Source organism: Pseudochaenichthys georgianus, chromosome 8, assembly GCF_902827115.2.
Source record: "Pseudochaenichthys georgianus chromosome 8, fPseGeo1.2, whole genome shotgun sequence".
NCBI lineage: Eukaryota > Metazoa > Chordata > Actinopteri > Perciformes > Channichthyidae > Pseudochaenichthys > Pseudochaenichthys georgianus.
In genome coordinates, this window is record NC_047510.2 from 16,001,491 (window position 1) to 16,073,579 (window position 72,089).

Consider the following 72,089-nt stretch of genomic DNA (forward strand, 5'->3'; position numbering starts at 1 on the left):
GAACACACATGCAGAGGTGAACACAGAACACACATGCAGAGGTGAACACAGAACACACATGCAGAGGTGAACACAGAACACACATGCAGGGGTGAACACAGAACACACATGCAGAGGTGAACACAGAACACACATGCAGGGGTGAACACAGAACACACATGCAGAGGTGAACACAGAACACACATGCAGGGGTGAACACAGAACACACATGCAGAGGTGAACACAGGACACACATGCAGGGGTGAACACAGAACACACATGCAGGGGTGAACACAAGACAACATTAGCACGACCAGTAATCCTACAAGATGTCATCACTACCCTCCTGACTGTTCTCTTCACTGTCTTCCTCTCTGTCAGACATGGTACAGTAGCTGATGATGTAGGCCTACTACTTTCTCTCTGGTTGAGTCTGTGATTTGCTGCTTGCATCCACAAGTCAACAGCTGGTTTTAGGTCGAACGTCTCTGTTGTCATCTTAGACAAGTGGCTGTAATCAAATAAGTATGTGAACAGAACCAATAGCCTACCATAGCCAATAACTAATGAATGTAACTTATTTTATTTGTGTTGTTCATTCATATCTTATTTTACCTTAACATTTATTTATTTATGCATTTGTTGTTATCTCTTCAGTTTGAAAGGATATGTTTGGTTACTGTCCTACATTGGAATGATTTCAAACCTGTTTTTCTTATCAAGCTCCACATTTGTGGAATCAGCTTCCAGTTTGTGTTCGGGCGGCAGACACCCGTTTTTAAGAGTGCGCTTAAGACCTTCCTTTTTGATAAAGCTTATAGTTAGGGCTGATTAGATTCAGCCCCTAGTTTTGCTGATATAGGCTTAGTTTGTCAGGGGACATCTTACTTCTTCCTTCATGTCTATACCTGTGTACTCTCATGTTCCGATTAACCCAGCTTCCCCAAATGTCTTTCTTTTTGGTGTCTATATACGCCGGGATCCGGAGTCATGGATGATCCTGCGGTCCTGTGTCCTGGATCGCGAGCCCTGGATCGCGAGTCGTGGCTGTGGTCCTGGATCATCGGTTCTGGATGGATATCCTCGTGGATTCATCTTCCTATACACACATGCATTTCCAAACATTTGGACTACCTATGTTGCAAATGTATTATCTTTCAATTTACACACGGCATCTATTGCACGTCTGTCCGTCCTGGGAGAGGGATCCCTCCTCTGTTGCTCTCCCTGAGGTTTCTCCCATGTTCCCCTTTAAACTGTGGGGTTTCTTCGGAAGTGTTTCCTTGTACGATGTGAGGGTCTAAGGACAGAGGGTGTCGTATTGTCATACTGATATTCTGTACACACTGTGAAGACCACTGAGACAAATGTAACATTTGTGATATTGGGCTATATAAATAAACATTGATTGATTGATTGATTGATTGATTTATCCCAATAATTATAAAGGAGTGCCTTGGAAATATGTGTTTACATAAATAGCGACCACACCGTTTGAACTTAGACTAAAGTTAACTATCTAAACACTCAGAGTCCTTTACCTCACTGAGCTGTAGTTATCACCCTCTCAGTCTGACTGGAGAGGACTCTCCCTCCACATTATTGTAGAAACATCTTCTTCTTATATCCGTTAGAGCAGCTAGCACCAGATTCTAATAACAGCGCCGGTACCGGTGCACCCTCCCTCTCTCCCTCGCATTTTGGCTGTGAGCTGCGGGCATCAGATAAGCCAACATCCCCCATTTTCATCACTTACAGCGCCCATCGTACAGAGCAAAAGTGTAACCGGGGTGAAAAGGGTGTTACATTTACTTAATTATGAATATTGTTACATCAAGGCCAAAAATTAGGATGAGCCCCAACGGTCAAAAATGTTTTTTTTCGCTCCCAGAACTGCCGGCGCAGCGCCCCCCAGATCTGGCGCCCTAGGCGAACATCTATAACGCCAATGCTACGGGCCGGCCCTGAGTTCATATGCAACTCGCAAATATCTTTCTCTCTGGCCGTTTCTCAATCGCGAGGATGCTGGCTTGGTAGTCGCGTACTTCCAAGTCACTTCCTTCAGAAACGAAGTAAGTATACTTCCAACTTAAGCCACGGCTACGGAAAACGTAGCCTCTTTGCCCTTATTTGGAGCAGGCGGGAGTTGAACTCTGACGTCACTGTCGAGCCGTTAGTGGCCGACTCCGCCTACTAAGGGCTTCTCGGCAACTCTGCAGAATCCTATGGGTGACGTCACGGACCCTAGGTCCATTTATATATACAGTCTATGATTTCGACCTATGATTTCGACCCGGTTAGAGAAGTGCTGATTCTGGGTCAATAGCTATGGGGCCACGCCCCCTTTGGAGAACACATGCAGCAGAGCTGCACAGAGTAGCAGATTCCCAGCTAAATGCTGCCGTGATGAAATCCCATATCATGTTTAAAACCACATCAAGGATTATTTCTGAAACAGTATGGAGCTCAAATGCTTTTTCTCTTGCGGGTGAGTACCTTTTTATATCCTGCTTTTTTACATATACTCTCTCCAGTACAGGTTAGCTCTGAGTGTTAGCGATGCTTGCTAATGTAAACAAAGACGGTATTACTTTCAAAAGACTTCATGCATTGTTTCTGATAGCGATGTTTCTGATAGGGCCATGGGTGTAAAGCATGTAAAGCCAGCCCACATTTCCGATATTACATCATTTCGGACGCAAATCTGGATCAGCTCCACAGAGGCGGATTTAGGATTGTCGGAGATCCGGGGCTTAGCCCAGGAGTCGTTGGGTTCAGGGGTACAGTGCTATTTTTTATAAGTGGGGGGTGGACCGAACATCCTTTAGGGGGGTCGTCGCCTCCTCTCGGGGGGTCCGGGGGCATGCTCCCCCGGGAAGATTTTTTTTTTTAATATTGAAGTTGAAAGCATCAATCTGGTGCACTTTAAGAGCAACATTAACCCTACCTTAATAACTAACACCTTAAAGCGGACAAAAGGCACTGGAGAACACCCTTTAATGAAGCAAACTAATGCCTTAACTCACTCAAATAGTCGTTTACTTATTAAGGTGAAACGAATGTGCGTAGAGTTTTAAAGGATGCGGATAGTCTCACCTTGATTTGGGCGCATTGCTTATCGTTTTATAGATCTATTCTCATCCACCATCTTTGTTTGTGACGTAAAGAGTGTAAGAGTCACGTTTCTGAATCGGACACTGAGTGGATGCAGTCACAGCCAATCGGAGTCTGATTCAGAGGGTTGCCTATCATAGGCCATAAGGTGAACCCTGTTATCATTTCAACCCGCTCCACAGAAGTGGAACTACATAATCTTCAGTTCATAAAAAAGAACGGGTCATGCTTATCCACCAAAAAAAAGTTCGTCGCTAAAATTCCTGCCAATTCTTCTAGGCACGTAATTATTGGCTGAACTAGTCCCTTCAAAGCGTAATAATATCTTGGTCCAAAGTAGTGCCACGGTTCGTCACGTGATCGTGCTCCACCAATTGGGTAGCTGCATATTGTCAACAGAAGTGAAAGATGGCCGCCTACATGGTTGCGCTAAACCAGACCAAATGGATTCTAAACAGTGCTGTATGCTTGTTTTATGTCATGTTTTGTCATATGTCTTAATACATCACTAAGTCCGAGGTATTTGCGTTATATACGCGGTATTTGTGAGAGGTTTTACTATCTGGGAACAGAGTTGACCATCGAATCAACATTGACTAGCAGCGTTTATCAGCCAACTCCAGCTACAAACAATTTCCCCACGGGAATTAATAAAGTATATCAAACTCAAATTATCAAACTATCATTCCTGGACTACCATGTTCGCATCGCTAGGTTCATTGGCTGAGCTCGTGGATTATTCCATTAGACTGAGGACTTTTTGTCTGTCTGTTGTTACCCTGTACACGTTAAATGCACTCTTAAAATGACTTGATTTCATACATAGCTGCGTCCAAGAAGAAGGTTAACTTGTTACGTTAAGTAATTTAGATCAATAAAAAGCAGTACTTCCAGGCTGAAGACTTTTCTTTTTGTCGCTGCTTTTAATTGAACTATTCATATCTTAGACTGCACTGTAACTTTTATCCATGTATTTTTTCTTTTAATGTTTATTTTATTAGCTTTTCTTTTTAATGACTGATTTTAAATGCCATTTTCTTAATGTCTTTCATTTTTTGTAAAGCACTTTGAATTGCCTTGTGTTGAAAAGTGCTATATAAATAAACTTGCCTTGCCTTGCTTTTACCAATGTCCATTGATTCATTTATTTACTCATTCATCCCTCCACAAATGAAAACAACACTGATGAACCATAAAAACGAGATTTATTACAAATATAAAAAGGTATGACGTAGAAAACAGTACAAAACAGAATAAGGACATGTAATGGAGTATAATTGATTGGTGTCAGGTGATCGTGATCCGCAGCCACGGCTGGGCGGAGCGGCTGATTGGTGCTGTGATTGCCTCAGCTGGTTAAAAGAGTCCTGCTGATTATACTCTGTGTTCTAGTTTGGTTGTGAAGCCACACGGTTTTTTGACCGCTGCATTGCACTGCAGAGAAGAGACTATTTGTTTATTTAAAGGACGAACACTGTTTCAACCTCGTCTGGTAAGATACGATAATTGGAAATAAATGTGCCAAAAACAAACGTATCTCTGAGTGATGTGTGAGCGCGTCGGCCAGGCGCTAAAACCAAAAGAACAGAAAAGAGCTTAAGAAAGGTGGAAAGAAGGCTCCAGACGCACCAGAAAGTCTCAAAAAGTCAAAATTATCAACACACAAACATTGTTACATGCATATTACGTCTGTGAAGCACAAAAGGTTGATTATTTTGCCAATACAAGATGGAATACGTACAGGACAAGCTTACAACGGTGGCTCGGCTTGAAGGGAGACTCTCGGAACGTGGTGGCTGAAAACCACAAGTTTAACAACCACTGTTGATGTTGTTGAAGACCTGCAGTGTGATCATGAGGAATGTGACACACGGGTGTTTTTACATGCCCAACATGCTGCACAGCCTTGATTGGAATTCACACGTTCTCTGGGTGTGACTCCACAAGCGCTTTCTATGGCAAAGGTAAAAGAAAGTCATTTGCTGTTGCATGTGAGAAAGATGACTACCTTAAGGCTTTTAGAAGTTTAGGTACTAACTTTGACTTGGAGCAATCAACATTTGCACTTCTTTGCCGGTATGTATGTCACCTATATGATCAGCCAGCAGCCGAAGATGTAAATGATGCTAGGTACAAGGCTTTCTGTATGGCATCATCGGCCTTGCCAGAATTAAGCATTCCCCCTACTCCTGATGCCCTCCATCAGCACTGCAAAAGGGCAAATTACCAGGCAGCAATAATGAGGTCCTGTCTCAAAAGAGAAATTAATGCTCCATCACCTGCTGGATATGGTTGGGAAATAGAGGATGGGAACTTACACGTCACCTGGATGACAAGAAATCCTGCCCCTGACAGCGTGTTGCATGTGATACACTGCAGCTGCAAAGAGTCTGCCTGTGAGAAAGGCAGATGTTCATGCTTCTCTGCAGGACTCTGTTGCACAGACTTATGTCGTTGCTCAAATTGTGCAAATAAAAAAGAAACAGAGGAAGAGAACGATGACTGCCCTGACACTGACAGTGAGGAATAGGAATAAAAGAGCCTTCTTTCCACCTTTCTTAAGCTCTTTTCTGTTCTTTTGGTTTTAGCGCCTGGCCGACGCGCTCACACATCACTCAGAGATACGTTTGTTTTTGGTACATTTATTTCCAAGTTATCGTATCTTACCAGACGAGGTTGAAACAGTGTTCGTCCTTTAAATAAACAAATAGTCTCTTCTCTGCAGTGCAATGCAGCGGTCAAAAACCGTGTGGCTTCACAACCAAACCAGAACACAGAGTATAATCAGCAGGACTCTTTTAACCAGCTGAGGCATCACAGCACCAATCAGCCGCTCCGCCCAGCCGTGGCTGCGGATCACGATCACCTGACACCAATCAATTATACTCCATTACATGTCCTTATTCTGTTTTGTACTGTTTTCTACGTCATACCTTTTTATATTTGTAATAAATCTCGTTTTTATGGTTCATCAGTGTTGTTTTCATTTGTGGAGGGATGAATGAGTAAATAAATGAATCAATGGACATTGGTAAAGCAAGGCAAGGCAAGTTTATTTATATAGCACTTTTCAACACAAGGCAATTCAAAGTGCTTTACAAAAAATGAAAGACATTAAGAAAATGGCATTTAAAATCAGTCATTAAAAAGAAAAGCTAATAAAATAAACATTAAAAGAAAAAATACATGGATAAAAGTTACAGTGCAGTCTAAGATATGAATAGTTCAATTAAAAGCAGCGACAAAAAGAAAAGTCTTCAGCCTGGAAGTACTGCTTTTTATTGATCTAAATTACTTAACGTAACAAGTTAACCTTCTTCTTGGACGCAGCTATGTATGAAATCAAGTCATTTTAAGAGTGCATTTAACGTGTACAGGGTAACAACAGACAGACAAAAAGTCCTCAGTCTAATGGAATAATCCACGAGCTCAGCCAATGAACCTAGCGATGCGAACATGGTAGTCCAGGAATGATAGTTTGATAAATTTGAGTTTGATATACTTTATTAATTCCCGTGGGGAAATTGTTTGTAGCTGGAGTTGGCTGATAAACGCTGCTAGTCAATGTTGATTCGATGGTCAACTCTGTTCCCAGATAGTAAAACCTCTCACAAATACCGCGTATATAACGCAAATACCTCGGACTTAGTGATGTATTAAGACATATGACAAAACATGACATAAAACAAGCATACAGCACTGTTTAGAATCCATTTGGTCTGGTTTAGCGCAACCATGTAGGCGGCCATCTTTCACTTCTGTTGACAATATGCAGCTACCCAATTGGTGTAGCACGATCACGTGACGAACCGTGGCACTACTTTGGACCAAGATATTATTACGCTTTGAAGGGACTAGTTCAGCCAATAATTACGTGCCTAGAAGAATTGGCAGGAATTTTAGCGACAAACTTGTTTTTGGTGGATAAGCATGACTCGTTCTTTTTTATGAACTAAAGATTGTGTAGTTCCACTTCTGTGGAGCGGGATTTCTTTTCTAGAGGACTTTTCGAGGTTCACCTTGCGGCCTATCAGTTCTGTTGTTATGTGTACTGAAACGAGAGCCGGTATAATTCCACGCGCGAAAACAAAATAAAAAATGGAATACGTTATTTTAGTGCAGGGGTGGGGAACCTTTTTCCTCTCAAGGGCCATTTCAATGTTTTCAACATCCTAAAAGATATGGACACAAGATGTGTACAAATGTATTTAGTTTCCTATCCATGTGGACATGATTTAAGTAGGGGGGGACCTAACCTCCTCTAGGGGGGTCCGGGGGGCATGCTCCCCCGGGAAGATTATTTTTTTAAATGTTGAAGTTAAAAGCATCAATCTGGTGCACTTTGAGTGCAACATTAGGAGATCTATGGATACATCTCTCAACACCCATATGAAACAGAACTGTAAGCAGATTTACTTTTTCTTGATGGATATTTTACAAATCACTCCCCTTTCAAACTGTATTCTTGTTTATTAATAACAACTTTTTTTTACTGTCATATAGTATTTTATACCTGTTTACTTTATTCTCTTATTTTTTTATAATAACTATAATAATCATATAAAGATGTGCCTTTACTTCACTGGTTGGAGAAAAAGCTTCTTATATTCGTTAGCATATCTAGCTAACCAGATGCTAATAACAACAAAGTTATTGACTGTATGATCAGTATGACAGTCATGAATAGATCGCCACAGGGCTTTTAACTAAAGACACAGCCACGCAAAAACTGCGGCATGTGTACAGCTCCTTATGAGTACTGCTTGGAAGTTCTGGAGCGACGTTCTGGTGCTCTCCGTCAGAACTGCACCCCTGTCAGACGAGACATGTACCACATGATGACACGTTAGGCTCGTGTTGTGTTCAAGGACCCTGACCTTGGCCAGGAAAAACAGGCACTCGCTTTGTTTAATTTGTTTGCAGTCTAGATTTCTTTAATTTTTTTCTTTTTTTGCGTGTGTTTATAAATTACCTCGAGGGCCATACCAAATGGTCTCCCGGGCCATATACGGCCCGGGGACCGGAGGTTCCCCACCCCTGTTTTAGTGTCTTAAAAGTAGACTGAGGTATGAAGTGTTAACGTTACATCTTAGGATAATTTTTAGTCATGTTCTGTATACATACTAACATATAAGGGTATACTTAGTGTGATTACTCCATGTTTACTAGCTATAACATTAACGTTACATCACTCTTTTTCACTTCTTACTCGTGTGCAGATATCACCATTAGATTAACAAACCTGAAACATCATCCATTTCTTGACTGCTGGTGATGACATTGTTGTCAGCTGCTGATACTGCTGCTGCTGCAGCTTGTGGCGCCTGCTTCAATGACAATAACTTTCTAATATCCATAACTGTATAGGCTATTAGCTTAAAACTCGTCAGGCACTAGGAAGGATCACTTCTTCTTCAGGGCAGGCTACGCAGTACGCAGGCAAATGGCCCACAGTGGCTGCCTCTCTGGTGGACTCCGGTACTGCACATTACTCCCGAGACGTTTAAAAAAAAAAAATTTAAATTAAAAACAAAATAATAATAATTAAGTGAAACATCCGGGGCTTTTCAGAAAACATCCGGGGCTTGAGCCCAAGTAGCCACCCCCTAGCGCCGCCACTCCCGTTGTTAGAGATTTGGGTATGGAGGAAAAGAGAGAGGGTTTTGTTTTCTGACACTTTGTGAGTTCCCTGACACACCAGGGACATATTTATGTATAAAAGACATAAAAAAGTGCATTTCGCATGATAGGAGACCTTTAAGCTGAAGTTCCTTTTAAAGACACTTTTTACACTCATCATGAGAGAGCAAGTTGACACTGCTTGTGTATAATTTGTTCTTGGAAGACATGTGACTGTTGATGCACTACTGTGTAAATAAGCAGAATAAATTGCCATTACTGGATGACAAAAGAGTACAGGATATGATCCTTTTTACTGATGATACTGTTTTTGCCATTTCCCACTTTCTTTGGAGAATAAAATGCTTTATGCCCTCTGAAAGGGTCATAGAGCAGCATCACCGAATGTAGTTCATACGTTACACAAACATTTGCAGAGCAGTTCCCCAGTATCTAAACAGGGCTCGACAGTAATGGTTGCCATTGGCAACCATTCAGAACAAATGTCAACCACTTCTTGGCCTTTGGTTGCCATCAGTGGTAACCAGTTTATAACATAAAGAAATATGGACAGCAAACAGCAAAATGTGCACCCAAAAAGGATAAATGTTAATTATTTGTTCTATTAAGAGTGATATTTAATTATTGTTGTGACCAGTCGGAACCTGATACTTAAGTTGCACGTGCATTGCATTGGTGTGATTACGGAGCCAGAAAGCCATGCACGTTTTACAAAAAATGGCGAAGCAAAGTAAGTTGTTTGACTGTGGGGTAAAATGTTCGGCCAACCCGTCAACATCTCAAACGAATGTTCAAAGTGATTCAACTGATAAAGCGCAAGATGAACCCGAACGAAAGCAAAGAGGAAATGTGTATAAACTAATAAAATATATTTTTAGGCAATTTATGTTTTTCCCATTCTACTTACAGGAGACATAATGAGGCATAAAGAAGAGATGCCAGAGGGACTGACCTGAAACAGAGTTAATGAGGCGGGGAACATCACTAAGGGCCATGTCTGGCTTTGCTGCACTTTTAATAGTAAGTAAGCGTTTTGCCTCATCAGTCTGTGATACAGCATTATTTTGTAGTACAGCACATCTGTAAAACAATTGCTCCCCAAATCTAGCATGTGCCCTATTTTCTGATGACAGCTCCATCCCTCTGGACTGAACACACAGAGATCTAGTTTATGACCTATTTGTGAAGTCAGAAGACAGCTCGGACCTCCTGCTCCCCCCCTCACCAGGCCATCGGCTCCCCAGAGGAGGAGGTGGTGGGCAGATGCCTCGTAATCAATTTGTCCAAAGACCCATAACGACCTCGGCTGTAATTATTTAGTGTGTTTGGAGATACTCCCTCTGTCCCCATCCAAACATCACCGCTGCTTGTCACTGCGCTGCCAGTTGGTCAGGCCTCAAAGGCTTTTTATTACTTGATATGTTTATTTTTAACTTTTATTTGACTTGAGCGTTTGACGTAGATTGCTTTTGAATTCAATTTAATTGAATGAGCACTACATGTTCAGGGCATGATTGTGTATGCAGTTTATTTCGCTGTATCCTGAGGTCCTCCTTGCTCTGGGGGCACCCAGGCACAAAGACAGACTGGAACCACCCACAATTACCATGTGAATGAAGGGGTGTGTATGTGTGTGTGTGTGTGTGTGTGTAAGGGGGTGAACCCCTCATTAAGATGCTGTGTGTCCGCTGCATGAGCTACATGCAGCGGACAAAGAGGGTGCAGTGTGAGGTGGGCTGTCACGGCCTCAGCTTCAGTCCTGCCAGGCTCAGGGAGGGGGGAGGGGAGCTCTCTCTCAGCAGCAGCCTATCAGATCCAATTAGCCACCACAACATGTTGGAGGAGAATCAAGCCAAAAAGAGAAGATGTCACTCTAACAGTGGTGACCAATTATACTACATCTCTTAGACTCAGTTTTGGGCAATGTTATCATAACATTTGATGTACAGAGCTATACAACTATTTTTCTACAAGGAAATTCATTGCAGATATTAATTTATTTTTACCTGGTTTTCAAGCTTTAACTTTTTTCTCTAATCCAAACAAATGAAAAGAGGTTTAAAAGTTTGATTTGCGTGCTGTATTATTATTTTAAATCATATTATTATTTTAAATCTTAATAAGAATAATAGCTTTTTCTGGACACTTAGGGGAATCATAACAAGCTAAACATAACTATATCACTTTCTAGAATTGATATGGCGAAAGTGTTAGCAATCATTTGCCTATTAACTGAAATCCCCAAAACACAGAGCAACATATGTCTTTACGTTAAATCATGTTTCTGTCAACTTGACCAATGTAAGGCCAACTTTCCAGCTTTGTGTAGCTCTGTTTTGATCTCCATCAATTCCTGAGAAGCAATATATTTGCACAATGTCGTTTGCCAACTTTAATTTGCTTACTACGCCCTTGGCAGGTAGTCAAGAGAAACGTTAAGTTGATATGAGATGAAACTGAAACTGTAAAGCTGAAAAACAAAAACCGTAACCTAAAAAATGCTAAACCCCTAAATAAAGAACTTTAAAATATGGTAAAATATCTCTCAAGGAGCGATGCCTTGCATGTCAATGATCCCTTTGTTAATATAAAGAATATCAATTAGATCATGTTTAATGTTGTTTTTCATTGTTGTATACACTGTATACACACGCAGTAAAATTAACCTTCATGAAGGTTATGTTTAGCTTTTATGTTTAAACCGTTTAAGAGAGGTGTTAATTCAACTGTAAGTTCATTTAAATCATTTTAAATTGACGCGTTTACTTTGTGTGTGTGTTGTGCTAAACAAGTCAGGTGATATGTCGGAATTGGCTTCTGTCTCTAAAAAAAAGAACATCTTGTTTCAAAAATATCTTCTGGTGTGCAGCAGCTAAAGAGCTGTATGTGATGTTATTGGCCCTATAGGTTTCACTTCCAGAAAAATAAATGCCTAACCGCGTGACTTGAATTCAATGAAAACACAAAATGGAGATATATAATCTCACAGGCAGCAAAATAGAAAATCTCAGCCTTTCTAGCATTCTTCCTCCGCTGATGTTGTGACCGGAGAGAGCATCAGAGCATGTAAAGGGAGGAGGGTGGTTAGGGGAGGAGCTGAGAGAGGGAGAAAGAGAGGGGAAGAGGCGGCAGTAGCAGGTTTGTGAGAGCAGCAGAACAGAGGAGGAGGAAGAAGAAGGAAGGAGGAGGAATCAGAGCGAGAGAAACCGTGTGGCTGCAGTCAGGAGGGACACACACACACACACTGAGAGAGCGAGAGAGGAGGAGAGACAGAGAGAAGAGAAGGTAAGCAGGCCATGTTTGTGTGTTTAACGCCTTGGTTTCCAGGCTGAACACGAGGAATTGGAAAAGCTGCTATCCATCCAGGGTGTGTTTTCCTTTTTCTTTCTCCGTCTGACGGCAGGATGTATGAGAGGAGAGCAGAGAGCCGTAGCACTGCAGAGGGATGCAGAGAGATGGAGGAGAGAAAACAAGGGAGGGAGGGAGGGAGGGTAGGGCCGGCATTATGCTCCATAGACATTAGGAAGTAAGAGAGGAGAGAAAAAGAGCAACTGAAGGGAGTAAACATCTGCCTGTGCTTTGATGTGCAGCAGTGAGGGAGTGGGTGTATGGAGATTGGGGAGAGGGGTTTATCATTTGAGTGACAGTATGCAGGAGTGTGTCAGCTGTCAACATCATTATTTTTCCCTGCGTGTTGGGGATGATATAAGTTTCTAATGGACCACACCCGGCCTCTGAGATTATACGATGGGTGCAGCTGGGGAAGGTGTGTGCGTGCGTGTGTGAAAGGCATGTTGGGTGCTGGCCAAACATGCTTGCCAGCACCCAACTGTCCCATACTGTCAGGGCACTGGATTAGCAGCGTGAGAGCGATGTTCATTCAGTGAGGAGTCGAGCCAAGACACTCCATGTCCTGACCGAGATGTTGTCACTCAGCTGTGTGTGTGGACCCGTATGTGTATATATACCATCCACCAGTGTGTGTTATTTGCCTGTGTTGTGTAAGTATGCAGTGAAAGGCTGCAGTGCAAAACGATCATCCAACCTCTTGCTCCTTTCCTCACTGCTCGGTTAAATTGTTTCCTGTATTGTGACTGCAGAAATAATATCCTTCACCATATTGTAAAAGCATGTCGCTCAGACAGGAGCAGGGTCTCGTCGTCTTGGCGAAGGGAAACAGTCTCTGAGATGCAGCCTGCTGAGAACAGCTTGACCAAGCATTTGTTGTTTTACCATCTCGATGCCAAGGCACATTTTCACAGCATTGTAGACAATACATTTAAAAAAAGAGCTGTTAGGATTGAGGAGGTGTTTCTGATGAACCCTCTACCCTCACAGGCATCACGATAACCGGCACAGATGGCACATTTTGTCTTCAGCAGCTTTTTCGATATACATAGAGGGCTGCTGAGGCATATTCTCCCAGAACATAAACAATGGAGACTGTCTCCCTAACAAGAATAACAGTCTGAGTTGTTTCTATAAAACAACACATGTTTATATTACTTGGCGAAGTGGCTGTAGTGATTGTATTGGAGAACAAGAGGAAGTCAGGTGATGGTGTTACAGATCAACACATATTTGTTAAGAAGGGAGACTGTTGTTCAATTTGTGTTTCCAACCAACAGACAGCATTGTTTTTAAAGCAAGACTGGTCGTCCCCTAACCTGGACAAAGTAGTCATTACAACCCAATCCCATGGTGTTTCATAAAACCTTATCAAGTCTTGTTTGTGCCTTAACTTTGTGGGGAAATAAAACTGCTCTGTTATGGTTAGACACAGATTATCATCCACCAGAAACGTAGACACTTGGTATGTAGAAGTAGACCCCAGCCTCTTCTATAATTATCCATCCCAACTTCCTTCCTAAAAGCTTGAGTATGGATGAAGTAGGATTTTGTTGGTTGTGTGTTCCTATTGGTTGATGGCTGTAAAACTACTTATCGATATATGCATAATCACATGATGTGTGGATAAAAGAACTGAGATTTACATGGTGTTATTTTGGTTTACAGATCATGTTATTAATGCACTGACTGCGGTACTAATGGCTGATCTGTCTGCAATTCAGAAAAATGAGTCTAGATGAACGTTGTATGACGCAGGCTGTTATCTGATCAGCTGACTTCTGACCTCACTGAGGCTCCATCATGTTTGTGTGATCTGCAGCTAAGCTCTTAACTCGATTTGAACTGAAAAAGTCTTTTTTTTCTGCTTGGATGAAATGCAAAAAGTGTGATGTCTGAGTTTATTTATGGCTCAGTGACGTTTTGTTGATTTGATGTTTGTAGTCATGTTTTTGAAGTGATGTAAGATAGCAGGAGTGCTGTTCTTTCTGAAGGACTGTCTGAGCCAGGAGCACCTCTTTACTAGTATAGTTGTATAACACAAGATAAGGATAATGGGGACTTAAATGTCATCTATATAGAGCAGTAATACATAGAGAAACAAAATGGTGTTTTCCTCCCGGTGAAAGACATAAGAGCATCAGCATGAACTGCAAACAGCGGGTACAATAGAATCTCAGGAAACAAATCATTAGGCTGCAAATCTATGTTGAATGGTATGTGGATTCCAACTTGATACACAAATGTGTATTACTGATTAATTTGAAAACTATGAAGAGAATCTAGCTTTTTTTCACTGCCCCACTAAAAACTACAGTACAAAAGAGCTTTGGGATGTTTGTACAATCTACTTATGTCTCTTTACTGATTCCAATAGTGATTCTTCCAACAACCTATAGTTCTGATCAATTATTGATTATTTTCTTCTCCAAAAATTAAAAGTGTCAACCACAGTTACCTCAATCTATCCCCTTCTTCCTTAATATAACCCCACTCAATTTAAAAGTTCTCCCACAATGCCCCTCAGTGATGACATCACCACGTCGTCATAAACTCAGACGATGTTGTAATTCTCCCAGGACAGTTAGTTGTAATAAGAGATGGAACAACCACACACTTTTGATTCTTTAAAACCTGTAATTTCGAAATGCATGTAATATCAGTTGAAATGTAAACAAATGTAATTTCCCTGAACTAATCCTAAATACATTTAAAAGGGTTTTCTCCACAGTTTCTTTTGTTTTCTTCAAATCGGGTGGTCCTCCTAAGGCATCAAAAGGTCAGGAACTGCAGTGCTCACAGTCATGAGTCATGCCCTCATGTATTTACCTTGTAGTAGCAATACATTCAAATGTATTCCCAAAAGAAAACGTTTTGTCTCGATATCCCTTCCCTGGGATATGTAAAATGTCCTCATAAATCACCAAAATCAGATTACTCCACATTGAGTCCATGCATTCTCTATATTACAAGTTTATTCCATACTAGTTATCTGAAGAGTTTTTTTTAACGTGTTTTGGCCTAGATGTGTTTCCATTGTATGAAAAGCTTCTTATTTTCTCAGATTTTTTCTCAGAGCTGTGGATATTTATTTGCAATTCACTTCAAAAAAAATATTCACAACAAAAAGACTTAAATATGTGTTGGAAATAAAGGAGGATAGTGGCAATAAATATGATAATGAACAATATATAATGAGAAGCACAGAGCTCTTAATAACATTCCATTAGTGTAAAGTGCTCCATTGTGATGACAAATCTATTCACACAATATCTTTAAAGTACTATAATTGTGCACTTTGAACATTACAGTGAGACATTCCATTGTTTTGCTCATTTATTCCACTCAACTCTATCAATCAATCAATCAATGTTTATTTATATAGCCCAATATCACAAATGTTTCATTTGTCTCAGTGGACTTCACAGTTTGTACAAAATATCAGTATGACAATACGTCACCCTCTGTCCTTAGACCCTCACATCGTACAAGGAAAAACTTCCGGAGAAAACCCACAGTTTAAAGGGAAAAATGGGAGAAACCTCAGGGAGAGCAACAGAGGAGGGATCCCTCTCCCAGGACGGACAGACGTGCAATAGATGCCGTGTGTAAATTGAAAAGACAATACATTTGCAACATAGGTATAGTCCAAATGTTTGGAAATGCATGTGTGTATAATAGGAAGATGAATCCACCAGGATATCCATCCAGGACCGATGATCCAGGACCACAGCCACGACTCAAGATCTAGGGCTCGCGATCCAGGACACAGGACCGCAGGATCATCCATGACTCCGGATCCCGGCGTATATAGACACCAAAAAGAAAGACATTTGGGGAAGCTGGGTTAATCAGAACATGAGAGTACACAGGTATAGACAGAGAGAAGGAAGAAGGTAAGGTGTCCCCCGACAGTCTAAGCCTATATCAGCAAAACTAGGGGCTGAATCTAATCAGCCCTAACTATAAGCTTTATCAAAAAGGAAGGTCTTAAGCGCACTCTTAAAAACGGATAGGGTGTCTGCCGCCCGAACACAAACTGGAAGCTGATTCCACAAATGTGGAGCTTGATAAGAAAAGGCTCTGGCTCCCATTGTACTTTTAGAGACTCTAGGAACAACCAACAACCCTGCATTCTTGGAACGCAATGCCCTAGTAGGACAGTAGGGTATAATGAGTTCTTTAAGGTAAGATGGCGCCTGCCCATTAAGGGCTTTGTAGGCGAGAAGAATAATTTTAAATTCTATCCTGTGTTCTATAGGGAGCCAGTGTAAGGCAGCCAGAACAGGAGTAATGTGGTCCCTTTTCCTAACTCTGGTTAGTACACGAGCTGCAGCATTTTGAATCAGCTGACGCGACTTGACTGACTTCTTGGTACACCCTGATAATAAGGACTTACAATAATCCAGCCTTGAAGTAACAAATGCATGGACTAGTTTCTCTGCTTGCTTATCTTTCTCACAGTGCAGACGCTTTTCTGCTTGCTCCTGCCTCTGCTTACTTTTTATGCTGATTTTCCTATTCTTATTCTCTGAAAACTTCGAGCAGCGGCTCCTGGACATTAACCTATCACTAGGACAGTTCATCTTCGTAAATAGACAGAGGTTTTCAGCCATATTTCAACATTTTTACGGCGACCCCAGTCTTACAGTAGCGTGGCCTAGCAACAGCTAAAGCCTGGTAGGCTACTGCATGCTATTTAGCTTAAGCTAAAAAAAAATGCCACAAACTTCTACAGAAGATGGCCGTGCTGGAAATGAAAATGCAACGGCTGGAAGTTAACATGGAAGTGAATGGACTATGTTGTGGGAATGACACCACTTTACCAGTGTTGCAAAATAATGGAAAAGGATATGCTAACTCACAGCTAGTTAGCAGCTACAAGGATTCCAAGGAACAGGAGGGCTGTGTACCGGGTCATAAATCTACAAGTGGTGGTCCTCCCTGGAACTCTCTGGGTGCAAAGCCTAAGAGTAAATCATTTCCATGGGATTTGGGAGGAAGGATAACGGGCAGAGCCCAACACTCTGAAATATGTGATGCGACCGGCTGGCCTGCATTGTTATCACCCAAGAGGAGCGCCTCTTCAACCCCTAAACAGCAGTGGACAGCTGGTAAAGGGAGAATTACAAAAAATCCTCCTAAACCACCAAGTGTGCCAATCCAGAACAGATACGCTCCACTGACCGAGAGCCGGAGATCTCTTTCTGATGACCTGGATAACCCGTCCTCTTCACACAGCAGGGTAAGGACCAATAGCTACTCCAAAAGTAAAAGGCTAGAGGGAAAGCTAACGACTGGGCCTGAAACTCTGATTGTGGGTGACTCTGCTGTAAGAGATGTAAAGGTCTGTGTAGTAAGAACAACACCAACGTACTCTGTTTTCCCAAGGATACAGTCTCTGACTTGGCTGAGAAGATCCTGCATATTGGGGCTGAACATCCGACTGTGAAGAATGTGGTACTACATATTGGAACAAATGATGTTGTGAAACAAGAGTCAGAAGTGCTGAAAAAATACTTTAAATGTCTGTTGGAAACTGCCAGCTCTCTAAATGCAGAGGTGTTCATTAGTGGCCCTCTACCGCCAGTCAGAAGAGGAGTGGAGAGATTCAGCAGATTGTTTGCACTGAACACCTGGCTTTCAACTGTCTGTACTGACCATTCTGTGCATTTTATTGACAATTTTAACTTTTTCTGGGACCGCAAACATCTTTTCAAGGCAAATGGAGTTTGCCTGAACAAGTCAGGAGTGAAATTGTTTATCTCTAACATATTCAACTGCCTGCGTCATCAATCTGTTCCCTCTGCCAAGGACAAGCGGCAAGAGGAATCAAAACAGGAGATAGACACAATACATCGCGCAGAAAACCCTGAAGAAGTATCACTGCACCCGCCTGAGGAATGTTCTGATTATGGGAGACCTATGAAACACACGGAGGAGTCCCCACCGCCCGTCACCCCCCCCCCCCTGTCAACGCCTTTGAGGATACTCCGTTCACCCTTTCGCCCTCGCCCACCCTCCTGGAGATCGTGGAACACAAGAAGGAGATACAGAGGGCTGGCACCGATTCCTTCCTGGATTTCAAAGACCAGACTAAGGCGATACGCAGGGCTGGCAGCATGTCCTTTACCCCCGCTCCTCAACGACGCCCACCAAAATCACCAAGCAGAGACGCGCACCATCTCCCCCGGCTTCATCACCATGCCTACCACAATCATCCAAACCAAAACAATCTGCAAACTGATATCTGCTGGGTCCAGGCTCAAGGGCCTATGGCACTCTCAACTCTTTCCAGGACATGCCCGGGCCCTGCCTGCAGTAGCTTTGCCGATATCTGTGTTGATAGGTAATAGATTAAGAGCGGTGAATGATCTTAGATACAGGAAGCACTCAAACGTTTGTGTGAGTTTATCTAATTTAGCAGTGATTCCATGTCAGCCACAGCTTGTTACAAAAAACATGACTGATAGTGTGTTTAACGAACTTAAACTAGCTTTATTAAATGTCAGGTCTTTGGCAGGAAAAAAAATTTTAATCAATGATTTTATCACTGAGCACAATCTTGATTTTATGTTTTTAACAGAAACTTGGATTGAACAAAATAACAGTGCAGCTGTTCTTATCGAATCAACCCCTCCCAACTTTAGTTTTATGAGTCAGAAAAGAATGCATGAGAAAGGGGGTGGAGTTGCTATTCTGTTCAATGATTCCATTCAATGCAGGAAGACATCGTATGGAAACTTTGATTATTTTGAATATGTGGCCCTTCAGCTGAAATGCTCCTCTCGAGCTCTGTTCCTAAATATCTATAGGCCACCCAAATACTGTGCAAGCTTTTTTGATGACCTTACTGAACTGCTGTCGATAGTGTGTATTGACTTTGACCGTCTAGTCATTGTTGGTGATTTTAACATCCATGTTGACAACCCCCAGGACAGAGGGGCTAAAGAACTGTTTTGTGTTCTTGATAGCTATGGACTGACTCAGCATGTGACGGAGCCCACGCACAATAAGGGGCACACTCTGGACTTAATTATCTCAAAGGGTCTGAATATCTCTAAGGTTGTGGTGACTGATGTTGCACTCTCTGACCATTCCTGTGTTTTCTTTGAGAGCTCTATTTCTGTTCACACAAGTATTCAAAAAGAGGTAACCACAAAGCGATGTTTAACTGAAAATACTAGGGAAATGTTTACTCAGAATTTTTCTTCCACACTTGCCCCTGCTAACACCTCAGTAAATGAGCTAGTAGATCATTTTAATTAAAAAATTAAAAATGTTATAGATGCCATTGCTCCAATTAAGGTAAAGGAAGTGACTGGAAGAAAATATCTCCATGGAGAAAGGCCATGACCGTTAAAACAGAAAAAAGAGAATGTCGAAAAGCTGAACGCAGGTGGCGAAAAACAAATCTCCAGGTTCACTTTGAAATTTATAAAGAGAGACTTGGCCTTTATAATTTGGAATTGAAAAACGCACGACAATCATTCTTCTCTGACATCATTACCAAAAACAAAAACAACGCACGTGCCTTGTTTGCTACCGTCGACAGACTAACTAACCCCCCAGTGTCAGTAGCCTCTGAATTTCTATCCACCAGGGCGTGCAATGATTTTGCTCCTTTTTCACTGACAAAATTCAGAAATCAGACAAGCAGTCAGTGCCTCTGCATCAGGAACAGCAAATGTGTTGTCTCTGTGTCCACTTAACATCAATTCAGACATCATGACACAATTCCATCAGATTAATGATAAAAACCTGGAGGACATTATACAACTTCTGAAATCCTCCTCCTGCTGCCTTGATATTATTCCAACAGGATTTTTCATTTTTCATGTTTTGCCTTGCATGGCCTCAGAACTACTTCATATAGTAAACAAATCTCTTCACTCAGGTATTTTTCCACAGGCCCTGAAAACTGCAGTCATTAAACCGCTCTTAAAAAGAATAATCTAGATGCTTCAGTAATGAACAATTACAGGCCCATATCAAACCTCCCATTTCTAGGTAAGATCATTGAAAAAGTTGTTTTTCAACAGTTGAGTAATTTCTTGCATCTAAATGGTTGTTTCGATGTGTTCCAGTCAGGCTTTCGTCCAAACCACAGCACTGAGACTGCTCTTGTAAAGGTCTTTAACGACATCCACTTAAACACAGACAGTGGCAGAACTTCAGTGTTAGTATTATTAGATCTCAGTGCTGCGTTTGACACTGTTGACCACAGCATATTACTGGACCGACTGGAAAACTGGGTGGGACTTTCGGAAACAGTTCTAAATTGGTTTAAATCCTACTTAAAGGACAGAAACAACTTTGTTTCTATCGGTAAATACACATCTGAGTTGACAAATATGACATGTGGGGTTCCTCAAGGCTCCATCTTGGGGCCTCTTCTCTTTAACATCTACATGCTACCACTGGCTCAGATAATGAAGAACAACAAAATAAGTTACCATAGCTATGCAGATGACACACAAATTTACGTAACAATTTCACCAGGAGACTATGCTCCAATTCAAACACTGAGTAAGTGCATTGAACAAATCAATGACTGGATGTGTCAGAACTTTCTCCAATTAAACAAAGATAAAACTGAGGTAATGGTTTTTGGAGCTAAGGCAGAACGTTTAAAAGTTAGCGCTGAGCTTCAGTGTGCAATGTTCAAACCAACAGATAAAGCCAGAAATCTAGGTGTAGTCATGGACTCTGACCTGAGTTTCAACAGTCACATTAAAACAGTTACTAAATCAGCCTACTATCACCTAAAGAACATATCTAGGATTAAAAGACTAATGTCACAGCAGGATTTGGAAAAACTTGTCCATGCCTTTATCTTCAGTAGACTCGACTACTGCAATGGTGTCTTCACAGGTCTCACTAAAAAATCTATTAGAAAGCTGCAGCTGATTCAGAACGCCGCTGCTCGAGTCCTCACTAACACTAAGAAAGTGGATCACATCACTCCTGTTCTGAAGTCTTTACACTGGCTTCCTGTGTGTCAAAGAATAGATTTCAAAATACTGCTGCTGGTTTATAAAGCACTGAATGGTTTAGGCCCAAAATACATTACTGACCTCCTGCTAAACTATGAACCATCCAGATCTCTCAGGTCTTCAGGGACTGGTCAGCTTTCTGTCCCCAGAGTCAGAACTAAACATGGTAAAGCAGCGTTCATTATTATGCTCCAAATATCTGGAACAGACTCCCAGAAACCTGCAGGTCCGCTGCAACTCTGACTACTTTTAAATCCAGGCTGAAGACTTTTCTTTTTGTCGCTGCTTTTATTTGAACTATTCATATCTTAAACTGCACTGTAACTTTTATCCATGTACTTTTTTCTTAATGTTTATTTGATTAGCTTTTCTTTTTTAATGCTTAATGTCTTTAATTTTTTGTTTTTTGTAAAGCACTTTGAATTGCCTTGCGTTGAAAAGTGCTCTATAAATAAACTTGCCTTGCCTTGCATCGTTTTGAGGCAAGATATGCCTGGTTTTTGTAATGTTACGTAGATGGAAGTAGGCGGTCCTTGAAATTGATTTTATGTGGGCGTTAAAGGATAAATCCTGATCAAATATAACACCAAGATTCCTTACAGTCTCACTGGAGGCAGGGGCGGATCTAGACAAATATTCATGGGGTGGCAAGAGGGTGGCAGGAGATTTTGAGGGGTGGCATCCCCTGACAGAAGTATATGCTGATTTAAATCGCAATCATATCAATCAATTAGGGGTGTAACGGTACACGTACCCGTACTGAAATTATTCGGTACGGGCCCTTCGGTTCGGTACACGTGTGTACCGAACGAATATAGCGTTAAACGTAAAAAATTGAGAACATGAACAACTTTCTGGAAGTAATCTATATCATTTAATTTCATTGGACGAGAGGCATACTATGAGAGCTGGTCACAGGGATGCGTTCAAATGTAGTCAGTAATTTGAGGAACTGTCGAAATGGCGAACGCAGATAAAGTTGAGCTGAAAATCCTCCAGCATCATTGAAGTCTCCGGTTTGGGAACATTTTGGTTTCGCAGTTACGTACAAGGATGACGGACAAAGACAGGTGGACCGAACCAAAGCTGTTTGTCGGCATTGTTCAACTAACATTGGTTACGCGGCTGGCAATACATCACACTCATTTGAAAAGGCATCACCCGAATGTGAATATCACCGGTACCAAAAGAAAAAAGACTGAAGTGCAAACCCAACTCCCACTAGCATGTAAGCCTCCACCACTCGCAGAAAGTTCAGACCGAGCCAAAGCTATTACAAACGCCAAATATCCTTATGTTGCCATGTTAGCAAAGCGCTACCTGGCTGTATCTGCTGCCTCTGTCCCTAGAGAGGGTGTTCTCCACAGCAGGAGACATTGTTAGTGCCAGCAGATCTGCCCTTTCAGCAAGCAATGTGGACAAGTTCATCTTTCTTTAAACAACATGAAAATACAATGACAAGCAAGTCCTAATGTCAAGCTGGCTGCTTAGGTACTACAGTTCAAATACAGATTATTTCAGTTCATCGAAATGCTGCACCTTAATGTTTATTTTACTATATTTTGTATTTATTTGAATACATTAGTCACAGTTTAATAATAATTAAAAATATTTAATGTTTTGTGATAATTTTTTCTGCTGTACCGAAAACGTACCGAACCGAACCGTGACCTAAAAACGAGGTACGTACCGAACCGAAATGTTTGTGAACCGTTACACCCCTACAATCAATTTAACTTGGAAAGCCACAATATTAATATTTTAAATCAATCACATAGGTGATATTATTGTGGCACATCAGTAAAGCCTTACATATAAGGTGGCAGACGTAATTTAATGAATTTTAACTGAACAATAACTGAATGAGTTTGTCTCACTCTTAGACCAGCAGGGGTACCAAATCTATGCAGACTGCTGCAATAAGTACATTAATTAACTGTCTCATCGATGTTTGTCTGAATGAATATGATACTATTAACAATCATATTATTCCTATCAGCTGTCAATCACTGTTAATAAATAATAATAATAATAATAGATTTAATTTGTTAGCGTTTTTACAGGTGCTCAAAGACGCTTTACAGATATAGTGAAGAACTGTTATGATTCACATATTCATTTATTATTGAATAAACTATATTTTTTGGAGGAGTTAATGATGAATGTTCATCAAGATGCTTGCTCACCCTCCTTCAAATTTGAAAAACAAGTAATTATATAATTATTGATATACAGTTACAACCTTGACTTTACATCAGAAAGAACAAACATTAAAGAAGTGACTAACTGCATCAGTTAGGGTTAAAAAACGTGTATTCAGCTAAAACATCGCTGCAGTTATTATCCAGTGGAAGGTCCTTACCTGCTGGCCTAGTTACATCAAAGTGGTTACTTTCTGTTGGCTGGGCAGTGTAGTTTTACACACCGTCTTATTTTACTTTCTCAGGACTTAAAACTGTTTTTTGGGGGCAGACCCCCACAAAGAAAAAAAATATATACACGCATACAAGGTCATCATCTTAACAGTTTGTTATTCTCATCGAGTCATCCGTGAGCAGAGCATCAAGTTGGCATGTCTATTACAGCTGAATGCAGCGATTACTATTTTGTTCAGCAAAACGCCTCACAAACTTATTAAAGGAATGGTATGCTCATGACATTCATTTTTAAATAATTATCATCCGATAAAACAGACCAGTCTCTGCCAGTCTTTTTTTAAATTTTTTAATCCGATGACATTATCAGTGATTTTAAACTGATTATATACCGAAATAACATCAACACTGTGGGCGCCGCCATTTTCCGGACATGACGTAAACCATGCGTTTGGTTTTCGAAGACACGTTGATCTCCATGTTATTTACTGTAGTTTCTCTCTTCAAATATGCCTCACTGTATCGCGAAATATTGCCACAATTCTGATAGGAACAATCCACGGAATGCTCGGTTCCATCTGTTGCCAAAAGGTAAGCGTAAGAAGTACATTCGGAGGCAGTGGCTAGCGAAATGTGGCCGGCCTGAACCGAAAGATCCACAGGCTCATGTATGCAGCGAACATTTCAAATTTCCGGACGACTACTCTGAGAGTATGATAAAACATAACATGGGATTTATGGAACAACCATTACTTAATGGAGATGCAGTACCATCGGTCTTTCTGGTGTCATCACCGACCAGGACACCAGTTCGGCCAGTTGAGAAATCGCCCTCTGCAAGTGTGAAGCGACGGAGGAGCAGAAGTAGTGCTCGGAGTAAGAATAAGGTATGTTATATCGCATTTCCATTGCAGCGGCTAGCCCCGTTTTAACGTCCTTTAGCGTCCAGGCCAGGACAGTTTTTGGTGGCCTTTTCATATAGCGTAGTACCGGCTAGTGTGTATTTTCCCCCAGTTTTTTCCAGCCCCATAAAATCGTGATTCTATGGCCAGGGACAACGAAGCTGAGTATGCTAAACTAGAGAGGGAATCGCTAGCAAGGGTGGTACTACATGCATACATATAGTATCTTATATCATCTTCCTATTATACACACATGCATTTCCAAACATTTGGACTACCTATGTTGCAAATGTATTATCTTTTCAATTTACACACGGCATCTATTGCACGTCTGTCCGTCCTGGGAGAGGGATCCCTCCTCTGTTGCTCTCCCTGAGGTTTCTCCCATGTTCCCTTTAAACTGTGGGTTTTCTTCGGAAGTTTTTCCTTGTACGATGTGAGGGTCTAAGGACAGAGGGTGTCGTATTGTCATACTGATATGTATGGCTGAATTCCCCCATCCAATCTCTTCACATTGGTCAAAACTTCTTCCTCTGCTGACGAGTCCGAACTCAAATACTCCGCCATGTTTCCGTGTGTTGACAAAGTGAACGCATGGATGACGTCACGACCATCACGTGACTACTGAAAATGGCAAAAATGGCGGCGGCCAGACGGAATATACAGGTGTTGATAAAAAAGAGCTATAAAATCATTATTTACCGGGGAATATCGCTGATTTCTTCAGGGTATGGTTTAAACATAATGTTTCACTAAATACTGAAGTTTTGATTAATTATCTAATGAGTGGACCATTCCTTTAAGATCAACAGCTGTAGTGCGTTTTGATTCAATGCTGAGTACAGCCAAACTTGACATTCTCTTCTCTGTCATTGTAGACCGCAACTACCTCATTCCTTCAGTGCTTGGGTCCGAACGAAAGGCTTCTCGTTTTGCACCGTTCCCCCGTTCAAGTGAATTCGCCACCAACCATATTTCCACTCTCGCGCCAGGACCGGGGGAGGGGTTACATGACGTGTATCTGGTGGTGCATTCACTTGCACTCGGACATTAGAGACTTTCTCTCATAAATGTCCGATGAGCCACAACTTTTCTTTCAAAACAAAGATGCCAACTGGGGTGGCAGCTGGGGTGGCAAGGCTATTGTTTAGGGTGGCAGTTGCCACCCCATGCCACCCCGGTAGATCCGCCCCTGACTGGAGGCCAAATTAATGCCATCCATAGTTAGTATATCTTTAGATAATTTGTTTCGTAGATTCTTCGGGCCAAGTACAATAACTTCAGTTTTGGTCGTGTTTAACATCAAAAAATGTAAGGTCATCCATGTTTTTAAGTTCTTGAGGCAGTCTTGAATTTTATTTAGATGATTAATTTCAACAGGCTTGATTGATAAATATAGTTGAGTATCATCTGCATAACAATGAAAGTTTACAGAATGATTCCTTATAATAGCGTTCAGATAGATAGGACCTAACCCAGCCTAAAGAAGTTCCCTTTATGCCAACTAAGTGCTCTAATCTTTGCAATAGGATATCATGGTCGATAGTATCAAATGCAGCACTGAGATCGAGCAAAACAAGAATAGAGACAAGTCACTTGTCTGAGGCTATTAGAATGTCATTTGTGACTTTAACCCTCTGGAGTCGGTGGACGCACCGGCGCGTCCAGGTGCGCATAATTGTACGTAATTACTCATATATTTTCGATTATAAGGAGTAGAAATATGATTCAGATATCCGCGGAATCGCTGGAAGAGTAGATTTCCAGTGGTATCTCATGTGAGACTGTAACCAGGGCACTACAGCCAATATGGCCTCAAAGCAGCTTGACTTTACACTGTGTGGGATTGGTGGATTCGTGTGTCCGTCAAGGAAATCTCGGGCGGCAGCCAATATGGTGTGAAATGACCAATGGACATCGAGAAATCACTAAGGACCTACCCACCAAGTAAAAAAACATAAACCACGTGTCTCCCATTAGTTTACGTCTGTGTGGGGAGAGAGAGACAGAGAAAATGGCTAAAACTTTACAGTTGCCGACTTCGCTAGAGATTTTTTTCGCTAGCAGCAGTGAAGATAGAGCATCAGAACCTGAAGTTTTCAACTCTTCTGAAGAAGAAGAATACAAAGACAACAACAAGGATCCATTTGGACATGGGTAGGTGTAAATATTACAATAATAGTGTACTGGCAATGTGTGGGGAATACCGCGAAAATGAACAATAGGTTTATTGATATATATTTTTTATCGAGAGTCATTAGCAAACGTTTTACTCTGTGTTAACGTTATTTTGGTGTGTAAAAGTGAGATTACATGTGTAGATGATTACATTAATCATTTATTCGTCCCGCAACGGAGACATTTACAGTGACATGTTTTTGCCATCGATTATATTATCATACTGTTCTGTACAGATGAGACTTTGTCATAGATTTATTTATATGTGTGCCTGTTATTATTTGACCGTCCTGTACAGATGAGACTTTGTAATCAGATGTAGCCGATGTTTATGTGTCTGTGATTTTATACTGAATGTAAAGTAACTGGAAATGTGTGTGTGTGTGTGTGTGTGTGTGTGTGTGTGTGTGTGTGTGTGTGTGTGTGTGTGTGTGTGTGTGTGTGTGTGTGTGTGTGTGTGTGTGTGTGTGTGTGTGTGTGTGTGTGTGTGTGTGTGTGTGTGTGTGTGTGTGTGTGTGTGTGTGTGTGTGTGTGTGAGTGAGAGAGATCGAGAGACTCCTTCTCCAACCTCCCAAACTTTCTTTTTATGTGTGCATTGTTATTTGTGCTAGAGCAACATTTTACTTGAACTTTATTTCAATGAAATGAGTTGTAATTATTGTCCTACATTTGAATTTGTTTTACAGAGATGTTTCACAGCTGTCTGGGCCTAGTGGCCCACAGGTGGCGGCGTTTATCCAGCAGCCAGAACATCCATCTGTGCCTGCCCCCAGGTCAAGATCTACTGTGGCTCAAGGGCCTTCACCAGAGCCATCACCACCAAGGACCAGCAGACCAGCATCACTACAGCTGCCTCCACCTCCATCTGCGGCTGCCACCAGGTCAAGATACACCTCAGCACAAAGGCTCCACCACAGCCATCACCTTCAACCCAGCCAGCAAGGAGGTCTCATGGAGGTCTCGTATAGCACTTGTACACCCCACCTACACAGCAGCCCATGCACCATCACCCCCACCTACACAGCAGCCAGACCCACTGTCTTGGAAGACAGACAAAGACCTTGACACTGTCTTGACATTTATAATGAATAGTTGGTTGAAAGTTCTGATGTTCAATTTTGTAAATAGTTATATTTTCCAGTTTCTTATATTTATATAAATAGTTGGTTGAAAAAAACATATTTATAATAAATTGTTGGTTGAAAAAAATGTTTGAATGCTCAATTTGTATTTTACACATCACATGAACCTTGGTATGTAATATGAAGTCATTATTCAGTCCTAATGTATCTCAGTCCCCGCTGTGGTGAAAGTAGAGTGATAAACACCTGTTTTACTCAAAATTCGAATTGAATTTTTTTCATTTTAGACATGAATAACACATTTATATACAGTGTAATTCAAATATTTCACTGCTTTTGTGATCCTAAGACTTTGGTAACCAAATCTAAAACACCAAAACAATTCGATCACATGAATACATTTGTGTTTTCACAAGAGTTTTGAAGATTTTCCGAAAATCGGATGTCAAATTTTAAGCTTTTGAGCTACTTATCTCATCAAACAGTGCTCTAAGGTGAGTAAATTGCATATATTGCAATACCAGAGATTGTCCTGATCATTTTGATATTTAACACATGGGGTGCCATGTTAGAAGAAATACATTTAAAAGGTGATTTAAGAAAACATCTAAAAATCGAGAAAATACCCTTAGACTCCAGAGCTGTCTCTGTGCTATGATGTGTTCTAAAGCCAGACTGAAGATCTTCAAATACATCATTGTTTTTTAAGTAATCACACAACTGTTTTGCGACCGCTTTCTCAAGAATCTTTGAGAGGAACCGAAGATTAGAAATAGGTCTATAGTTGGCTAAAACCTCTGGATCGAGGTTGTGCTTTTTAAGAAGTGGTTTTATCACTGCTACTTTGAATGATTGTGGAACATAGCCTGATAATAAAGACATATTCATAATTTTAATAAAGAAGTGCTAATTAATGGAAAAACTTCTTTTAACAGCTTAGTTGGAATTGGGTCTAACATGCACGTTGATGGTTTAGAAGAGAGAATCATTGAATGTAATTGTTCAAGGTTTATGGCTGAAAAGCATTCTAGTTTCTATCTAGTGTAATATTAGAACTTACGTTTCCGGGAGCTGTTGATAACACTATACTGGTCAAAGGCAAGAGGTCATTCATTTTGTTTCTAAGAGTAACAATTTTATCGTTAGAAAAGCACATACAATCATTACTACTGAGTGCTATGGGAATAGAAGGCTCAATGGAGCTGTGGCTCTCTGTCAGCCTGGCTACAGTGCTGAAAAGAAATCTTGCATTATTCTTATTCTCATCTATTAATGAAGAGTAGTAGGCTGCTCTCGCTTTACGCAGTGCTTTCTTATATTCATTGAGAGTAATATGCCAAATTAAACGAGATTCTTCAAGTTTAGTGGAACGCCATATCCTTTCAAGTTGTCTCGACTTTTGCTTTATTTTGCGGGTTTCGACATTATGCCATGGAGCTAATCTATGTTGTTTTATTTTCTTCTTTTTCAAAGGAGCAACAGAGTCTAATTTTATTCGCAGCGCATCTATAGCACTATCAACAACATGATCAATTTGGGGTGGTGTACATTTTGTATAAGTTTCCTCCCCTACATGCAGACATGCTATCGAGTTAAGTATTGGTGGAATCTCTTCCTTAAATGTGGCTATAGCACTAACAGATAGGTTTCTGCTGCAGGAGCTTTTGACTAATGCTTTTTAGTCTAGTAACAGTACTTCAAAAGTTACTAAGAAATGGTCGGATAAAGCAGGATTATGCGGTTCGACTAATAGTTGCTCAATTTCAATACCATAAATCAGAACAAGGTCGAATGTGATTATAGCAGTGGGTTGGTTTATTTACACTCTGACAGAAACCAACAGAATCTAATATAGAGTTAAATGCAACAGTAAGGCTATTTTTATCATCGTCAACATGAATATTAAAGTCACCTACGATAATTACTTTATCTGTTTTAAGAACTAAAGTTGATAAAAACTCAGATAATTCTGATAAGAATTCTGAATAAGGACCTGGTGCACGATACACTGTAACAAATAAGATTGGCTGCAAAGTTTTCCAGGTTGGATGCGTAAGACTAAAAACGAGGCTTTCAAAGGAGGTATAATTTAATTTTGGTTTAGTATTGATAAGTAAACTTGAGTCAAAGATTGCTGCAACTCCACCTCCTCGGCCCGTGCCTCGAGCAATATGAGTGTTGACATGGCTGGGTGGAGTGGCCTCATTTATGCTGACATATTCTTCATGTCTCAACCAAGTTTCAGTGAGACAGCATATATCAATATTATAATCTGATATTAAATCATTTACCAATATTGCTTTAGATGCTAGAGATCTTATGTTTAAGAGACCACATTTAATCTTCCTGTTTTGTTGCACTGTAGTAGTTGTTACTTTACTTTTATTAAGTTATTATGTGTGACACCTCTATTAGGTTTGACCTTAAATTGTCCTTGGGCAGACACACACACCGCTAATATTGGGTATTTTTTTGGGTTCGGGATTCCTATGGATGACTGCCTAGGAGAGAGCGCAGAGAAGCGTGTAAGACTGCGACTCCGCCTCCTGGTCTCAACTCCAGTTTGTCATGGATTACGTGAAAGTGATTATTGATATGCAGAGTGAAGAACTTTGCCATTCATAGAGACGCTGTATTGACAACGATTTGTATTCCATCCTCTCCGAGTAAAATATAGTGAGGTTTTGTGGAGAAAATCCTTGCTGACGCTTGAAAAAAAAGAGACTCTCGTCTCTTGTGTGTTGAACCCACTGATTCTCCTGACAGAACAAAGGCAAAAAAGAAGAGCAGCCTCCCTCCTCATCTACTCCTCATCCCTCTTTCTGGCTCTGTAATATGTTCTCTGCATTATTCATGAGCTCATTGCTGTCTCACTCTGTCTCTGCTGAGGTTAATCATATTATGATTATGTACCTTCAAAGGATACACTTTAGAAATGATTTGGGAGGAGAGAGAAAAGTGCATTCCTGCAAAATAGAAACCATTTGTTGCCTTAAAGCAGCTGTATAGGATGCCTTTTCCCCATCTTTCACACATCTTGATCGACTGTTTGAGGTAACCTTTCTTAATCTCCTCTGTCCTTCTCTTCTTAATCTTACCCTGTTTTGTTTAGTTTGTCTGTGTTTCCATTCGCAGTCTTGCTATCTCTCACCTGTTGTCTTGCTGCCACTGCAGTCTGAACACCATACGACCTACAGGCACAGATGCTTATCATTAGCCCCAAAATAAACAGGATTTTCTATGTCATTTGTTTCCAGCCGTGTTCCTGTCCCGGCCACCTGCCTGCCTTAGCCCTTTGCTCTTGTATCTGATCATCTTGCCTGCATGTTACTGACTGTAAGCTGCCTGTATGCCACTGCTATACACCTGTTTCTCCATACTGTGCATTAGCCCATGTCATGTCATACAAAACACTGACAGTCCACAAACCTGTTCAGTGTGGCGCTTCGGTAACCAGCAGTTCATGCTTCTAGATTTATTGATTGAATAGTGGCCACTGAACAAAGAAAATCAGTTTTGTAAACTTTATTATTCATAAAATGTAGTCTGTATGCAAGGAATTACACCAATACAAGATGCATCATCATGGCAGGCCTCCATAAAGTGGCAGACCCATAAACAGCCCTACACTGAATTAATCTGTTGTAAAGCTTATGTTTATTTTATGTACACATACTAAACAGACCACCACAATACTGCCAGACAGCTCAAGCCTCTTTTCTAAATAGATTCAACACACGTACATCTTTTGACAGAGGAAATATGTGTAGGATATGTAATTCTCTACATAGATGTGTTTAAAAATAATCTCAAACAAGCCCATAGTTAACTATGTCCTCAACATTATTGTAGACCAAAACTGTTTATTTATAATTGTTACCACTTCTTCCAATATGCTAATACTCCTTAGCAACTTTGTTTTTTTGTGTTTGCTGCATTTTTGGTTTTGCTGCTGTTTTTCATCGGTTCCTAGCGTAATATGATGAAGTCTGTGGTTTATGTTATTGACTTGTGTTCCCAGTGGCAGGAAGTATGGAGAATATTGATTGGAGTAACGAGATATTGATTGGTGGTGGCTGCAATAATCCAGCAGTGCTTTAGCTGACAGTATCTTTTGACGCACTCCTATATCTGTCAGCATATGAATACAGATGTGTAAAGAAAGCTATTCTACAGTGTGTATACTGCAAGAAAATGTAATGTAGTCCATTATACAGAACTAAAACGTGTTCTTAGTATGCAACTACTGTATGTAGATAACTGTCCCGTACAGTTGTGTGTGAGAGGGTCGTACGTACCGCTGATTTATGAGATGTTAGTTATTCAGAAATCATTTTTACCGCAGTTATCTGTCGTACTGTGTGATACACAGCTTTTTTTTATTTCCAGGGCTGTACCAAATGTCATTGTTTTTCATTTGAAGCTCCTGTTGAGGTATTCAAAAGAAAAAATGGTATAGCCTACGTTTTGTTGTTATTTTTTATAATGTGATACCACAAAACATTTCAAAACCCTTAAATGAAATTGTTAATTAAAATATTGTGGTTATATAAATGTTAATGATGGTGCTGTGAGATTGTTGCTTGATTGCGGCATGATTACAGGTGCATGCCTCCCTCTGTGAGCAGAAAGCAGGAGAGCAATGCTTTTTTCTCTCTTTTTTTTTAAAGTCCAAATGCCAACAACCTTGGATTGAAGCAGAATATTTAATTTCATAATAACATTTTGTGAATTTAGGAATATGCTTTTATTTTGTACATTTTGACTTTTGGACTTTGCAATGCACTGTTATTAGACATTTTGGAGCAGTCAGAAACAATCCTGCGCAGCCACCACCAGATTCTTATTCTACAAAAGGTATAATACTCATAATATTATTGGAGGCTAATCTTTATCTGCAAACAGCATAAATACAGGGTTCAAATAGAACAAAAGACTTACTAAAGTATGAAAGCTGCACAGCCTTAATGTTAAAGTGATGAATGAAGCTTCAACACCTCCAATTATTTATTACAGCTCTAGTATTTCCATGTAGGTTTTGTGCCAGATACAATCCCACTCTCCTGCACTCATACACACCAACACAACGCTCACAGGGCCCGCTGAGCCTCGGCGTGATTAATAGTACCAGCATGGGCTGTTTATCTTGGTAGTATGGCTCTATAGAGCCAGCTGACTTGCGCATACATACCTACATGTGCGCATATGAGGTTACTGCACTTCAAAATAGAAAAACGTTGCCTGGATTTACAGCATAAAGCCTACAAGGAGATGATATACGGCTATAATTATAGCACATGGGTCTCCGGATGCCTTGACATCAGTTGTGCACGCTCACACAATCAAAAATACCATTACCTTTTTTTTTTTTACCTTTTTGTAAGTATATCCTCTTGGACTGAAAGCATTTGTATGGAAATGTTGATAATACTTTTTCGTTCTCCTCCTCCCAGGTTTCCTCCCCTCTTCACCTCACTGACCCATGAAAGAAGCCATGCCGGTCCTCACAGCAGGAGCGGGTGAGAGGAGTTTGCACAGACGCTCCACACATACTGTCCCGTACTGCTGGAAGCTTGCTGCGGTCCATCTGTTTATGTTAATGAACATGTTGTCTTTTCTTATTCCTCTCCTCTGCAGGGCTTCATGAAACGTTGGCCCTGCTGACCTCTCAGCTGCGGCCCGACGCCAATCACAAAGAGGACATGGTCTTCCTCAAAGACGTCTTCAGTGAGAGGAGCTTGGGATACCTGATGAAGGTGAGGAAGTGTTAATACTCAGTGCCAAAGTCTGATCACTATTTACATTTAGACATATTATACAGCTTTCTACCATTGTTTTAACATGCACAATTTGAAAATGTGCTCAGGAAAAAAGTTTGTTAAGTGGATTTTGTGTTCCTTTTTAAACTTTGCATTCATTCCTGAAACCCTCCTCTCTAATAGACAACATGTCATTGTGTTGCAGATCCATGAGAAGCTGAGACAGTATGAGAGACAGAGTCCAACCCCCTTCCTTCACACTGCCTCTTCTCTGGCAGAGGATGTAAGTTCATCACACACACACACACACACACACACACACACACACACACACACACGCTAAATTACTTTCCCTCACTTGGGCACAGCAGTCAGTCACAATGAGTTAGCCCCGACGGAGAAAGCAATGTAGGTCTCAAAAGTGAATTTTAATGTTCTCAAAGTGCTGAATCATCCCGATGCCCATCTAATGAAATTCCATATCCTGCTGCTCTCTCGCTCTTACCAGTTATCAGCGGGGAAACTGCTGACCTTAGCCGCTACTTATCTTCCCCTGTGTTCAAGTCTGCCGTCAATCTATCTTCAATTATTCTCCAGTAACCTGCAGTGTGCAGTTTACACATGCACAGGTTCACACCAGGTCACAGCTTATTTGGTTTGTGATTGGCAGGTGACAGAGGAGCTGCAGAGCGGACCAATGAGCACAGAGGAGAAGGAGCTGCTGCACCTGCTGTCCTCACCACATCTCAAGGTAAACACGATTTTATCTTTTGGTCATACAGTAGTATGAAAGTAAGGAGATGTAGCAATAGTGTATATCCATGTGGCCAGATTTCCTATGGACAATAATGTTCCTCTCTGAAGGTGTTTGTAGACATCTGGCTGCAGTCCCTGCTCCGATGCCGCTTCATGTCAGAACCGTATTCTCAGCACGTCTGTCTTATGTCCCATCAGGCCGTGCTCTCGGTGCATGACACGGTGGCGCAGAAGAACTTTGATCCTGTGCTGCCACCGCTCCCCGATGACTTTGAGGACGAGCTGGATGAAGAGTCGGTGAAGATTGTGAGGCTGGTGAAGAACAAAGAGCCTCTGGTGAGTTACATTTCATTACATGTCACTTGTTAGACGCTTTTATCCAAAGCGACTTACATACTCAATACTGTGGACAATCCCCACAGGAGCAATTTGGGGGGAAGTGTCTTGCCCAGGGACACAACGACATGCTGACTGCAGTGGGGTTTGAACCTGTGCTCCCCTGATCCGAACACCAACGCACTAGTCCACTGCGCCACACACCTCCCCCTGAGTTGTGAAGGTTTAGAGTGGACAACAACTGGATGAAAAGGATTATGGGATTCAGACCTTCTGCTTTTTACTGATCACAATGTTGTTGATCTGTTCCCTAGGGAGCAACCATCAGGCGGGACGAAGCCACTGGGGTGGTGGTCGTGGCTCGGATCATGAGAGGAGGAGCAGCCGACCGAAGTGGTAGATGATGCTTCTTTTCATTTTGTCCCTCTGGGCTTTCTACAAGCTGTGTCTCAACAATAGACTAACAGCAGCTTTAGTTCCAAACCTTAGGGCTTAAATAAAGGCAAGGGGTAGTTAAAGTAATTAAATACATTTTACCTCCCTAGTGCTTTAAAAGTGTTCCAATAAAACATTCTGTGCAGGGTTAATAACAATGTAATCACCACATGTTTTACTTACAGTTTAAGGACGTGGACCCTATGACGAGGTGTCCCTAGTAGATATTGCTTTGTGTTAAGGGGCCACGAGCAGTAACGTTTTAAACCCTTAACGACGTGCAAATCCTTTTTTTTTTTGGTAAATGTTTTGCTAATGCTCAATCATTTAAGAAATAGAAAACGCAGAAGCAGGAAATGCAAAAAAGTTTACAGCATGAAAGTCGGCCAATACGCAGCTTTCATGAAGATGAGCCGCCCAAACACCTCAGGAGGCTCCTGGTTTTTGCAGCAGTGTGATGGCATGTGCCTTCTTGCAACCGGTGGAAATCAGTGACACTTGTTCACACACAATATACTGTATATGTACAGTAAGGAACAACAAAGCAAAACCTGATACAGTAATGCAAGTGAGACCAATGTGAGAGCGACGCAGCAGCGGAAGAGATAGTGCCGTTGTTGCTGAAACACAAAGCTCTCCACGGGTCCCCGGAGAATCAATCACACTACAGACTCAGCAAAGGTCCTTTCATGGGCGTTACCATGGAAATATCGGAAATCTCAGCGACATAAAGGTGTATGTTTGGCTTTGGAAACGGAAATATGCATGATGGACAACTGAACCAATCAGTGTTTGCATACATGTATGTCTTCCTCTGTTTTCTTGCTGCGTCAAGTGATGGGAACAGCTGTCAGTGTGGAGACAGAAGCTGTAGAGGGATTTCAGAATCAGCCTCAGGTCTCTTTGGAAATGAAAACTATATTTGAGTTTGATTGGACAATAGTGTATCTGCTATGTTCTTCTCTGTCCTGAGGGGAAAGCGTATTGATCTGACTTCACTCAGCCTTTGATTTCATTGTTGTGGCTGCAGCTAAATAGATCACAGCTGATGATAGACGGCGCGGCTCGTAACTGTGGATCTGACAACGATTTTAGATACGAGTGATGAACCCCGAAGACCCAGGGAAGACTCTTCTGTTGTCATTGATGTGTCTGTCTGCGCAGTCTGTCTTCATGCGGTCCCTCGTCCTCACAGGGTTGGTGCATGTAGGAGATGAACTCAGGGAGGTCAACGGAGTCTCTGTCATCCAGAAGAGGCCCGATGAGATCAGTCAGCTGCTGGTAAGGCCCAACGTGCTGATGTCGATTTGAAGAAAGGCTGCTGTAGATTGGCAACATAAAATACAATGAAACAATTATTTTCAATTTAAACTGGGCACTTAAAACCATTTTATCTTCAAAAGATAACAATACTGGTACTTATCTTTATTATAATCAATGTTATCTGTATTATCTGTATTATTATTATTATGTATTATATATGGGACAGAATCAAATCAACGCATACAAACAATTAAAATCAGGACTTTTTGAATTCAAAGTAGTTGTTTTCAAGATATTTCTGGTGTATTTAATGCCGTTAACATTGGATCACCGTACCATAACTATTAGTGTTCAATGTAATACGTTTGCCAATCGTGACAGCCCTATTTTAAACCCAAGAACAACTCTTCAAAAAACACTTTTTTCACAAGTTCTATACTTTCAAATATTAAAAAACGATATTATTATGATGTCATTGTAATAAGAAATGTTTAGTATATATAAGTAGGCTGAACTAAAAAATGCTCTGCCCATGTTTTGTATATTTGTAAACAAGGTATTTGTCCCAGAAGGAAGCACAGGTAAATACTATACAGTATAACTATAAACTAAAAAGACCTTAAGACTCGATTAAAGTAAATCTCCACCTAAAATGTTCCGATCATCTTTTATTTATTTATAAACAGGGTGCACTGTTAGTCCATTACAATTCTAATCCACCTCAGGGAGCCTTTTAAGTGAAGTATACTTAGTGTCTGTCTTTAATCCCAGGCTGCAGTCACACCCTCCTCTACTTCTGTCTATTTGTGATCTAGTCCCAGTCCCAGGGCTCCATCACTCTAAAGATAATCCCCGCCATTAAAGAAGAGGACCGCCTGAAGGAGAGCAAGGTGAGAGGAAGAGTGAGCGAGCATGCTCTGTGAAGCTGCAGCTGACAGGAAACAGTTTGAATGGGGAAAATGTATATTTTATAACATTTCTTCAGTGGCACTACAGATACATAATTCTTTAAGTATTTTTATACGAATATGTATTTTTTCTATACTCTTAATGTCTATGCAGGCCTCCAAAGAAATGTTCAGAGGGTTCAAATCAAATGTAACGGTCTCTTTTCATGCAAAGATGTTTATGTCTTTTATACACAATGATGTGTCCCCGGTGTGTAAGGATACTCACAAAGTGTCAGAAAACTAAAAATGTACATAATATCGTAAATGTGGGCTGGCCCACGGCCCTATCAGAAACAATGCCCGACATGTTTTTGAAGTATTACCGTCTTTGTTTACATTAGCAAGCATCGCTAACACTCAGAGCTAACCTGGACTGGAGAGAGTATGTGTAAAGAAGCAGGAGATAAAAAGGTACTCGCCCACCTTGTGGTAAACGCACAAGAGAAAAGGATTTAAGCTCCATACTGTTTCAGACATAATCCTTGATGTGGTTTTGAACATGATATGGCGTTTAGTCACGGTGCTGAAACAGAGGGATATGAGGCAGGGCTAGAACGGGTGATCTGTTTGGTATTTTGAGCAAAACACTTCATAGACATGTTTTTTATATATTTGTATTTATCTGAGACATATAATATATGCCTAAAAATAGTATAATAGGAGACCTTTAAGCAATTAATCAGGTTAAAAGCTTTATTCACTTTTAATGACCTAAATAAAAGAATCATCTGAACTTGGTGCTTCATGTTTTTGATTACAGGTGTATATGAGAGCGTTGTTTGACTACATCCCTTTGGAAGACAAAGCAACGCCTTGCCAAGAAGCAGGACTTCCCTTCAAGCGGGGGGACATCCTGCAGGTGGTGACCCAGGACGACCACACGTGGTGGCAGGCCAAGCGTGTGGGAGACAGCAACCTGCGGGCTGGACTCATCCCCTCCAAACTGTTCCAGGAGAGGTGAGGGCGGGGTGTCACATCATGCGTCCCAACGACCTGTGGTGTGAATAGATAAAGTGCCAGGACCCCACACTGTGCTGGGATTTATGTTATGTAAACTGTCAGATCCACATTCATGTGTTCCACTTAGAAGGGTCAACCGTGTTTACATGGAGCATCAAAGCAGTCGGGAAAAAAAGTAATCAAATCACTGCCTTGATTCGGCGCGTGCTGATACTGTTAGTGTCATAATCCGTCAGAAAGATGATCTCAGCTGGCTGGGATATCCCTGCCAAACGCTGCAGCGTCTGTTGGAGTAATAACAACAGCTTAAACACGGGTCAGAGAGCTATCCAGGCCCTGATAAGCGTGTATGGCTGTTTTGTTGTTTAAATGTTCAACAAGTCTGATTGAGAAACATGTCTTTAAATGTTTCAGCTTGATTGAACACAAATAGCATATGCTCGGGTCTGCTTGCTGACATTATATCATCATTGATAAATTACGGAACAGGCCTAACCGAAACAATGCTTCAGCTTGAAGTGATCTCCTCGAAGTCAAAGCGAAGTAAAACAAAACCAGTGTATAGACAACAAAAACACCTGGACGAGACATAGGGACGTAAAAAGACCACTGAGACCCAAAAACACAACAAGGAGACAGAAAACTAACAAAGCCACAACGTGGAGTAATAAGGACCACACATAGATGGCTAGGACCCAAAAGAGACACACAATAATCACACAGATGAAAAAAGAAGGCAGAGACCTAAATGTGTTTTGTGTTTCTCTCAGTTTGGGTCCTTCCTCTTATGGAGGGTGGACAGTTTGTGCCCAGGCTCTCATGATCTGTTCATTTGTGTTTTCCTCTTTCATGTTGAAATCTAACATTCCCTCCCCATCTTTTGCTTGCTGATGACTCTCTTCCTGCTCCATCCTCTCTGGCTCTCTGTTCTGCCGCACATTTCTCCAGGCGCCTGGCCTACAGGATGAAAATGGGCACACTCCCGAATCCAAAATCCCCTAAAAAGCCTGCCTGTAAGTTTCTGCTTCTCAGGATTCAACTGCATCTTCAGCATGATTTCATCAACACGGTAGTGTACTACCCGCAGCCTCTCTCTCCTCTCCTCTCCTCATGTACTTGGCCACTGTCATTATGGGACAATGATATCTCCGCTGGATAAATGCAGCAATGTCTTCATTGACATTTATTGACCTTTCCTGTTGGTAATTGACATACTCAGAGGCATTAGTATTCATTGACCGCCTTCTCCATATTGCTATGTAGACAACGTTTTGAAAGGGATGCGAATAAGATGGAGGGACACAGAGACGAATAAGACGGAGGGGCAGATCACACAGTTATGAATGAATCTCTTTCATTTTCGTCCATCTGGCCAGCGAGCAGCTTAAGTCGAACCAGACAAATCAAATCTTATTTATAAAGCACATTTAAAAGCGATTTTTGGTCGAGCTAAAGTGCTGTACATGTAATAAAAACACATTACTTCAATCACAATAAAAGACAACAATCTAGACAGCGTTAGACATCACGCCCAGTGGGAAACAAAGCCTCAACAATACATAATGCTCTCACTTTATCGGCACGTCAACCGCCAGGTGAGTGGGTAATATGAGTGGTGGCTCTTCGTGGCGTGTAAGCTGCCAACGATCCGATTAGGCCTGAGCCAAGGGAACACAACAATAGCTTATCAGTGTGTTAGCTAGCCCCGCTACGCCACGCTACAGCGAGCCTGGGGGACTCTTCTCTCTCGGCCTCCCTCATGCTCCTCCCTGATTCATTCCCCTAAATCCCTGCGGGGGCCCTTTAAATGTCACCCCCCCCCCTCTCCCCTCATTTCTGTCGTCATACGCAATGACAATAAATCTCTTCAATAGTAAAATCCTCATTTCATAAATATCCAAATTCTCATTCTTCCATCTGCTGCCTTCAGCGTTACCTTCTCTAATGTGTCGCACTTTGTGTCTCTTTGTTGCAAACTCTACCAGATGAGCAAGGATGTGATAAAGGTGGGTAACTGTGCAGCGACACATCTGATTGGACTAGAACATAAAGACACATTTGTACACAAAACACTCAAAAGGAAATGTTCATAGAAGCATCAAAGCCTCAATGTGTGTGTTTGTGTGTAGATAACTTGCATGTGTGTTAGTAAGGGGCCCATTTGGGATTTATTTAGCTTCCAGCTTAATTCCTCCCCTCCTGCTGTTAGCGCACCAGACTAGAATATAGAATAGACGTTCTCGCCTAGTGTGCGTGTGTGCGTGTGTGTGTGTGTGTGTGTGTGTGTGTGTGTGTGTGTGTGTGTGTGTGTCGCGCCAGGTGATGTGCAGGCAGAAGAGCATCCCAGGAGACGATAGCCCAACCAAGCAGAGGTTGTTAAAGATAACAATAGCTCCTCTTTTCCTTTGCGTCATTCTCTGTCCCTATTATCTTTTGTTCTGTTTTCCTCCTCGTCTTTCTTTGATCTGCTGCAGTCCCAATCTGCTGTTTACAACGTTCTTCTGTGTTTCTCATTCTCGTAACACAATGCATATTGTCATACATACAATGAGTTGAAAGGACAGAATTCAGACAACAAGTAGTGTGTTTTCTATGTGAGACTGTTTGTACGTCAGCTGTGAATCTCTGGGAGGCGAGGTTTATTTACATGTGTGTGTGTTTGGGGGTCACAGCGACTCGGCTCACACACAGCTGGCTGCTTCCAGATGATGGAAAGCCAACTTTTTCCTCCTCTCCTCTCCTCTGGTATTTTTCTTCCTCCCTTATTAGTTAGCGGACGTTGCCTCGAACGACGTTCCTTCATTGTCTCTTGGCTGCCCGTCGCCCCTCGCCTCCTGCCGTCTGCCTGCTTGCTGCCTGTCTGCCCCGCCTGCCCTACCCATGGCCCGCTCCCCTCTTTAACTCTTCCACCTCCCCCCTACTCCTTAACTCTTCCAGGTCTCTTACCCTGTGCTTACCCCTCTTTTCCCTGCTTGCCTCCCTACAGAGGACTGTGACTGTGAGGGCTATTTCAATGGACAGTACATAGGTGAGAGCGTGCACATCTTTCTCCACCTCCTTCTCCCTGTCAGCTCTGTGCCTGCTGCAGCCTGGCTGTGCGCTGGGTCCCTGGGTGCTTCTGGGCCGGGGGGGTTAAAACCACTGCTTGTGTCGGGTTGACCTGTCTGGGGCCGGGGGTTGAGGGATAAGAGGAAGTTGTGAAGGTTTTAAAGGTTCAAGAGACGGGTTCGAAGACAATGCAAGAGAAGGAGGATGGATGAGAAAATGAATATCTCAATTTATTTTGGCAGATGAAAGACTCTAGAGCAACACATCTGCCTCTTAAGTGCTGCATTAAGAGCATACACAGATGGCTCAGGGACACCTCAGAGTGTTAAAGCAATCTAAATTAGACTCACATTTATTAATAAGTGATTTATTTTCATAATTGTATAAGGTAAAATGACGGTGTTCAATAGATACACTTACCTAAGACCTAGTAGAATACAAAGTGTTTTTGTAAGGCCCCACATAGAATATGAATACATGAAAATGTACTAAGGTTGTAACAGACCTGTTTAAAAAACCGCCTTATTTAGGACCAAATGACAGTTCTTTACAGAACACTTTCTGGTACAATAATCCACTTTATCCTCAACCCCTCTCTTGCCTTCAACTGGCCGTCCCTCCCTCACCCTTCTTCAGACCCCCATTTACTCCCCCACATACTGTGAGCTGCTGGATTGGTGATGAGCACAAGGAGCGATACAAACACACCTCTCAGCACCTTCTCCCAAACAAAATACATTATTAAAACGGTATTTGTGCTTCCGATCATGCACTCTGCTTGGAGCTGTAAAACCCTTAAACCCTCCCCTTCATCCCTCCGCCCAACCCCCTCCACCTGGCAGTGTTTGGAACCTCCCCTTCCCTCCCGCCCTACATCAAACTAACCGACCCTGCTAACCTCCCCCCCACACACACAAGGGCCCTGCTGCGTTGGACGCATTTCACACTCAACCTGGCACGTTTGCTGCTCGTTCACCCTGTGTGGAGCTGTGAGGCTGGGTTGTGTGATGCTCTAACGCCAGTTATAGTCTCTCCTAAGTGTAAAGCAGTGGCGCCCTCCTGTGGCCAGGTGTTTTCCTGGGAATTTTATTCAGGTAAAGTGCCCGGCTCATTCCCTCCTCAGGTACACACCACTGGTGGGGGAAACAGACAGTACTGGCCATGGGAGACCCTGATTGGTCACTCTCTGCTCTGACGCGGTGTTTCTCAGGGCCAGGCTGTCCTGTCTGTCCTGCCTCAGCACTGTAGCCTCGCTCAGAGCAGCATGCCTTGTTTGGACCATTATGTTGGACAATGATGTCTATTCCGGCTCACTGACAACAGCCTTGAACTGCTGCAATGGTGTTTATACTGTATGCCTTTTGTAAAAATGAATTTAAAGGAATACTTAACCCACAAAATGACCATTTGTATATCAAATACTCACCTGTGGTACCTTGGAATTATGGAAGCGAAGCTTAGTTTTTTCGCACATCTTCTTTTTTGGCTTGTGTAACCATTAGCCAATAACCAACCAAGGTAACACCCTAGCAGCTTCACCTAATGCATTTACTATCGGCTGCATGTAATCCAATTTGAAGCATGAAGTATAATGGCTCTGAGTTCAGCTCATATCACACTATCAAGTATTTACACTGCAAATAAGAGTGAGCTATTCCTATCCCTCTGCACTATTTACAAAGGTCTTTTTAATGCATGATGTAGATTGGCCTTGAATTTATTGTAAATATTGATTTAGCATTTGCCAGTTGCACTTATCTCATAACATTGTTCAAAGCTTTAAGATGAATGCACCATGACAGTGAAGTTGTGTACCGATGTTATCTAATCATGTGTAAATAGTCAATCTGACAAAATACTTGTTTTTTCTTTCTGCTCCTTCTTTCCCTCCCTTCCCTGGCTTTCCTGCAGCTGGTTTACGGAGGAGTTTCCGGCTGAGTCGTAAGGACAGGCAAGATTCCTCCGGAGAGGGCTCTGATTTTGGGGACAGCGACTACACGACTTATGAAGAGGTTTCCCGCTACCAGCAGAGGCCCAATGAGAGGCCCCGCCTGGTGGTCCTGATCGGTGAGACCCCGAGGCACACATGTCCTGTAACAGCAGGGACCTCTAGTGGACACAAGCGTGTGTTACAGCATACTGATGACCTAGTTGTTGGAGCAAAATGATCAATCAATCAATCAATCAATGTTTATTTATATAGCCCAATATCACAAATGTTACATTTGTCTCAGTGGTCTTCACAGTGTGTACAGAATATCAGTATGACAATACGACACCCTCTGTCCTTAGACCCTCACATCGTACAAGGAAAAACTTCCAAAGAAAACCCAGTTTTAAAGGGAAAAATGGGAGAAACCTCAGGGAGAGCAACAGAGGAGGGATCCCTCTCCCAGGACGGACAGACGTGCAATAGATGCCGTGTGTAAATTGAAAAGATAATACATTTGCAACATAGGTAATCCAAATGTTTGGAAATGCATGTGTGTATAATAGGAAGATGAATCCACGAGGATATCCATCCAGGACCTATGATCCAGGACCACAGCCACGACTCAAGATCCAGCGCTCGCGATCCAGGACACAGGACCGCAGGATCATCCATGACTCCGGATCCCAGCGTATATAGACACCAAAAAGAAAGACATTTGGGGAAGCTGGGTTAATCGGAACATGAGTGTACACGGGTATAGACAGAGAGAAGGAAGAAGTAAGATGTCCCCCGACAAACTAAGCCTATATCAGCAAAACTAGGGGCTGAATCTAATCAGCCCTAACTATAAGCTTTATCAAAAAGGAAGGTCTTAAGCGCACTCTTAAAAACGGATAGGGTGTCTGCCGCCCGAACACAAACAGGAAGCTGATTCCACAAATGTGGAGCTTGATAAGAAAAGGCTCTGGCTCCCATTGTACTTTTAAAGATTCTAGGAACAACCAACAACCCTGCATTCTTGGAACGCAATGCCCTAGTAGGACAGTAGGGTATAATGAGTTCTTTAAGGTAAGATGGCGCCTGCCCATTAAGGGCTTTGTAGGCGAGAAGAAGAATTTTAAATTCTATCCTGTGTTCTATAGGGAGCCAGTGTAAGGCAGCCAGAACAGGAGTAATGTGGTCCCTTTTCCTAACTCTGGTTAGTACACGAGCCGCAGCATTTTGAATCAGCTGAAGCGACTTGATTGACTTCTTGGTACTCCCTGATAATAAAGAGTTACAATAATCCAGCCTAGAAGTAACAAATGCATGGACTAGTTTCTCTGCATCGTTTTGAGGCAAGATATGCCTGATTTTTGCAATGTTACGTAGATGGAAGTAGGCGGTCCTTGAAATTGATTTTATGTGGGCGTTAAAGGATAAATCCTGATCAAATATAACACCAAGATTCCTTACAGTCTCACTGGAGGCCAAATTAATGCCATCCATAGTTAGTATGTCTTTAGATAATTTGTTTCGTAGATTCTTCGGGCCAAGTACAATAACTTCAGTTTTGGTCGTGTTTAACATCAAAAAGTTTAAGGTCATCCACGTTTTTAAGTCCTTAAGGCAGTCTTGAATTTTATTTAGATGATTAATTTCATCAGGCTTGATTGATAAATATAGTTGAGTATCATCCGCATAACAATGAAAGTTTACAGAATGATTCCTTATAATATTGCCTAACGGAAGCATATATAATGTGAACAAAATAGGTCCGAGCACTGAGCCCTGTGGCACTCCATGGCTAACTTTGGTTTGCGTGGAAGATTCATCGTTAACACGTACAAACTGAGAGCGTTCAGATAGATAGGACCTAAACCAGCCTAAAGCAGTTCCCTGTATGCCAACTAAGTGCTCTAGTCTTTGCAATAGGATATCATGGTCGATAGTATCAAATGCAGCACTAAGATCGAGCAAAACAAGAATAGAGACAAGTCCCTTGTCTGAGGCTATTAGAATATCATTTGTGACTTTAACCAGAGCTGTCTCTGTGCTATGATGTGTTCTAAAGCCAGACTGAAAATCTTCAAATAAATCATTGTTTTTTAAGTAATCACACAACTGTTTTGCGACCGCTTTCTCAAGAATTTTTGAGAGGAACGGAAGATTAGAAATAGGTCTATAGTTGGCTAAAACCTCTGGATCGAGGTTGTGCTTTTTAAGAAGCGGTTTTATCACTGCTACTTTGAATGATTGTGGAACATAGCCTGATAATAAAGACATATTCATAATATTTAATAAAGAAGTGCTAATTAATTGAAAAACTTCCTTCAACAGCTTAGTTGGAATTGGGTCTAACATACACGTTGATGGTTTAGAAGAGAGAATCATTGAATGTAATTGTTCAAGGTTAATGGCTGAAAAGCATTCTAGTTTACTATCTAGTGTAATATTAGAACTTACGATTCCGGGAGCTGTTGATAACACTATACTGGTCGAAGGCAAGAGGTCATTAATTTTGTTTCTAAGAGTAACAATTTTATCGTTAAAAAAGCACATAAAATCATTACTACTGAGTGCTAAGGGAATAGAAGGCTCAATCGAGCTGTGGCTCTCTGTCAGCCTGGCTACAGTGCTGAAAAGAAATCTTGCATTATTCTTATTCTCATCTATTAATGAAGAGTAGTAGGCTGCTCTCGCTTTACGCAGTGCTTTCTTATATTCATTGAGAGTAATATGCCAAATTAAACGAGATTCTTCAAGTTTAGTGGAACGCCATATCCTTTCAAGTTGTCTAGACTTTTGCTTTATTTTGCGGGTTTCGGCATTATGCCATGGAGCTAATCTATGTTGTTTTATTTTCTTCTTTTTCAAAGGAGCAACAGAATCTAATTTTATTCGCAGCGCATCTATAGCACTATCAACAACATGATCAATTTGGGGTGGTGTACATTTTGTATAAGTTTCCTCCCCTACATGCAGACATGCTATCGAGTTAAGTATTGGTTGAATCTCTTCCTTAAATGTGGCTATAGCACTAACAGATAGGTTTCTGCTGCAAGAGCTTTTGACTAATGCTTTGTAGTCTAGTAACAGTACTTCAAAAGTTACTAAGAAATGGTCGGATAAAGCAGGATTATGCGGTTCGACTAATAGTTGCTCAATTTCAATACCATAAGTCAGAACAAGGTCGAGAGTGTGATTATAACAGTGGGTTGGTTTATTTACACTCTGACAGAAACCAACAGAATCTAATATAGAGTTAAATGCAACAGTAAGGCTATTTTTATCATCGTCAACATGAATATTAAAGTCACCTACGATAATTACTTTGTCTGTTTTAAGAACCAAAGTTGATAAAAACTCAGAGAATTCTGATAAGAATTCTGAATAAGGACCTGGTGCACGATACACTGTAACAAATAAGATTGGCTGCAAAGTTTTCCAGGTCGGATGCGTAAGACTAAAAACGAGGCTTTCAAAAGAGGTATAATTACATTTTGGTTTAGTATTGATAAGTAAACTTGAGTCAAAGATTGCTGCAACTCCACCTCCTCGGCCCGTGCCTCGAGCAATATGAGTATTGACATGGCTGGGTGGAGTGGCCTCATTTATGCTGACATATTCTTCATGTCTCAACCAAGTTTCAGTGAGACAGCATATATCAATATTATAATCTGATATTAAATCATTTACCAATATTGCTTTAGATGCTAGAGATCTTATGTTTAAGAGACCACATTTAATCTTCCTGTTTTGTTGCACTGTAGTAGTTGTTACATTTACTTTTATTAGGTTATTATGTATGACACCTCTATTAGGTTTTACCTTAAATTGTCCTTGGGCAGACACACACACCGCTAATATTGGGTATTTTATTGGGTTCGGGATTCCTATGGGTGACTGCCTAGGAGAGAGGGCAGAGAAGCGTGTAAGACTGCGACTCTGCCTCCTGGTCTCAACTCCAGTTTGTCATGGATTACGTCCACAAAGCCCTGAAATGTTTGCCGAAATGAGATCTGCACCTTTCAAAGTAGGGTGAATGCCGTCTCTCTTAATCAGACCAGGTTTTCCCCAGAAGGCTGTCCAATTATTTACGAAGCCCACATTGTTTGCTGGGCACCACCAAGACAACCAGCGCTGAAATGATGACATGCGGCTATACATGTCATCATTGATCAGATTGGGGAGGGGACCAGAGAAGATTACGGTGTCCGACATTGTTTTAGCATAACTACACACCGACTCCACATTAAGTTTTGTGCATTCTGATTGGCGTAAACGAACATCATTACCACCGACGTGAATAACAATCCTACTGTATTTACGTTTATCTTTAGCCAGCAGTTTAAGATGCGCCTCAACGTCGCCCGCTCTGGCCCCCGGAATGCATGTGACTGTGGAGGCTTCGGTCTCTAAATTCACGTGTCTCATAATAGAGCTACCAATAACCAGAGTTGGCTTCTCAGCGGGTGTCTCGCTGAGTGGGGAATATCTGTTAGATACGTGAACGGGTTGGTGGGGACCTGCGGGTTTCGCGTTATGCCCCTTCTGAACAGTCACCCAGCCTCCCTGCTGCTCGGGAGTTGCCGGGGGACGGCTAAGAGGAGCTACATTTTGCCGGTCCGCACATGCTAACATGGGCTTTACTTTAACTGAGTTACTTTCTAAGATGCGGAGCCGGGCTTCTATGGCTATGATTCCCGCCTCCAACCTAACAACTATACTACATTTAACACATGTATCCTTACCAGTAAGGGAGGCCGGGAAGTAACCAAACATGAGACAGGAAGAGCAGGAAATAGCACCAGAAGGTGGGGAAAGAGCCATGGCTAGCTATCAAGCTAAAGTAGCTACCGTTAGCAAACCCGAAAAGAGTGTAGGCAACTGTGGAGTTACAGTCGCTAAGAGAAGGAGAGTTGTGAGTGCTTAAGCTGTAGTAACGTGTATCAAGAGTTTTAAAACGATCGATTAAGTTTAAGTTAATAAGCTATCAGCAACAGAACAGGCACACGGGATACCCGGAGATGAAAACAACAACAACCGGAAGTTACAACGTGCAACGTGCTCACCGCAATAGGTTCCTCCTACGTGTGATCCATGTCAAATCAATGTTTTGTTTATTTTCTTTCCTTTCAACACACAATCTTGCAAAGGATCCCTTGGAGCACGAATCAATGAACTCAAACAGCGGGTGATTGCTGAAAACCCACATCGTTTTGCAGTGGCTGTACCACGTGAGTTATACACAAACTTAATGATCAATTAACCCATATTATAATGAATGATATGACAACATGTATACACATTAAAGATCCATTGTCGTCCGTTTATTTAAAGAAAACTGAGAAGATAGTAAACATACGGCGTAATACTTGTGTCATGCAGAGATCACCATGCGGTTTCTTTGCGGTGGAACATTATTTGCCCTTCCACTCATAGTGAGCACCTGTTCACCTTTCCTAAATTAAAGGGCCAAACCCACACCTATAAGTAATGTTACTATAATTCATCAATCATAACAATAATACATATAAACACAGGCAAATCCATTACATCCTCTGCATTGTAAAATAACACTTACAAAACATTAATATTTCATTATAAATATAAATAAGGTCAATATGCAAAATGGCTTCAACAATAAACATTCAAGTAAATTCCTTTTTGTGTTCCGACAGATACCACCAGGCCCAAGAAGCCTCATGAGAAGGAGGGTGTGGAGTACCACTTCGTCACCAAACAGCAGTTTGATGCAGATGCTTTAAACAACAAGTACGTTTACACCGATACTTTGTGTACCGTATACTTAAACATAGAACATTGTTGATGTCAAATGAAACTATATCCTTTAAGAAATACTACATTTATCCTAGAACTAAGCAAAGAAACTGCTAAAAATAATGTGTAAGAAATATATTTCACTTTTGTTTTTTAAGCTATCAGCACCATTGACATTGAAACAAAGGACTTGAACAACTTAATTTCTAGGATACTACTAAGTATTTTGTAAACATACATGCGAGAAATGATTTGTGGCCCGAACAAAAATAAACCTTAAACCTGCTTAGTATAGAAAATATGAAAGTTTCATAATTTATGTGTAAACATATAAGATTGGTTCCCTGCTGATGTAAATGTTTGTTGTTTCTCCACAGGTTCATAGAGCATGGGGAATACAAGGAGAACCAGTATGGCACCAGTATAGAGGCTATCCGCTCTGTGCAGGCCAAGAATAAAATGTGTGTGGTGGACGTTCAGCCTGAGGTGAGGGTCATGCTGCAACAGCTGAGCACTTCATGTTTAATCTTCATCCACATGTATCATGTCATGTCCTGCGCTACAGATCCTGCAGGCAGCAGCAGTTTGCAGAATGTAGGCAGTCACATCAGATCTGCTCACTGTGTCTGAGGTTTCTCTGTTGACCCTCTCCTATCATGTCTGATTTGTGTCCGTTCTGTGCTCTATTGTATGCAAATCCTCCATCACTCCAGGCCCTGAAGAGGCTGCGGACAGCAGAATTCAAGCCCTATGTAATATTTGTCAAACCTCGTGTTCCGGAGAGCAGACGTCGCCGCAGCGCTGCCACTTCACCAGGAGGGGGGGAGCGTGGCCGCGTAACAGTGAGTCCTGCAATGTCTCTCTGCAGAACTGTGTCCCCATTCAGTGGCTCAGAACGATAGCATATATTTTACACCAGTATGTATTGTGTACTGTTTAATGTAACAACAATTACATTTAGATTCAGATTCATTAGCCAAGAGTGTGACTCCTACTGTAGCATTGCTCTAATTTAAATGTCCCAACTGTATTTAAAGGAGCTATAATTTGCACAACCTTAAACATCTACAACATTAAAATGCAACATACACAGCACTGATAATAATCCGAAAACACATCATAAATACTGTAACAGTTAACCTTTGACAGGAACCTATTTGAGGGTCTAAAGCAAGGGGATCAAACTCAATTTCATTGCGGGCCACATTAGCATTAAGGTTGCACACTAAGGGCCAGTTGTAACTTTAAGACTATATAAATATATAATATATATAAATAATGTAACATATTACATTTTTGCCTCTGCATTGGATTATAATCAGATAGGGTAATAACTTCATAATTAACTACGTCTGAAAGCAGAAGTCTAGGGCAAATAATTGCAAGTCTCTTCAGTGTGCATGTCACAAAATGAGATGCATTGTGGGACATGTATTAAATGGGCAACCTGCTTCTGTAAAGCGTATAATAAACATATTATATTCTTTGCAAGCTCTTGTGGGCCGCATAAAATGAAGTCGCGGGCTGGATTTGGCCCGGGGGCCTTGAGTTTGACACCCCTGATCTAAAGGATCTAATTACATTGTTTTTGCCACCGGCTGTAACAACCAGCTTTTACCTTGTTTTTCTGCAACAGGACGAAGACCTCCAAGAGATGCGTCAGTCTGCCATTCAGATTGATCAGCAGTATGGACAACTGGTGGACCGGGTCCTGATCAAGGAGGACTCAGCCAGTGCCTGTGCAGAACTGAGAGGTATCTTGGAGAGGCTGGAGCGGGAGTCCTTCTGGGTGCCTATCAGCTGGGTGCGGACCTAAACCTAACTTCCAGAAGAACTTCACAACCACTTCAACCAAATCCTGCACCAGTCCTCTCCTAATGAGCCGATACCCCTCCCCTAAAGACCTGCTCCCCTGCCTCGGGGGGCGTTGAACTCTGACTGATGCAGGATCAGCCACAAACTAATGCACAATAAGGAGACGATGAGTCGGAGGAATACCTCGTTGTCTGGGGTTCTGCAGCAGAAGATAGCTCTCGTTGCCCAGAAATTACAGTCTCACTGTCACTTCAAGTCATATTTATTATTTTTAAATTATTGATCTACTTCAAAGACAAGGGAAAGATGCAAGTTTGTAGTTTTAGAAGTGTTTTAATTCCCCACGCTGTCACAGAGAGTGGCAGGTTTGGGGTCCCACTCAGAGGATTGCTCAGTCAGTCAGCTTTATTGTGACTCTTGTTGGAGTACCTTTAGTAGCATGTTTTTTTAGGTTTATTCAACTCAATTCATCACAGAATGCTTCCTCTTAATTCTTACTGGTCCTCTACAGTATTATATACAATGAAACATTCAGAAAAACAGGAGAAAATTATATATGAAGTTAAGTTAATGTCATTTTAAACTACTGTGTTTTTTCACTGAATATAATTTCCACACATGGACGGAAACAAAATATTATCAAAATGGAATGTGAGAATTTCATTTTCTACAGAACAGTTTGTTTATGGGACACGCATGAAAAATGATTCCTCAGTCTCAGATGTAAATATTGTAAATGGGACCTCCTCGTGTGCCAACGAAAGATGTCGTAGCACTTCAATGCAACCTGTTTACCTTTGATCCCTGGGAACCCACATCCGTTTGTGTGTAGAATAATGCCGTGCACAAAGTGTATGTGTGGATGTCACATTCACTTCCTGTTTTCAAAAACAAAAAAGGGAGGATGACATGATATCCATGGATTGCAAATCCTTTGTCTTTATCAGCAGATACTTTTATTAAATCCTAATTTAATTAAATTATCAAGCAAACATGCCAAACCTTATGTGATCACTGTTTCTCAAGAGACGCAGTTTAATAACTAATGAAAACACAAACCAGGAACAGATTAAAAGCCTGACTTTGAGATGATATATAATATACATGTGATGTCATTATTGATTAACAGTGGCAAAATACTATAAATTAGGTTAATGGATAAAGTTAGTAGAAAGTTATTTCACCTGCTGTATAAAGTCTCTTCCTAGCACATTTACACATGTGTTCAAAAGTACCCTGAGTTATTATAAGTTAGCCAAATCAAATGGTTTTGTTTCAGATGTATTCTTTTTGGTACAAAATGTTCAGTTTTTGTTACTATCCCTTCGATGCAGCTCAGCAATGGACAAGAGGAAAGTTAACTGAATTTCTTCTCTAGGTGAATCAGACTGTTGAAGCCTTTTCTTTGCGTCAGCTGAACTTCAAATGTTATCATTTCACAGAACAAGGATCTTGTCCCTTTGCAATTATTTCTGAAATGACTTTAGGTGAGGATATTTACAGTCCGCAGGGAGAGGAGAGACGATTACGAAGAACATTAGCTCCTTTCAAGTACATATCAGCATGTGCGTATCATATCAAAATAGACTTGTAAGAATGTAAGTCTACTTTATTGGGTTTATTGACACAAAACCGATGATCTATGTGGCTTGACTAAAGTATGGAATAACGATTCTATACTGACATTTCTATTGTTTGTGTGGTTAAAATGAAGCAGCTTCTAGATGCTTTTTTTTTTTTTTTTTAAAGATGCCATGTTCTCTTGATGTCTTCATGTTCTGGACAAACCCAGAATGTTGAGTTTATAACATGACCTGTACAAAGTGCCATAATTAAAGCTAGCTGAGTCAAATAATTGGTCTGTCATAAGATTTTTTTAAATTTGTTTCCTTTTCTATGAAAGCCTGCCTTTCCTCATACTTGTATATCAAATGTCAAAATGTTTGTTGTGTGAGTTAAAAATTCCACCCGTGTCCACAAAGCCCTTCACGCATTACATCTCTATCAGTGTTGTTTTCCTTTTGGTCTTCACTGTGGAGAGATTTGTGTCACATTGACAGATTAGCTGAACACTAAATAATTTAATTGCACTTCATAGGGAAAAGAGCCTCAAGTTCAAACATTTTCATTTCCTTGGTATAGTGAAAAAATAATCATCAGCAGCTACTTTAGAAGTTAAAGCCGTTTGGGCAAACACAACAAATTATTTACCAAGTACATTGTTTAAATAAGTATTTTCTACTCTTTTTAGACTAACAGCTTAATATATATATGTGTGTCCTTACAAAACATAGTGTTTTGTTAGCATTGAAATCTTTTTTTATTATATTTTTGACGTACACTATTCTTTTTTTCATGATATTTTCTACAAATTATACTATTTTGTCACAACATCTATGACATTTTTGGTGATATTTTCAATACTTTCTATGACGTTTTCCATGATATTTTCATCATACTTTAGTATTTAATTTACGAAATTCTATAATATGATTATAAAGTCAGTCCAAATCCACATGCTGGACAAGTAGGACACACCTCTTTTATTTTGAGTTTTTGATGAATCTCTTGTAGCAAATAATTGGAACCAACTACAGGAGAGCTTCGATCTGATTTTAGACCCTGACATTCATTGGAAGTTACGGCTTGGGAATTGACAAAGACATTTGCTGTTACACAACCTTTGCCCAACCAGCTCTGAGATTATGTAATCCAAATGGTCCCTTTAACCAAAAGAAAGCCAGTAATCCAACATTCCATCAGCAATACATATAATTTACGTTTCTTACAGGGAAGCAGGCCCCATAGGTCAGCGATCAGATAAGATTGACATTCTGACTCATTGCATATCATTACCTGAAGAAGAGACTGTTTCCAATCAATCAATCAATGTTTATTTATATAGCCCAATATCACAAATGTTACATGTGTCTCAGTGGTCTTCACAGTGTGTACAGAATATCAGTATGACAATACGACACCCTCTGTCCTTAGACCCTCACATCGTACAAGGAAAAACCTCCAGAGAAAACCCACAGTTTAAAGGGGAACATGGGAGAAACCTCAGGGAGAGCAACAGAGGAGGGATCCCTCTCCCAGGCAGTGGCGGTTCTAGACCAATTTGACTTGGGGGGCCAGTTATTTTCTGAGGGGGGCACAATAAATGCAGGACGAAAAAGAGAACCAGACAGTATGAAGTAATTGCGTATAAGAAAACAATGCAATACAGTTATTGGTATTTGTTTCAGTACACTTATTTATTTCAGATATATCTTATAGTTATTACTGTTAGCTTCAGCTTAAGTTATAGTACAATTTTTGCACTAACACCATATCATATTTATATAAAAATAAAGGCAATGAACAGTTACATCTCTACTTTACATCTACAATTACACGGATACAATAGTTTAACTCACCTTCCATTATCGTGGTAGTCTCTCAAAACGTCTTTCTTGGATGCAACAGCCTCTGATGATCCGAGATGAAAAGTGTTTGTTTTTCGCGCGCTTCACCCGGACAGTGAAAGTGAGTGCACCACTCTAATGGGTCCTGAGTGCACCGCTCTAATGGGTCCGACTAGAATGACGAATAACGTTAGTTCCGCCTATTCCGTCATTCAATAAATCGTGTAATATATCATACATTTTTCATTATTTTTACTTTTCATTTTTAGGGGGGCCACAGGGGGGTTAGAGGTCAGTGTTAGGGGGGCACTGGCCCCCCCTAGAACCGCCCCTGCTCCCAGGACGGACAGACGTGCAATAGATGCCGTGTGTAAATTCCAATCTTGTTTCTTGCATATTCAGAAGTAAAGAGGTCATCTCATAACACAGCGGATGAAGAGAGTTTAAGGAAACAGGCACCAGTTCATCTCCTACAGGTGCTCAAGGTCTAAGGCCAAACTCTGCTGCCTGTGCATACAGAGAAACATGAACTGAGGCAAGGACACCAGTGGAGAATGAATAGAAGGACACTAGTAAAATAAATCTCCATCAGTGTTTGGCCATATTTTATGAAGACTTAACATTTTATATTGAAAAATCTTGTTATTTAATATAATTATAATTAGTATAGACTGAATCTATCTTCCACATATTATGTGGTTATGCAGAATGAGAACATCTGTTTAGGAATTAGATTTCCTCACGGACAAAGCAAACACATTTACAAAACAAAGCAGAGTGAGATCATGCAGTGAAATATAATAAGCCCTGGGTTTGTTTGGACCTATAATGATTAACAGTTAATTATAATAGTTTTCAATTGAGCTTGGATTGAAGTGTTTGAGACGATCTATTTTAAACCTATTTAAAAATAACAGAAGTTTAAGATGTCAACATTGTTTAGTAAGTGAAAGCAGTGAAAGAGTATGTTTGAGGCAAGGATAGTAGAAAATAATATAAAAGATGAACATGGCCTTGGAGGCAGCTATAATGATGATGATTCATTGAGCTATAATTAAAGCCAGATTCAATTACAGCTATATGGTGTTGGGCACAGTGCCCTCTGTGTATGAGGCAGACTGGATATCATTCAGCTTTAGAAGTCGATAGAAGATATAGTGGATGATAGACTTGGCTTTCACCTAAGGGCTTTTTCTGGAGATGAATGAGATGACCTTCAAAAGTAAGAAGGTGAACCTGTCGCTCATTTCCCTCTTTGAATAATGGAGTTGAGATTATTATCAGTCAGAAACAGAAGTGTTTTTCATCTAAGGCATGAGAGTTAAGAGTCCTTAATGGTAGTAGAATACATATTCTTTTTTACATTTCGAACTAAAGTTAACCTCTTTAAATGAGTGGAAGATCTGACGTAACTCTATTAATATCTACAAATTAGGGCTGTCACTAATTATTTGAACGCGATTAACGCATACATTTTTTGTCCTCGGCCGCCCCTAGTTTCAGAGCGCATCGAGTTTAAAATACCATCTATAACCCAAATGTCCCGTGGCCTCTCTGAACACCATGGGACTCTGCGTTGTGTTTGTTATTGGTGATGGGATGTTATGCAGAGGGGTGGAAAACAGGACACAGCACATCGGATTGCGGTGGAGACGCTGAGTAGCGATGTATTCTTCACAATGGCAGCCCTTCTGACACACCTTTTGCGGAGTGAATATAAACATTTGCGTGTTAGCTACATGCTAACCAATACAATAACCAAATGAACAGACAAAACATAAACATCTCACTCCCAAACATACACAAACGGGTAAATAAACATTTAAACTAACACATTAATTAAATAAATGGAATGTTTGGACGTTTTTAACATAATAATGTGTACAATTATTTGCCGCCATTAACACTGCTCACCTTTTGCGGAGTGAATATAAACATTAGCGGCAAGATGGCGGCCGCACCCAGAACAACAAGAGAAGTACGGTGTCCCACAATGGACAAAAAACAACAATTTGCTGCACAACAGCAACACCTAGTGGCCTGTCAAGGCTGTTACCTTACATCTACCCCTTCTTTAATTGATGGCGTCCCAGCCATCAGGCCAAACAAAATACAACAAAGGCCATGTATCACAAACAATTTAAACAGTTAAAGAGAAACAAATAACCTTTCTGTATGTATGATTGTCTTATAAAATGTGTGCGTGTTATACATTTTAACAGTCAGAATGTTGTGGCTTGATTGCGTCACCCCTGTCCTGTTTCTCTACTTGCTTTGGCCCTTTGCCACAACTTCCATCCCCTTTCTCTCCTCCTCTGGTCCTCTTCCGAACTCAGGACTTGTGACTCACATGACTGTCTCTTCGGGGCACACCAATTTCTTGGTGGATTTCTCCTAGGCTAGGAGCCTTGTCAAGTGATTTGGTGTCACTCACAGTCGTACTTTCCTCATCTCCTTCATCCATTTGTCCTTCATCCACATCCACTTCCTCCATTTGTTTGGGCTCATCGTGTACCACTGGTGTCCCAGGTCCCACATTCTCCTCAACTTCCTCTGTATGATCGATCTCACAGTCCTCTGCTGCATCCGATTCAACTTCTTCTCCTATCACTTCACTGACTGACTCGTTCCACTGGAAGGAACATACACTGTGTGAGGAGGTTGTGGTGCACCACCCTCTCTCTCTCGCTGTCCTCCAATCGTATCACATATACAGGTGTGTTGAGTTGTTTCTTCACCACAATGTATGAACGTGCCTCCCATCTGTCTCCCAGTTTCTGCCGTCCCTCCACATGACATACTTTGACAAGGACTCTGTTGTATATATAAGACTATGGACTACGACATTTAGGTTGACCGTTTATTGAACACGTTGTTGCATACGCTTCCATGACAACACCACAACAACACAACTGTATCCGGTTCACACATCCCAAAACTCCCGGTGCCATCTTAAAGGCACATGTGACACATACATAACATTTACCCCTCCCCACAAGGAACCCAATTAACTTTTAGCTATCTACTCTAGATGAACTGGGTAGACTGCCAGTCACCAGCATAGCCATGTGGATTATTCTGCCACGCAACAGACTATGCTCTGAACATTACCCCTGAGAGTCACAAGCTCACAATATAGTCCTCCAAGTATCTTGGTCTGACCCGGACACGGGCCGGATGAGCTTCAAAACGAACCACTGGCTCAACCGGCTCAGGTGGGAACCCGGCTGGACCCTGCAACTGCTCATCAGGAAAAACAAAGTCCCCGTCCTCCCTGGGCCCTGGGTCCACGATGGGGGGCGGTGCCACCTTCCGAAGCCGGCTTGCATGCCACCGTGATCCGTCGGCCAAACGAAAGGTGGCTGACCCCAGTTGAGCGGTGACCTTCATCGGCGCCGTCCAGAAGGATAGCAGCTTGTGGTCCCGGTTAGGACGGTGAATCCTGACCCAGTCTCCCACTGTGAAGGAAGGTGCTCTCACCCTCCGTCTCTTGTCGAACCGCTGCTTCATGCGACGCTGAGCCTCTGCAACCCTGGCACTCTGGCAGGGTGTGGCTGTTGGCGTGACGGCCGCCGGGGCCCGTAGCCGATCCAAAGGGAGCTGCAGCTCACGGCCCATCATCAAGAGGGCTGGGGAGCTGCCGGTAGTTGAATGCGGCGTCGCCCGGTAGTGAAGCAAGGTGCGAAGCAGCGCGGCTGAGAATGGAAGACCATCTGCCAGGTGTGCTCTGATCCCGTTCTTTAGGGTTTGGTTGAACCTTTCCACCCCCCCATTTGCTTGCGGGTGGTAGAAAGCTGTACGGATGTGTTTAATCCCCCTCTCTTCCACAAAGGTGGCGAACTCAGAGGAGACAAATTGTGGGCCGTTATCCGTAGTGATGGCGTTAGGACTGCCCCACCGAGCAAACAGAGAAGAGAGGAAGTCTGTGACCACCCGAGCCGTTACGGACCCTGTGGCGACCACCTCTGGCCATTTCGAATGGAGGTCGTAGGCCACCAGGAGGAAGCGTTGGTGGTGCGGGACGCCATGCAGCTCCCCACAGATGTCCAGCTGCATGTGCTCCCAAGGCGCGTGTGGCCACTGCAAGGGCTGCAGGGGCGGTGGGAGTGGCGGGCCAGTTTTGCCACTGACCAGGCAGGCCGTGCACTCCTTCACCATTGTCTCTATATCTCGATCTATGCCCGGCCACCACACCAAATCCCTGCAGCGCTGTTTTACCTTCACGATACCCAGGTGGCCCTCGTGCGCCATAGACAATACGCGGGCCCTGAGGTCGATGGGAACGAACGTGCGGAGGCCCCGAGCCACGCAGACACCGTTCCAGCAGGTCAGCTCGTCCTTGACCCGATGAAAAGACGCCAGCTCCTCCGGGAACTTCGCAGGCCATCCCTCCCGGATGTAAGTGCGGAGCAGGGAGAGCGTGGGGTCCTCCTCCGACGCGAGCCGAAGGTCATCCAGGGAAACCGCGGCCTGAAGCGGGGCGTGGAGCATGAGTATGAGCTCTGACTCTGTTGCGTCCGGGCCCTCGCCGGGCGCTGGGGTGGGGGTGGCGCGGGAGAGCAGGTCAGCCACCACATTCTCCCTGCCGGGAGTAAACACTGTGGTGAAGTCATACGGCAGGAGTCTCTCTGACCAGCGGTAGATCCTCAGCGGTTTGTGCCCCGACCCCGATGTAGCAAGCAGGGCTGTAAGAGCCTGATGGTCAGTACGCAACGTAAAATGCCGCCCATACACGTACATGTGCCACCGCTCGCACGCCCAGACGCAGGCCAGCGCCTCCCGCTCCCCCACTGAGTATTTCTGTTCGGCCGAGTTGAGGGACCGAGAGGCGAACGCCACCGGGCGTTCTGTGCCCCCCTGGATCTGGGACAGCACCGCCCCTATTGCCGTATTGGACGCGTCACAGGTCACGAACGTGGGGCTCTTCAGGTCAAAGAATGCGAGCACCGGCGTTGAGGTGAGCTGCGTCTTGAGCTGGCGAATAGCGGCAGAGCAGGCCGGGGTCCACTCCCAGACTGCGTCCTGTTTCAGGAGTTCACGTAGTGGGGAGGTGGTCGAGGAGTACTGAGGAAGGAAGCGCAGGTAGTAGGCCGTCATCCCCAGAAACGAAGAGATCTGAGCCGGACAGGACGGCTCAGGCAGGCGCAGCACCGCCTCTACGTTGGAGTGTAACGGGCTGAGGCCGTCGGCGGTCAGGCGGAACCCCACAAACTCGATGGCTGGAACAGCGAAGGTGCACTTTTCCCCATTGAGTGTGAGGTTGTGACTGGCGAGGACGTCCAGCACCCTCGCCAGGCGTTCGTCATGAACGGCTGGTGTAGCACCATGAACCACTATGTCGTCCAGGAAGACGACCACGCCCGGGATGCCGGCGAAGATGGTGGACATGATTTTTTGAAAACAGCTGGGGGCCGAGCTGAGGCCAAAAGGCATGCGGGTGTAGCGAAACACTCCGACATGAGTCACGAAAGCTGTAAGGCTGCGGCTGTCAGGGTGCAGCGGAACCTGCAGGTAGCCTTGACGAAGGTCTAGTTTCGTGAACATGGAAGAGCCGTAGAATTGTGCGGCTAGCTCCTCCACTGTGGGCAGCGGATACCTGTCGGGTATCACGGCCTTGTTCACCGGCCTGAGGTCGATGCACGGGCGCAGGCCCCCTGACTTCTTCTTCACCACCACCAGGTTTGAAATCCACGGGGAAGCATCAATGCGTTCGATGATGCCCGCGTCCAAGAGTTTTTGCAGCTCGGCGGTGACGTCGTCGCGCAGGGCGAGAGGCAGGCGGCGTATGGGCTGAATCACAGGGTGTACCTCAGGCTTGAGGAGGGGCTGGTGGTCAAAGGCGGTGAGGCAGCCCAAACCACTGAACAGGGCAGGCCAGCGCTGATGCCACGGCGAGCCAACAGACAAGATAGCGGCCCCAGAATTGTCCACAAGGGTGAAACCCAACTCACAAAACAAATCAAAACCCATGAGGTTGGCCCCCTGGTGAGACACTTGAAAGGTGAATGCGGGGAGAGTCTTAGTCCCGTAACGCACAGCCAAGGTGATTGTGCCCGCCATTCCAATTTTAGAGTGTCCATACCCGTACAAATCCTCGACCGTGGAAACATTCAGGAGGGACTTGGAGGCCCCCGTATCCAGCAGCAGCGGGAGGCAGACCCCATCCAGCTCCACCGTGCAACACTTTAGCCGTCGGGAGATGGCGCCCACGGAGTGGATGGTCGTCGGTGCGTGTGGCCCAGGCGTACGTGGAGGTGGGCCGTCGGCTGCAGGAACAGAGCGACAGACCCGTGCAAAATGGTTCTGTCTGCCACAGCGTTGACACCTCTGTCCCTTGGCAGGGCAGTTCGGAGCTCGACTCTGGTGCGATGATGAGCCACAATTATCACAGGGCCGGCGTGCTGCCGTACCCTGGCGTGCTGCCGTACCCTGGCGTGCTGCAAAGTTCACATCAAAGTTGTCCTCAGGGAAAACCTCCCCGTGAGGCTCCATGGGTAGCGCCACCGTTTGAGTTAGTAGCATGGGTCTGTGGGGAAAAGAACCGGAGGAGGGAGCTAGCTGGGATGCTAAGGCTGCTGCTGACTCAAGCTGGAAAGCTACCTCCACTGCTCTTGTTAAAGTGAGCTTGTCTGTCATCATTAGCAGCTTTTCTCTGAGAGTCGGGCTGTTAGTGTGCTCAGCCAGCTGATCCCGTATTAGTTCATCCTCCAGCGCCCCGAATTTACAGAGGCTGGCTAGTCCCCTCAGATCAGCCACGTAATGGTGGACGGACTCACCCGCCTGTTGCCGGCGTTGCCGAAAAACAATCCGCCGGAGCATAACATTTTGTGGGGCAGCAAAGTGTCCAGTGAGCAGTGTAACACAGTCCGCATATTTCGGAGTGAGTCCGAGAGTCCGAAAAATCCGCTGTCCCTCGCTGCCCAGTGAGTGTATCAGCAGGGCTTTCTTCCTGTCGTCGTTAGCTTCAGCTAGCCCCGCGGCTACTATGAACGTTTCGAAGGACTCAAGCCAGCGAACCCACGGAATCGGCGGTTCGCCCGGCAGTGCGAGGAACGGGGAGAGAGGTGATAGTAGAGAATCCATAATCCTCGTCGCCAATGTTGTATATATAAGACTATGGACTACGACATTTAGGTTGACCGTTTATTGAACACGTTGTTGCATACGCTTCCATGACAACACCACAACAACACAACTGTATCCGGTTCACACATCCCAAAACTCCCGGTGCCATCTTAAAGGCACAGTCACAACTGATGTGACACATACATAACAGACTCTATCCCCGGTACTCCACCTCGAGCGATAGAATTACTAACAAAGAACTGTTAACAGAGCACGTATATACTATTATAATAAAGGACTGGCTTATCTATAGCCAGTTGAGTAGCACTTGAAATGCTTGGCTCTATGAAACCTGATGTACTTATATGATTCTGTTTTCTTCACGGTTGTGTCTTCCTGGTCGAATGTACTTATTGTAAGTCGCTTTGGATAAAAGCGTCAGCTAAATGCAATGTCATGTAATGTAATGAAGACTTGACCCTTTGCTTTTCTGTCATAGTGCTTTTTCTGTTGAGCCTTAGCATGCCGAGAGGTTTGATTAGCCTGTGCATACAGTATGCCTGTGACAGACTGTCATACAGAATTTGGACATAATCACTGTATCCACGTGGCTCACTTGCGGTGGAAAGCCCAAAAATCAGGTCCACTGGGAGCCGAGGATGTCTCCCAAACATCAAGTAGTATGGTGTGTAACCCGTTGAATCATGCTGTGTGCAGTTATAGGCATGTGTCATTGCGTCAAGATGCTCATGCGAGCGGGGTTTCAAGTGTGGCTCCAAGGTCCCCAGCATGTTCATGAGGGTCCGGTTGAACCTTTCGGTGGTCCCGTTGCCTTGTGGGTGGTAAGGGGTCGTATAGTCTTTGTGATGCCAGTGCACTTACACAGCTCCTTCACAACTGTACTTTCAAAGTTGCGCCCTTGGTCCGCATGCAGCTTCGCAGGGAACCCAAACCGGCAGAAGAAGTTTTTCCACAGTGTTTTAGCCACTGTAGAGGCCTTTTGGTCTTTTGTCGGGTAGGCCTGGGCGTAGCAGGTCTGTAACCACAAGCACATTTTCTATGCCACCTTTGGACTTCTCCAGAGTCAGAAAGTCCACACACACCAGCTCCATTGGGGCACTGCTGTGGATGCTGACCAGGGGAGCCCTGGAGCCTGCAGTAGGGGTCTTCCGGAGACAGCACCTTTCACACTGCTCACACCAAGCCTTGATTTCTTGAAACATTCTTGGCCAGTAGAATCTCTCCCTTATCATTTGCAACGTCCTCTCAAATCCTAAATGCCCTGAATCATCATGGAGAGCAGTCTTTACTGCTTTATGCAGTTTCTCTGGCAATACTAGCTGCTCCACTACTCCCCTTTGGCCGTCCTGGATGTGGCGGTACATGATACCATCCCTCACCATTAACCTCCTCCACTCTTTTAAAAGAAGGCACACCTGCCCACCACCACTGACCCTCTCGCTGCGGCTTGGTTTCCGGTTCAAACTTTTGTAGTGCAAGACGGGGCCAATGACAGAGTCCTCCTTCTGCCCCACACGGATCTCCTGTTTTGTCATGGCAGGCAGGGATTCCGTCCCCACCTCCCTGTAGCGCTCACTTGACATGCCCGGCCCAAGGTCTTGTGAGTCAGGGTTCTCTGCGGCAGTGTTCTCATCAGGGGGCCCTCCTGGTTCTAGTGTGGGCTGTGTCTCCCCATGCACTCTCACATTGATCCCCACCCGCTGAGGACAGGTTTGTAGGACCTGTGTGACCTCCTAATCCAAGCACACTGCTGATGCCGACAGCCCCGCCCCTGCAGCCCGCTTGCAGCAATCCACACTTGAAAGGGTGCGGGGGCAACACATCCTCACTCCCAGGTCGGCCTATGTTGACGTTATGTCAAGTCCCCTGCCGGCTTTTTCCAACGCAAGGGGGGGGGCCTTAGCGTCCATTTTCAACGCAAGGGGGGGGCCTTAGCGTCCATTTTCAACGCAAGGGGGGGGGCCTTAGCGTCCATTTTCAGCTTTCCGGGATGTCCATGTGCTTCTATGGACGCTCATGGAAGCACGGCATTCATTTGTGTCGACTGCCCTTAAAGGCAATGTGAGCGTCCATTCTCATTGGATAGCGGAGAATTGTACACCCGGAAGTAAATATTCCCCTTACTGACGATTGATTTTACAGTGATATCTGCACTACTCATCGACTAAAAAACACCAGATCATCCTTGTTAATTACACAACATTGATTGGTTTAAATTGTGTGCAATGCTTTTGTATTTTTCCCCTTCGATTCGGAGAAACAAATCTTTTTTCGGAGTAAATGATGGCAGAAGACACTACACTACCCAGAATCCCCAGCTATCATTTCTCCCTGCAGAAAAAGAAAACATGGCCGAACTTCGTTTTATTCTGGGTGTAAAATGCCTATTTTAAAGTTAGTTTGGCTATTAAAATGCGTTTTGATGTCATTTGATGCGAGAAATATGAGTTGTTATTTCAGATTATGTGTGCAGTAGATTTACATGATCTTTAGTTTGCTAGTTATTACGAAGATTACTTCAGGAAATTGCGTCCAACGTTTTCATTGTTACCAAGGTGGTTGCTAGGGACGCTGCTATCGATATTATTTCTGTTATGTTGTGTAACTGTTTAATGGTGTTATCTTTATTGCTACCCCCTTCCCCGTCAATGTATAGTGTTGGTCCACAGCGCAAACATATTAGTTAACAAAATCCGCATCAAAAGATACGTTATTTCCCCCTGTGCAATTCCAGTCTCACATCTCACAGCACATCGTCATTAACAAATACCGGAAACAGACCGAAAACGTTTAAAGAAAATAAAATAATACCTTATTCCGAGTGTGCTTGCTTTTCTCTTTGAAAGTCATCACATAACGGCATTGTAATACACGGTTCGGCTGCATTACATATTACATATCTGCCGTAGTTCTGTATTTATAGAGCCCTGATGAGAAGACAAACATGAGGAACTGAAAACGTGACGTGGATCATAAATATATCAGCCATTAAACAACATCTTACATTTCTTTTCACACAATACGTCTCTTTGCCGTATCAACACTAATTCGGCTCACTTTTATATTTGATCCAATTGGTAGATAGGCTGTATTTACACCATAAAGGTGCACAGATGATATAAAGAGACACCTGGTGGTTAAAGCATGTTATTGAATTTCATTATTTTTATTATTAGATATTAATAGGATCCCTATAAAGTATATTCATTACTCGTTATTCTCTACTAATAGTTAATTAAAGACTGTATATAATGACTATTTTGCACATCCCTGTTCAAGATTTCAAGATTTTCTAAGGTTTATTGACAGATCATATAGGCCTACACAACTATGGTGTAGTTCTGCACTGAATGAAAAACTTGGGTCGCAGGTTCCTCAATAGTGCATTACAAGACATCTATCAATATTTGTGCATACCTCCAGCAATGTTAACTATGTTGAAGCACTTATTTTAACTGATATTATACATAATGTATTATGCTCTTATAAGATGTATGCAGATATTTCATCTCCGGCCTTGTCAGGTATTGAACAATCAATAAATAAAGAACACAGAATTGTTAAATATAAAACACAGAATTTGTGTGATTATACTAAATGATTTTCAAATAAACACCACTGCAGATTTAACTGTTACACATGCTGATGTAATGCAAATGTTCCAACTTGGGATCAATAAAGTATATCTTATCTTAAGCTGATCGATGGCTACTGCCATATTTGCAAAATGTGCCTATGAACCTTGACGAGTGCATGTTTCAGGCTTATCAATTAATGTAATGTAATGTAATGTTATCAATTAACAACAGGAGTGGTCACAAACATAAGTCCAGCTGTTAAATAAAGCTCTTCTGACCTTAGCTGGTGTGTGGGTATATATATTAATACTGCCCATTATGGGCACCAGCAATTTTCACCCATTTATTAATTATATGTTTTAAATGTGAGTGTTTCCTGTCCCCTAAACCTCCAGGGATGTACACAGTTTAATACTGGCAACTTCTTATTATGGGAAATACGAAAACGTCTTTTAAAACTACAACTCCCAGTAGAGACGTGCCATAGAGAACATGTTGCGAAACAGAATAGCCAGCATGTGTAGTTCTGGGGACGGGGTGGGGGAGGGGGGGGGACGCGGTGGACCCGTTCAAATCCAGTTTTGAACAGTCTGCCGTGGTTCCATCCCATTTCAAGTGCTGTTCGAGGCTCGGTAACCCTCGGAGCACACTCTCCAATCACAGAGCTTGAGGACTATCACGGGGTTTGTCAAACAGAGCACATGGTGTAGTCCAAACGATAGCTGGGGATTCTGGGCAGTGTAGTGTCTTCATTGCCTTTAAGGGCAGTTGACACAAACGAATGCCGTGCTTCCATGAGCGTCCATAGAAGCACATGGACATCCCGGAAAGCTGAAAATGGACGCTAAGGCCCCCCCCCCTTGCGTTGAAAATGGACGCTAAGGCCCCCCCCCTCGCGTTGAAAATTGACGCTAAGGCCCCCCCCCTTGCGTTGGAAAAAGCCGGCAGGGGACTTGACATAACGTCAACATAGGCCGACCTGGGAGTGAGGATGTGTTGGCGGGGGAGACGCCTGGACACGTATACGAGCAGCAAACTTTCAACAAAGATCGCGAAATGGGTGGCGACAGCTTTCAGGACAATTAACATTGTGGAGGACGAGGGGCTGCGTGATATAATTCGGGTCGCATCCAACGACTGCACTTATGAATTGACTTCCAGAGCCACCACTGTGTCGAAAATACACAACTTGCATGAAGTCCAAAAAGCGAAAGTAGAGGAGGATTTAAGAAAGACTCACCGGAGACTATTGGACTTCACTCAGTAATGACAGTTACCTCGGGGTCACAGCGCATTATTTTGACACACAGTGGGAACTTCAGTCTCATGCTTTGACAGTTATAAAAACAGAGGAGCAGAATTTCGCCGACAACTGCGCCCACACACACACACACACACACACACACACACACACACACACACACACACACACACACACACACACACACACACACACACACACACACACACACACACACACACACACACACACACACACACACACACACACACACACACACACACACACACACACACATGAATATGAGGCGAATATTTGTAATGTTCAGAGGTTGTTGTGTTTAATATTCATGAGAATATTTGTCATTGTTCAAATGATAATAAACAAACATTTGCATAAAGCATATTTGTCCACTCATATGTTAAGAGTATTACAAACTTGAAAAATATCCCTCTATGGTACATTTAGAACAGATAAAAAAATGTGCGATTAATTTGCGATTAATCGCGATTAACTATGGACAATCATGCGATTAATCGTGATTACATATTTGAATCGACTGACAGCCCTACTACAAATATATTAATACTTTGTCTTAGATTTATACATTTTCCAAAGTGCCAAAAACATGTTATCTTACCTGTTTGATTTCTGTGAATGTTTGATTTGGATTTTTTTCCTGCTTCCTGAAATAACGAAGATGTTAGAGTAAATCAATTGTAAATCTACGATATGGCTAAAAACTAGTATTGGGACATTTTCATATTTTTGTGTACTCTTGCAAATAGGACATCTAATATTTTCATCATACACAAATGTGTCTATCCAAACAAAGATGTTTGGTCTTTTTATCACTAAACTTACCACGTCATGCATGGTTATGCAATAATATATAACACCTTTGTATAATGTAAGAACATAATCTAGTGAGCTGTGACCACTAGATGGCACAAGCAGGACATGTGGCAGCCAATTATAGAGCAGATCATTTTAGCAGGAGACTGTTAAAGCTGAAGCCCTAAAATAGTTTTAGGATAATGTCAACATCCTGATTCTTATTGAAGAGCACACGCGCACACACTTGACGCACACACTCACGCGCACACACACACACACACACACACACACACACACACACACACACACACACACACACACACACACACACACACACACACACACACACACACACACACACACACACACACACACACACACACACACACACACACACACACACACACACACACACACACACACCACACCACATACTGTATCTGTTATAGTGACTGTGATTGTTGATTGAGGATTTGAAATTGTCCAATTTTAATTTAAATCAACATTTTAATATTAAATGTGGGTTATTTATTTACTTTAGCAAGATAGAGGAAGTTTTGTGTTGAAGGGGTTATGGCAAAGTTGGCCATTTTATAATGACATGTTTTCAAGTCATCCCGAAATGACTAACAGGTGACTAACTAAGAGGTGTTGAATTCAAATGTGTCAGAAACCTTTAAGTAAAAATCCAAAAGCATACTTCTATTGTGCACATTAACACCACACACCATATATACATATACACACATATCCCCCCCACACAGCCTGCTTCCTGTATTTATTATGCCACATTTTGAAAACTCCATTAGTGACAGTTAGAAAATACATGAAATATACATGCATTTCAATACATGTTCATAAGAGTGTTGTGATTTCTAATAGGTTTTTGCTGCAGTGTCCCTTTAGTTTACTGACACATATTAATTAGACGCAAAAAAGACACCTTCATTGCTGAAAACACAGCTCAGACTTGTATTCAAAGTATGCACATACAGATGGAATAAATTGCATACACAGTTATGCACAACATTTTAGTGTCCATATGAATATCTCAGGTGGTTTCCTCGTGCATCTTTCCTGTTTGTCCTTGCAGGCCCAGATGGAGAGGATTTTACAGAGATGTTGATCGCACTGCTTATGGTGGCCTCTTTGGTATTTATTTCCTCAGCACACTCTCTCTGAACGGCCTCTCCTGCGCGGGTCAGGCTTTGCTTTCCATCTCCAGAGCCTCCTTCCTGATGTTTAAATGTGTCTCTTCACATAATGGTTGACGCTTCTGCTTCTGTCTGCCGCTCCAGCATATGGTTCTCCACAGGGAACCAGCCGGCTGTTTCCTGGCACAAATTGTTGCTTTGGGGGTAAAGCAGCGACTGGCTCTGCATCACTGGAGGCTGGAGGGAGAGTACTTATAACCACCAGTGGTGAAGAAACAGTTAGCCTCGCTGTACTCAGGGATGTTGTTTCCCTGAAACTGCTGGACCTTTTCATCAGAAGTACTCTTCACCATGTGCTGGTGGTGGTTGTTCTTGCCAAAACACTTTAGGTGAATAGAGATTCATCTATTCTATAAGGAAGAGAAAATCAGCATTGACTTGATAACAAGTGATGAACACATTTTTTTATTTAACATCACCTTTTTGGTGTAGTTCAAACAAACCAACAAATCTTACAGTTCACTTTTTTTAATTAAATGTTAACAATCTCAATAAAAATGGTTGAACTAAGCCCAACCCGTCTGGACACCTACAGTTCAACTGTTTGTATTACCAACTACTGCTTATCTCAGAGATACAGAGATCTGTCAGGAAAAACCTTTCCTTACATGACAATCTCTTTATTTGAGATATAGATTGCAAGGGGGAGACAGAAGAGAGGACATTGCCTGTAATGGTTCACAGGTTCGGGATTCAAATCGGTTTACTAGGCAGCTCAGGGTAATAATAAGTGAAGTACTGTTCGCCATGTGCTGGTTGTGGTTGTTCTTGCCAAACCACATCAGGTGAATAGAGATTCATCTTTAAGGAAGAGAAAATCAGCATTGACTTGATAAAAAGGGATGAACACATTTGTTTTGAACTAACCTTTTTGTGTAGTTCAAACTAACGTACACATATTACGGTCAGAGATATAGATTCAGTCAGGAAACACATTGTCTTACTTTACATTTTAACAAATGTAATACTTACCTACAATTTGATTGCTTCAACGCCGGCTTATTATATTATCCACAAAAGGCATTTGAATATACAATTGTTGATCACCACATTCATAAGAGTGGTTTAGTGGTTCACACACACACACACACACACACACACACACACACACACACACACACACACACACACACACACACACACACACACACACACACACACACACACACACACACACACACACACACACACACACACACACACACACACACACACACACACACACACACACACACACACACACACACACACACACACACACACACACACACACACACACACACACACACACACACACACACACACACACACACACACACACACACACACACACACACATTTAGAACTTCACTTTCAAAGTCTTCCTGTAAATCCCTTTAAGGGAATTTGTACGGGGCTTTAGCTCATCAGGCCATGACCATTTGAGAGGCATGTGTGATGATGTCTGCAGCAATGTTTCAGAAATGATTATGACACACCGTGGTACTAAAACTATTGCGAAGGATCTCCAAAGTGTTGGCACACGACAGTCGGTCAGGTGACGTTGCATTAGCGGAGTGGATTATTAGCAAAGTTAACTATTACAATTGGCACTAATTTCCCAAGGGCTCTTTGAAAGGGTAAAATGAAACTGTGCTCTGGTTAATCTGTGGCTAGTGATTAAATTGGTAATCAACTCTCCTAAGCAATAAACACAGTCGTCAGGTACTTACTTATGAATCAGCCCCAGGTCATGGCCAGAAAATGTCTGCGTGAAATAAAATATTGCTGTCATGTCTGTTACTTTGTTCTGTTGAGGGCACATGGTGTTCCCTAGAAAACAAACTATATTCTAATTGAATTCAGTAAATATACTTTCTAGATGCATACACATGAAATACTCAGTATGCTGGAGTATAAACCTTTGGTGTATGTTTGAGTTGGAAATGCAATGTTGTCACAAATTTCTCTTTTTTTATATTATATTATATTATTTGCATGGCCTTAATAATAGAGATTGAGGTGGTGGCCAACTGAGGTAAAGGTTTCCAATACATCAGGAGGGAAATGGTTTCTTGAAGGTTGGACAATGGAGAAATCCACTTTGTCAGAAGAGAAACGAAGCCTCCCATTCAATCTCTCTGCCTGACATGTTCTGTACTTCACTCAGCTCTTTAGGGACTGCCTTAATGTCAATGTAAGATTTTCTCTATGTTCAAAGTCCTATTATCTTTCCTTTTTTCCCTGAATCTGCTCACTGTCACATTACTCTCCCTAACATGAATGTGTAGAGTATAAAAGCATGTGATTATCTGTGAAGTTGAGAAGATGAAATCAAACTTCAATTTGATGTTCTGTTCTTTGTGGAATCAGCTTCCAGTTTGTGTTCGGGCGGCAGACACCCTATCCGTTTTTAAGAGTGCGCTTAAGACCTTCCTTTTTGATAAAGCTTATAGTTAGGGCTGATTAGATTCAGCCCCTAGTTTTGCTGATATAGGCTTAGTTTGTCGGGGGACATCTTACTTCTTCCTTCTCTCTGTCTATACCTGTGTACTCTCATGTTCTGATTAACCCAGCTTCCCCAAATGTCTTTCTTTTTGGTGTCTATATACGCCGGGATCCGGAGTCATGGATGATCCTGCGGTCCTGTGTCCTGGATCGCGAGCGCTGGATCTCGAGTCGTGGCTGTGGTCCTGGATCATCGGTCCTGGATGGATATCCTCGTGGATTCATCTTCCTATTATACACACATGCATTTCCAAACATTTGGATTACCTATGTTGCAAATGTATTATCTTTTCAATTTACACACGGCATCTATTGCACGTCTGTCCGTCCTGGGAGAGGGATCCCTCCTCTGTTGCTCTCCCTGAGGTTTCTCCCATTTTTCCCTTTAAACTGGGTTTTCTTCTGAAGTTTTTCCTTGTACGATGTGAGGGTCTAAGGACAGAGGGTGACGTATTGTCATACTGATATTCTGTACAAACTGTGAAGACCACTGAGACAAATGTAACATTTGTGATATTGGGCTATATAAATAAACATTGATTGATGACTTAAAAACATGCTGTTGTTATTCATAGAAAGAATTCAATATAATATCCAACAGTAAAAAGACAAAGGTTTTAGCCTTGTTCTTTTTGTTGAAACACCTATTGTAGAAACGGAGGATGATGGAATAAACTAAATGTAATGTTAAACTCACAATATAAATAGTAGCATGCCCAAACTAAAATGTTTTCCAAAAACTAATTCTGACTTCTTAAAATATTAAACTTGTGGGAGTTTTTATGGGATCTTATTATATACCGTTTTATTTGACAATGTTGCTGTAACACCGCCTCAGGTGGCACATTTCTCAGGTTGGCTTGAAGTGGATATTGTGTCGATGTATTCGGTGCAGCTTCACAATCTATTCCTGAGTTATGTTGAGTCAAATTGACCGTGAATACAAATATTTGGCAAAAGATCTGTTCAGGCAGATCAAAGGAAACAGGGGATAAAGTATGTGCTTCTTTGATGTACTGATGTGAAATCTGCAACAAATTAGGACTCTCGTTTCCAGCTTATTAAAATTAGTTTTTTTCTTTTTTTCCTCAGCTAACATGCCAACAAACAAATCCTAAAAGTTAAGTTCATGAGCAGAGGAGCGAGTGGCCTGTCCACTCCTACATAGGTTAAACAGCTTGAGGTAAATAAGATTAACATCAACGTTACACTCAAAGTAATTGTTTCATAAAAGTTGCATTAGAGAATAAATGAGTCAACAGAAAACTCAACTATTTTGATGATTCATTATACACAATATATTTATTAATGGATAATAGAACAAATAATAAAATAAAGACAATTTAATAGATAATGAAAATAATAGTTGTGTGCAGTGTAGTTTCCACAGTTTTTGCAAGTAAATGTTATTATAAGATCAGAGGCCAGTTGAAGAGACACACAGATGTGTTTCATTGAGATAAAAACAAGTAGTTGTGCTTATAATGCCATGAAGCCATAGAGCATGCTTTTGGTAAAGCGGATGTTAAACCTTACAAATCTTCAACAAATACCTTTGTTAGAAACACTAATACAAAATGAATCACACAAACTAAAGAAGCAGGCCTG

The 72,089-nt window shown here is 42.2% G+C and overlaps 1 protein-coding gene across 4 annotated transcripts; it reads left to right on the top strand.

Moving 5' to 3' along the window:
• Positions 1-11,863: 11,863 nt before the first annotated feature.
• mpp3a (MAGUK p55 scaffold protein 3a) lies at positions 11,864-52,487 on the top strand. Of its 4 annotated transcripts, XM_034089856.2 has the most exons (20): positions 11,864-12,018; positions 33,068-33,133; positions 33,252-33,370; positions 33,579-33,656; positions 34,044-34,124; positions 34,328-34,465; positions 34,780-34,861; positions 36,096-36,181; positions 36,979-37,053; positions 37,874-38,070; positions 39,022-39,086; positions 40,059-40,079; positions 41,060-41,101; positions 42,150-42,215; positions 43,033-43,188; positions 48,193-48,273; positions 48,718-48,811; positions 49,195-49,303; positions 49,531-49,659; positions 50,454-52,487. In XM_034089856.2, the coding sequence occupies exons 2-20, from the start codon at positions 33,097-33,099 to the stop codon at positions 50,631-50,633; spliced, it is 1,836 nt and encodes a 611-aa protein (XP_033945747.1). In that variant the 5' UTR covers positions 11,864-12,018; positions 33,068-33,096; the 3' UTR covers positions 50,634-52,487. The 4 variants fall into 4 exon arrangements, with proteins under 4 accessions (XP_033945747.1, XP_033945749.1, XP_033945748.1 ...); XM_034089858.2 differs by lacking the exon at positions 42,150-42,215; XM_034089857.2 differs by lacking the exon at positions 41,060-41,101.
• The last annotated feature ends 19,602 nt before the right edge of the window (positions 52,488-72,089 follow it).

Excerpts from the sequence above, each read along its gene's own strand:
- mpp3a (XM_034089856.2), top strand. The coding sequence starts at position 33,097 with ATGAAAGAAGCCATGCCGGTCCTCACAGCAGGAGCGG. Across the intron at positions 33,371-33,578 it reads GCTTGGGATACCTGATGAAG|ATCCATGAGAAGCTGAGACA; the intron begins GTGAGGAAGTGT and ends ATTGTGTTGCAG. Across the intron at positions 49,304-49,530 it reads TGGTGGACGTTCAGCCTGAG|GCCCTGAAGAGGCTGCGGAC; the intron begins GTGAGGGTCATG and ends CCATCACTCCAG.